At 34.7% G+C, this 72089-nt stretch overlaps 1 protein-coding gene across 1 annotated transcript; it reads right to left on the bottom strand.

Moving 5' to 3' along the window:
- Nucleotides 1-13750: 13750 nt before the first annotated feature.
- LOC133327600 (pleckstrin homology-like domain family B member 1) lies at nt 13751-43585 on the bottom strand. Its single transcript, XM_061536117.1, has 9 exons — nt 43469-43585; nt 41222-43092; nt 40997-41160; nt 37802-38691; nt 36096-36204; nt 30758-30947; nt 15622-16103; nt 15411-15543; nt 13751-13940 (listed from the first exon to the last, which is right to left on the bottom strand). Exons 1-9 carry the CDS (start codon nt 43581-43583, stop codon nt 13764-13766), a joined length of 4131 nt encoding a protein of 1376 aa, XP_061392101.1. The 5' UTR covers nt 43584-43585; the 3' UTR covers nt 13751-13763.
- Between the last annotated feature and the right edge of the window lie 28504 nt (nt 43586-72089).

Genomic DNA, 72089 nt, shown 5'->3' with positions numbered 1-72089 from the left:
TGGTGTCCTCTGTTGAGGTCCTCAATTGGTAGATGCACTTTGATGAGATCCTCTATTGATAGAATTCTTTGGATGAAGTCATATATTGACCTCCACAGACGACCTTTATGCGATCCATTGTATGTAAAAGCCTTTTGATGAGGTTATCTGTTGATTGAAATCGTTTGATTATATCACCTGTCAATAAAAGAGCTTTGATTAGGTCCTCTATAAATATATGACCATATTTATAGTCTTATATAAAAAATACACCTAAATTTTATGTTTTGAAGATAGAACTTTCTATAAACTTTGCAGATCGGTTCTTTTTAGTAAAGTCGTCTTTCAATTATTAGTTATATTCTTTCTCATATTGCAGAATATTAAATATTATTGATATCTTTATTTATTTTTATTTTTCCAAAAAATTGTGCGATAAAATTTCCCATCATGAGAATAAATATCAATTAAAAATTAAAAGAGAAACACAATTTTCAAAACCATTGACTGGCAAATTTAGAGTACCCACCATTTTCGCCAAGTATCTCTAGTATACAATACATAATAGTAAACTACAACAATATAGCAAAAAAGAACAACAACACGAACAAAAAAGCACAACACAATGCGAATATATTACCACATACTCTACATACGAATATGTATGAGTGTAGTTCTGAGTCTATGAGCCAACAGCGGATGAGGAGGACGAGGAAAATAGCAGCAACAACATGCAGCACACAAAAGAATGTAATGTAGAATAGAAGAACCATTTTTAGAGTATAGCAATGCACTTTTTTCGGGGAATACCCACAAACACACACACATGCAGGCATGTATGCATGCATACACATGCACACAGACGCATACAGCTGAATAGAACCAACAAAAAAGGCTATTGACCTCATCGTCATCGGCAAAACGGCAACGATGTGTGTGAAGGGGGTCAAAAAATGCAAAAAATACGAAATTTTTGGGGAACCCAAAAACAAGGCTAACATCGGCAGAAATGTGAAAGAACAAAAAGAAAATTATTACCTGGAGATGAAAATGAAGGAGTCTCTCAAATTCTTCTCTTCTTCTATATCCGTATCCGACGAGATGTTGGTTTAGTAATGATGATGTTGATGATGGTATTGTTGTTGTTGTTGTTGGTGACGATGCTGGTGCTTGTAGTAATCGAAGGAAGATAAATGTTCTGGTGATGTAGATGATGATGCTTTCGAAAACACTAATCCATGATGAAGTGGAGTTTTTTTCACTTTTTTTAATTAATTTTTTGTTTATTATTTTTGAACTTTTCTTTTGGGATTTATGATTTTCTTTTTTTTTAGTTTGAAAAATGAAATGTGGAATTTTAAAAGAGAATTATGAGCCTCGTTGTTATATTTCGGTGGTCAATAAACGCATTGCTTCTTGGTGATTTCTTGAAAACTTTTAGTTTTTTTTTTTTTTGGAAACCCGAATTATTTAGCTGTTCGATTTTTGTTATTATCACTTAACTTTTTAATCTTTTTTTAATATTTTTTGTTAATATTTCTATTTAATTTTTTTCTATTATGTCTGCTCTTTTATTTGCATTTTGTTATAAAGCCATTACATTTTGATTTCTTTTTTCACTTTTTTATGTTTTCTATTCTTTTAATTCTTCTTGTTGGTTTATCTAAAACGAAAAAAAATAATTTTAATAAATTTTATTTTTTTATTCCATCGAAAATAGGAAAATTGTTATATTGGCCAATTCCTCTTGGCTGGGTAGATGAAATATCCATCGATTTTTTTCTTTTTTTTTTTGCACTTCTTCTTGTCTTTTTTTCGAGCGACTGTCGGTATTATTTTCTGGCTCAAATAACGTCTTCTTATAACACTTTTCTTCTGTAAATCATTTTTTTCGGGCTTTACATTTTCCACATTGTTTCGTCGTTGTCGTTGTTGCTACAAAAATCTATTTTGTCATTTCACTTTACACACACATTCTGCAGAGGCGACGATGACAACGACAACACACTGTTGGGGATGAGAGTGAGTGAGTGATGATTATAAAGCAAACGAAAGAAAAACACACACACAGTCAGGACCTATTCGAAATGATAAGCTACAAAACAGGATAATGAAAAATCCTTTTCAATTTCACACAATTTATCCCTTCACATTATTCAATATTTTAATCACTTCATTTTTAACACTCTTTTAATATACATCCTATTTCTTTTTCTATTATTTTACCATTTTAAAATGAATTTTTCTTTTTCACTTTGCCAAACGGATATCAGCAACTCAACCCAACCATTATTATTCCTTTTCTTCTGATAAACTACTGATGGCGAGAGCGTAGCAAAAAAAAGGAGGCCAACTGTGACAAAACAATAAAAATTTGTTGCTGGCAATGCCTTATCGTAATTGTCTGTTTTCCGTTTTCGTTTTTTGTGTCATTCACACTCAATGAGAGGAAGTGAGACAACTCCACTCTGTGTGTCGTGGTGGTTGTTGTTGAGTTATCAGAATTTCAGTATAATAAAATATCCCGTTTTTTGCTTCAGACTGACTGCAATTGCAGTGAGAAGAAGACGAACAAGCAGATATGACTCTCTCTCGTGCTCCGAATTGGAATTTTCTCTCTCTCTCACACACTCTGTTATGGAGTTAATCAGTGATGCTAATTTAGCGTTTTGTTATGACTTAAAATTACTTGTTTACAATAAAGAAAATAGGCAAAGAAATCGAAAATTCGACAATGATTGAATTGAAGATCTGTAGAAAAGAATTATTTTTTATGAAAAAATATACTTCATAAAATACGAAAATTAGTTTTTCATATCTCATACTCAATTTTCGAATTTAAACGACCATATCACATTTACAATTTTATATGTGGTGACATTTTTATATAAATCTTTACTTTTAGCGAATTAGGTCCATATTTGGATGTTTTGTAGCCAAGTTATTTCGCTTCTTCCTCCTATGTTGGATTGAAGAATTGTTTGTAATATCCAATATTTTGAGTTTCATATTACTAGTCTGTTCTAGATCCTGCAAGAATGTACAATTTTTTACTACGATATCATTAAAAATGTTTCCTTAATGATATCGAAAGAAATAGTAAAAATTATTAGATTCTTGCATTACAGGAACAGACCATAAATGTACGAGATACGATGTTTTTCTTGATTTTATGTGAATGAACAGTTGGATACATAAGCTGGCCATGGTATTTGAAGAAATTCTTCTTTAATAGTTCATACTCCTATAATTGTTAAATAACAAAATAATTATTTTGATAAATTTCAAAAATTGAAAATCGACTTTAACACAGATCGAAAAGTCTAATTTTTGGTGAGAATCAAAAATCGGAAAGTCTAGAAATCGACATTTGCCCTAATCTACTAAATAAATAAATACTTTGTATGTTTATGTTTTTTTTTAGAATATGCACCACCTAAATATCATCTCAACGTCACCGGAAGCTATAGCCGCCGGAACTCCATATAAAATTTCAAAGTGACCAGCGCGACATTTCCGGCCTTTTATGTGAAAATAGGTTTCTAAATAATATCAAAATACCATGGCATAACAACACAAGGTAGTCTCATGCAGTCATATGTTTCTAATTTGTTCATAAATTAGCTTTTAACAACATTAAGCTTTCAAAATTTAAACGAAAATATCTTCCTTCGAAATGTACACAAAGAGGCGACATTTTTTTAATAATTTATATTTATTAATATTTTTAAGTTCCCTGCCTACAAAACCTGTAAACATAAATTGCAAAATTCTTAGTTAAATCTTGGAGCTTTAGAAAAAATACTCTTTTTAAATTGTAGAATATTTGCAAATCGCCATGCGTAACATTTTATGGAGTTTATTTGAAATTGATATATGAATTCCATATTAAGAAGGGTTGACATTATCAATTTCTCAAATGAAACTACCTTGTATAGTTATGCCATGTCAAAATACGTAGAAACCTGTAAAAATTTACATCCGAGTATATACAACAATACAATGGTATCAACCACTCTTCTTGGATATACTTTGCGGGTATATGTCTTTCAGAAATAAATATATTCGCCCCAGAATACAAATTTTGTAATTTCTCACACAAAAGTCTGTGTCGATTTGACCCGCTAAATATTGACCGATCTTCAAAACAGGCATGCTTATGTTTTTGAGAGATTACCTTTCTGCTGTAACATTTGTTCGTGTGTTGGGGTCATAATTGTGGTCTCTAGAGCGACCAACGTGTTTGAAAATTATAACGGACAGACGAACGGATGAGCGAACGGATACACATGTCTAGATCGACTCAGCTAGTCGAGATATGATATATATGACCAATATTTTGCGTCGTTACAAACTCTTGGGGCTGCTCAAAGCTATACCATAGTAATGTAGGGTATAAAAAGCGTTCCGAAGGAAGAGAATGTGGAAATACGCAATTCTTTAAATGCAGTCAGCTGGTGCACGTTACCTATTCTAAAAATCCAAAATATGGGAGCTATATCAATAGAAAAAAGTCAATATATATATATATATATTTAATATTTAGATTTTTTCCTATTCCCGGCCCAGCCAGGCCCCGGGATTCTTGTATCGCGTAATCAGATTTAGCAAAAGGTGCATTTTGTAAAGTCGACATTCTATTTTCAAATAAAGGAGGGTGCGAAAAGGATAACCACTAAGTCCCAAAATTACTTCTGTCGCTCCCTCTTACAAATTGGAAGGATGCTATTGAATGCTTCAACGCCCACGAATAAAATAAATACTTTATATAGAGAATGAAAAATGTTTCCAAACATATAAAACATGTTACGGACAAACCAGCTTCAGATATATTGAATGAACAAACGTATAAAGTTAAAGTGATCATTGAGGCAATTTTATTGTGTGGAAGGGAATATATCGCCTTGAGGGGAAGTAAAACCTCCTGAATACTGCCCAGAAGCCTATTGCTAAACATGTAAAAAGTGCTTTATTTTTATCGGTTTTAGCGGGTGAAACCATATATGCATAAGATTTTTGACAAGGTATCTTAAGAAGTCAAAGAGTGTTTACTTTGCTACGTGGAATCAGAAGGATTAATAGACCGTCATTTTCGACCGTCATAATAAACACAGTAATCAGTTTGGGTTTGAATCCAATATTTTTGAGAGCTCAAGGATATGACGGCGCGTCTAACATGTTAGGCAGGCAATTATAATGGAGTGCATACCATTATTAAAAAAAACATTCATTGTTCTTTTCACATTTTAAAATTAAATTTAAATGTAGCTTCAAAGATTCCAGAAATTCGAAGTACAATTTTGTAAATTTGTTCACTTTTAAGAAAATCCAAAATGGGCTATTACTTTTGTACAATATTTGGAGAAGCAAATAAATCTTTCATACGACTACATTCATATTGTGAAACACCATGGTTTGAGCAAATATTTAACGAATCTATAGAAGTGATAGCAGAATCTTTGGAAGAAATAGAGAAATATGTTAAGATTTAACTTGGATTTATTTCTACAGGAAAAATGTGAATAGAATTTCTTTATAGATCTACATTATTTGTCATATTTCGGAAGAAGGATAATAAACACACAGTAATCAGTTTGGGTTTGAATCCAACATTTTTGAGAGCTCAAGAAGTAGAAGTATCAGTGGAAGGGTTTGTACGCAAAAGTACAGGAAAAATGTGAGGAGTTCGAACTCCGAATTTCTTTATAGATCTACATTATTTGTCATATGTTTGGACGAACTATATGTTAATATGCCAATCAAATTTTTGCAAAATGAAAAAAAATAGTTCAAACATTATCGAGAATTATAAAATTTTAATACAAAGATTTCAATAAAAATAATACAATTTTATGAAAAATATCTTAAAGTGGATCTGTGGATCACTATGTGGAAAATGAAAAATCCACGACCTAATAGCATCTAATCCACTTGATGCGATTGCAGTATGTGGCGAAAATCTATTTCCATATATATCGAGCCATATTCGCCAAAAAAAACGTAACCCTCAAATTTGAAATTTTACAGTAGAAGGTTTCTTTTAATAAATTCAGATTTAATAAAGCTATTATTTGGAAATTTAGAACTATAGTCTAAAACTAAACTAGTTTATAACAAAACTATAGTTTTAAATTTTCAAAAAAATAGCTTTAATAAATCTGAATTTATTAAAAGAAACCTTCTAATGTAAAATTTCAAATTTGAGGGTTACGTTTTTTTGGCGAATATGGCTCGATATTGTTAAAAACCTTAATAACTATACCGGTAACCACAGCATCAGCTGAAACAAGTTTTTCTAACCCTCATCGAGTAAAAAAGTGTCTGAAAAATTAAATGCAAAGCAAATACCTCTTTTTATCCTCTGATTAAAATACTTAACTAAAACCACATCGGTTGGAAAATGTGTCTAGGTGCATCACTCAGAGTTATGTAAAAATATGAACCAATATTGGGCATATGTGGCTAAAAGATGCATAATAATTATCGATATTTCAAATGTCTCTTAAATATATAAAATTTTAAATAATAACTTATAAAAAAATACACGTTCAAATCATTTTTTTTGTTGTTAATACCAATACGCAGGAGTTTGGTGATTTTTACAGCCACCAAAAATTGCCTACACTACTCAGCACAACAAATCCAACTCCAGTCGGAGAGAGAGAGAACGAGATTCTTATTTGAAGTGTCGGTAACGTAGTGAAGAAATATCCATTAACAAATGAATAAACGCATCAACCACCACGCAGGGGCCCCACAAAAAACGCACACACACACACAACACATTCATGCATATTACATATAGGCACATACAAACAATACGAAAGTTTACTCTACTCTAAATCAGTATGAATTTGGAACAACTTTACGCTTCGGGCCAACAACGACGTTGATGACGACGACAACGAACGATGGCACTCTGTGTGTGATAATTACAATGTGATGATGATGGTCATGATGAGGTCTGCGGTGGTGATGATGACTGAGAATCCAAGAAAAACAACTAAACAAAATGAAACCCTCAACTAAGAGTCATTAGTTGCCGTGTAAAGAGAGTGAGAGTAAGAGAGTAGCGACATAGTTTTCATTTATGTGAAGCACAAACACACACAATAGCACAGGAAATTAATTCACTTTTTTACTTAACAGAAATATTAAAAATAACGAAAAAGAAAACAACAACAAAAGCAAATACACAATCTCTCAAGTAAAAGAGGCTGAAATGTGTAGCTACTTGCAGGGCAGTAAACCGAACCGACTAGCCAGGCTTACTGGGGATTTTTTCGCTTCTTTTGTCTTCCAACCAAAATTCCAGTTTCACTGAAGTGCTATTCTTGGGGTATGCTGCTGTTTTTTTGACGTTGTTGTACTTGCTTGCTTGGTTGCCCCAAAAAGTATGCACCATCCAGAAACCCCGTTTAATTTCACTCTGGATGGCTCCCCTCACAACACAAAACGAGACACACACTTTCAGGCAAACTCATATCAATCAATGTATGCGTATCTTCTTCTGTTTGCCATACACACATACATATATACGTACGTACATACATATGTACGTATATATAGAGATGGAACTGCACTTTACTAGTATGTATATAGAATTGTACGATTTTTTTCATATATCGTTTTTCGCTTTAGCAGCGCACCAGTACACAATTTTCATTCATCATCACTTGGCCAAAAAAATTAAAATCTAATCGATTATTAACACAATTCAGAAGTTCGTTCCGTAGCAAGAGAAAACCGAGAAGAAAAAACGTTACAAACTTTCCAAAATCAGGGCGTTAAGGAAAATTCTGACAATTTTATTTCGATGCAGTAAAAACTTTTTTTTAGTTATTTGATAATTTTTTCCAAGAAAAATTATTTTTCATTTATCAAAAAACAACACACACATTGGCACGCACTCCTTTGCCTCCTCTAGCAGTACTCACTCCAAATATCTGGCACACGACACAATCACACATACCCGTGTTAAATAGTAGTCACACACACACTCTTACACCCGTTTCATTTCTTTTTTTCTACACACTCACATATTAAGTGGTTTATGTTGTTGTTGCTGCTGCTTGTTGTTGTTGTATGGTTAGTTGGTTTGTTGTATATAATTTTTTTTCTTTTGGTTTAACAATTTCCCAATAATGTAATGGTGCCACGCGCGTGTTGCATTGCAACCGCGAAGCAAGCAATCGATTCGAGGCGAAACAGTATAATGCGAATAGAAATTTTGCAAAGCATTCTATTAGGCGCATTCTGTTTGGGCTATTCGTTGAAGTTCGCTCTCTCTCGGTGTATTGTGTGTCTGAGAGAGAAAATGTGTTTTCCCTTAAATTGGAAAATGTATTTCTCTTTGTAATGCATATACCGGTCTTTTTGCCGTTTGAAGCGATGGAAAGCTTTATAATCGTAAAAAGCTCCAAGGAAAGTTCTTACTAGATTAGTGTGGACCAAAACCGCAACTGTAAAGACCTCTAAAGGAAATATATATGATTTCACAGAATTTAGCGACTTTAACTGAAAGTGGGTACAGTCGTGAAGTCTGCAGTACAGTGCATCAAGTACAGTCGACATCGCTTATAACGACATATCGGAATTAAGATCGATAAAAAAGAATTTTCTTCTTTATGTTCGAAAAGTACCAAGATCTGGAAGAGTTTGTTGATCTGGATAGAAACGGGAAAGTTCTGCCAAAGTTAGGAGTTATCTAATGTGTCTTCAGTGCCTATTTCTACTTCCTAAAATCTTCTCAGAATACCTTTAGTAATGGTGAAATTAATTACTTAAGGTGAACATTCCGGAGTACAATAACTGTACCCGACATTACATACCGTACCCGACATTACATACTGTACCCGACATTCGCTCTGGGAAGGTAATAATCGTTTTGACATATGGTATTCCGTGATTTATACACCGTATATCCCTGAACAGCTTTCAGCTCTACCATTGATTAGCAAGGTTTCAGAGATTTAACCAATGACCGCTTACGAAAGCTGCCCACTCCCTCAGATTCTCATGTAGCTGAGAAGAATTTCCGAGAAATCATTACAGCTCCAGCCGCCCTCCATTTACCTTATTGGACGAATAGCAAAATAAGATCAAATTTCCCAGCCGAGGCGATGGTACTTACGAATGAGCGTGATGAGCTTTGTCATACAAAACAAGAGGACGTAAGAGTGAAACAAATCACCCTTGAAGACATAGAGCTATGGGTAGACCACCACAATTTACAAAGGAGTTGCAGATGTCATTCGAAACGCTAAGTCCTCCAAGAGGTTAGACCCGTTTGGAAACTCAATAGTAATACTTAAGTAACTGGATAAACCTGGAGTAGAGTATTTAACAACTGCACTCAACCTGTCGTTAGCTACCCACATTGTTAATAAAACCTGAAAGTAGGTCCCGCTTTTGAAGTCAGACAAGGATGCTAACAAAGGTAAATCGTGCAAACCGATTTCACTTCTGTCCCCAATTGAAAAGACGCTTGACTGCTCATATATAGTCAATAACCGAACAGTCTTGGTGGGTCTTGACTATTCAAAAACCTTCGCTACTGTCAATCACGCAAAGCTGTTCGAGTATATAATCAAGTATATGTTTGGTCGGCTGTCATATGTGGAATTCAGAAGCCGCATTGGCTTCATTCACTCTAAATTGTCCTGCCTCCTTTTTTCTGCACGGGACACAGGGTGCTGAGGTTCCATCAGCTGGTGCACAAAAAGTCTAAAACCCGTAAAGTAAAACGTGGAATTTCCCAGGAAGAGGTCCTTCGGACGGCATACATATGGTATTGTATGCGGATAATTGTACGATCGAGTATCATTATCGATATGTGGAAGGAAATTGATTTTGTACAGTTCTCCAATCGGAGAAATATGAAGATATCCGAAGCCTCACTATTAACCACATGAACAGATGAAATGAAGCTCCCGCTGAACATTATAGTCAATGGTCCACAGATTAGGACCACAAACTACCCAACATTTTTGGGGGTAAAGTTTCAATAGATTATTTAAGATGAGAACAAGGAAGAAGGTCCTCAAGTCCCTTGTCGGACATTCTTGGGGTTCTAATAAATAAACGTTGTTGATCTCCTACAAAGCAATAGGTCGGTGGTAACCTAAGCGATCAAATTATTAGCCCTTGAAGGGGAGGTACTAGAAGGAGCGGACAAATTGTATAAATGGTCATAGAAAAGTAGATTGTCTACGGTTTCGTATGACACCACTTTCTTAGGCGTGTGACCATCAGTTCAAAAGTTATATGTCTGATTTTAATCATGTCCATCAACAGATTGCGCTGTCGACAAGATCTTAAAATATGCATACCTAATTTATATTCGCCATAACCATTTTCGTAGATATTACAATGAAAGTGGTGTCAAATGAAAGGTACAAAGGTATACATTAATTTTTTTTATTCGATGTTATTGAATATTAAGTTGCGGGTTTTCACTTTTCTGTTACAGTGGCAACTTCGGTTAAACCTCATTGAACTCGTTTACCGAATTTATTACGAGATAAAAATATCCGTTCGATTTGTCTGTGTATCGTTACTCGTTCAAAGAATCACAGAAAACTGTAATTTCTGTTAACATGGCAACTCTGTCAAACTATCTTAGATATTGTAGAAATGTGGATGTTCTAAAGTGCACATACATATTTGAATTATTTCTGTATCGTTACCCACATGGCACAATGAATAGGTAGACCATTTAGAACAGCTGATGTCTTGATTAACTGTCAAAGTGCGTAATTTCTACTTGAATTCGATGTGCAATGCTGCCAACTTTTTGAAATATTATAAGGAAAAATTTGACAGATGGTCGAGACAAAAACAAATGTTTTTGTTTTGATACATCACCTTATTATTGCATCATGATTACACATATAAAAGTTATAACGAATTTAAGATTTTAGGGATTTTCTGTAAACTTAGCAGCACTGACAAATATTTGTCGTCAGCGACATCTATTGGTTGGGTGTATACAAAAATCGATCATGCAAAAATTAAACCTCATTTGTTTGACCTACTGTTGATATTTAATTAAAATTGGTATCATTTTTTGATTCTTGTAAAAAAAATAAAGAGAATAATTTAAAACAATTTTCCGCCGATTTTGCATTTGGTTTACTTGATATTGGACTTTTACTTTTCAGAAAAGTATCCTATTTAGGATAGTTGCATTAATTCTCTGAACAGAAAATTGTTCTATGTTTACTTTTGGTTTTTGCAAAATAGTCGGGCTATGTTTACGGAAAAAATTGGAGCCACAAATGGTTAAAGTTTTCTATAATTTCTTTTGGTAATATTTGTATTATAAGAATTTTTTGCAGATTATTTACGCTTCCTTATGCTCTGTGAAAATTGGGCTTTAGGATTTGAAAGCATGACCATCAATAGATGGCGCTGACGACGTGTTTACAAAAATTGCATACCTCATTTAATTTTGCTATAACTATTTTCGAATTGCTGGTATTCAAATGAAAGTGGTGTCATATGAATTGTACACTTGTATACTATCTTGTTAAATATTTCCCAGAGTTATCGTACATACCAGCCATCAAGACAGAAGCGGAAATTTGAAATTAAATGATTGTTTTTCTAATTATACAATTTTTTGGTTTCTTTCTTTAGATTTTCGAAATCCTTGGCTTGTGGTGTTTTCTTCAATCCCGGCCGCGATGCTGAGTCCCCATTGAAATTGTCCGTATGTATTTGGAAACTTGTGGCAAGGCCTTCAAATAAGCTATCTGATGCGGGCTATGTTAATGAGGGCTATGATTCTTATGTCTCATTATTTGCGTACTAAACATCGATTGGTAAGTAGTTAAGAAAGTGGATTTTTGTTTTTTTTTTTTTTGAGAATTATAATATTTTTTAGTATTTCTTTTAGCCTTCCTTTGGTGACCATGAATATCATCATGTCCATATGATTATTTTATTTCATATGTTTGCCAATGGTCTCTCTGTGGAACAAGTCCCTGTGGACAAATGACTGTTACCAATCCTGCCAAATGACTGGAATTTAATTTAATTTTTAATTGTTTTTTTAAAATTACGAAAGTCACGATTTTTGAATTTTATACACAATTTATTATTGTTCAATTATATTTTGTAATTTAAAAATGTGTTTCCTATTAAAAGTAATTTTAATAACATGTAAAGAATATCAAGTCTTCAATAATCGGTATGTATGTACTAAAAATCCAATTATTTTGACCTGTTCTAAAACGATATACACATCGAAAAATATAGGTGGTCAATGTTTTAAAATAGGAATTTAAGAATATTATTTTTGAAGAATTCAATAAGCGTAGATTTTTTATAAATATTTATTATTCAATAGATGATTTGCGGGAGAAAACGAAATACAAAACTACAGATGTTGGAAAATTCTACTCATGTTGGAAAATTCGGTGTAAATACAAAAAATTGGGGTACTGTGGTGTTATCACATTACAACCACTTTGGATTGAAAAATGTTTGTCAAAATACCGAATAACATGGGACAAAAAAGATAATTTTTTGCTAGGAATTTTTTTCTACTCAATGATCTAATTTAAAATTGCAGCCATTTTGTTTTAAAAATTCCCCTAAATTTAGAAATTTTGGAGGTATTCTTTGCAGGAAGATTTGCTACCCACTAAGATCGCAAAATACCAAATTGCAGCCAATTCGGTTGAAAAACGTGGCCAAAATCTTCAAAATAATGTATAAAATGCATCAGCAGTTCTTACCTTTACTATGGGCTAACTACGCCATCATTTCAGTAAATTCATTCTAATACACATTAATTGAATCTTACTCTATTCGTTTACATCAATTTTTATACCAAAATGTCATTTTTACCTTAAAAATTCAATGATGAAGTTGTCTATGTTATTTCCTCATTTTAAGCTAGACTTATCTTGTAATTAATATTTATTTCTAATACACATAAACTGCAGTATTTCCTCTACCATATGGTTTAAATTTCATTAAAATCGCAAAATCCGTTGCTGAGATATAGCCATTTATATTTTACCTTCCGTCAAAATATGGCTGCTACACGATTCTATTTGCCTATTACCTCATTTGGTGACGGCCTCAGTGATTTGCAAATTCCAATTTGTGTTCACAATACCAAATGTTGCCATATGTTTTGAAAAATTGAATGCAGTGTGAGTAAGCAGTAATAATGTTAAGCATACTTTTAGGCGTTATAATTTGTCATGCTTAGTAAGTAAATGAAACATACGGGATTTGTTGAAAGAAATGGATTTTTATTAAAGTTTTGTTTTTTTTTATTGAAAATAAAATTTATATTGATGTAATAATATTTATTATATAAAAATTAATTTATTGCATATTAAATATAATTTTTATGATTTTTTATTGTTTAGTTGGCGGGTTATTTGGGAAACCATTTGTATTTTGCAATAACAAAATATCAAAAATATATATTCCCTTAAATAAATTTCAACTAATCTTTAAAAAATATTCTTTGTTTTATTATTTAATACTCCTTAAAAACTATTTACATTTATATCTCCTTAGAAAATACATTTATTTTTTAAAAAATATATTTTGTTGTTAAAATACATCCCTAGATGTAAACAAATACAAAAATATTAAATATAAAACTTAAATTAAAACTAACATCTTATGATTTCATAATGATCCATATGAACGATCTGCTTTGGTTGAATATTTAAAGTTTTTTGTTTAATAAAAAACCCCTATGAAAATGTAACTTAAAAATAAAAGACTTAAATACTACAAATGTATGAGTAATACTACTAATAGTCTAAGTTGCCTTGAGCTCCAGTTATTATGGCATCAATCCATATTCTAGCAGCTGCATCGGAGGCTGCCAATAGTTGATAGCTGCGTTTTTTAGTCTTAACAATAAATGTGCAATGGGGTCGGCCACTTTTTGAGACATTCAAATGATCCAAATAGACTTCATCGATGGTCTGTGAAATGAAGAAAATGGGGGAAATTAATTTGAGTTATTTTTAAAAGTACATATCTGATATAAAGACCAAGGTCTCTATACAGCCCAATTGGCCTTTATAAAGACCAAGGGTCTCTATACAGCCCAATTGGCCTTTATAAAGACCAAGGGTCTCTATACAGCCCAATTGGCCTTTATAAAGACCAAGGGTCTCTATACAGCCCAATTGGCCTTTATAAAGACCAAGGGTCTCTATACAGCCCAATTGGCCTTTATAAAGACCAAGGGTCTCTATACAGCCCAATTGGCCTTTATAAAGACCAAGGGTCTCTATACAGCCCAATTGGCCTTTATAAAGACCAAGGGTCTCTATACAGCCCAATTGGCCTTTATAAAGACCAAGGGTCTCTATACAGCCCAATTGGCCTTTATAAAGACCAAGGGTCTCTATACAGCCCAATTGGCCTTTATAAAGACCAAGGGTCTCTATACAGCCCAATTGGCCTTTATAAAGACCAAGGGTCTTTATAAGGACCCACGGTCTCTACACAGCCCAATTGGCCTTTATAAAGACCAAGGGTCTCTATACAGCCCAATTGGCCTTTATAAAGACCAAGGGTCTCTATACAGCCCAATTGGCCTTTATAAAGACCAAGGGTCTCTATACAGCCCAATTGGCCTTTATAAAGACCAAGGGTCTCTATACAGCCCAATTGGCCTTTATAAAGACCAAGGGTCTCTATACAGCCCAATTGGCCTTTATAAAGACCAAGGGTCTCTATACAGCCCAATTGGCCTTTATAAAGACCAAGGGTCTCTATACAGCCCAATTGGCCTTTATAAAGACCAAGGGTCTCTATACAGCCCAATTGGCCTTTATAAAGACCAAGGGTCTCTATACAGCCCAATTGGCCTTTATAAAGACCAAGGGTCTCTATACAGCCCAATTGGCCTTTATAAAGACCAAGGGTCTCTATACAGCCCAATTGGCCTTTATAAAGACCAAGGGTCTCTATACAGCCCAATTGGCCTTTATAAAGACCAAGGGTCTCTATACAGCCCAATTGGCCTTTATAAAGACCTTTGGACTCTATACAGCCCAATTGGCCTTTATAAAGACCTACGGTCTCCATACAGCCCAATTGGCCTTTATAAAGACCTACGGTCTCCATACAGCCCAATTGGCCTTTATAAAGACCTACGGTGTCCATACAGCCCAATTGGCCTTTATAAAGACCTACGGTCTCCATACAGCCCAATTGGCCTTTATAAAGACCTACGGTGTCCATACAGCCCAATTGGCCTTTATAAAGACCTACGGTGTCCATACAGCCCAATTGGCCTTTATAAAGACCTACGGTCTCCATACAGCCCAATTGGCCTTTATAAAGAGCAGGGATCTGTATACCGACCAATTGGGACTAATCGTTCTTTATTTTTCAAACATTTCAAAGGAATTTCAGAAGAATTTTACAAATTTCAATCTTACTGAAAAATAAGCCCCTCCACGTGGTTTCCGTTCCAATTTATCGGAATAGTAAATAAAGGCATTGCGCGTACGATCCAAAACAAACCAACGTTTCGACCAGCCATGGAAGGTGGCACCTAATTTATGGAGATAACTGAAAAAATAAAGAAGACGGAAAATTAATATCGTATCGGATGTGGGGATGCTCAGCTGTGTTGTTTTTTCTACTTACCCCCTACATGTGTGTGAGTCGACAAAGACATGTGGACACAAATCGATTTGATGACCCGCCGATTCGATGTGTTGTCGTAAATCTAAATCTGGTGAAAAAATGGGCAGATATCTGGTGAGTGGCCGTTGATGTTTGGGCAATGCGGTACGTTTACGTTCACTGCCCTCCGACAGCAGAGACGATTGATCTCTTAATTGTAGAGAACTGTTGTTGTTGCTGCTGCTGTTGGCGGCATCTGTTGAATTAAGACTATCCGGTCGTTTGGCAGTATCTGTATTTGCATTGTTGTTGTTGTTGTATTGGTGGCTTCCACTCAGTGTGGATAGTTCAATATTCGATTTGCTGGTTGTCTGATTTGTCAACAATTCACAACTCAACTCAGAGTTCGCCTCGGATAGCGGTCGTGAGGAGGTGCTGTGGCGTTTTGCTGGTTCCGCAACATGTAAATGATTCGTTTCAAATTCAGGCTGGGAGTGACGTTGCTAAAAAGAAAAATATACAAACAAATTAATGAAATTATTATTATGTTTAGATGATATTATTATTAGAACATTATGTTATAAATTATTTAAAGGTTAATTTGATTTTTTTCGTTATAATTTTATTAATAAACTTAAAGCATCATAACATGGCATCGCATACCGCCAGCCCGCCCACATAATCTAGCCAATAAATTTGTCAAACTAAACAACATAAAATAAACAACACTTCGAATCACTTCCACCCATATTTTACACTGTATCAAGAGAAAAAAAAAACACAAAAGGGGAACATTTCAAAATTTGTCTTGTAGAGAAGTTGAAATGGTGCGTAAAGGAATCCAAAAACATTGGGAAGGGGAGAACAACTTGCAACATTTTTTGAAATATTATTATAGGTGTAATATTTTGGTAATTTATGATAAAAAGGTGTGTTATTAAGAATTCATATACGAGGTTCGTTCAAAAAGCACAGTAGATAAAGACCAACGGTCTCTATACAGCCCAATTGGCCTTGATAAAGACCTATACAATTCAAATGGTCTTTATAAAGAGCAGCGGTACCTACACACAGCTCAATTGGCCTTTATAAAGACCAGGGGTCTCTATACAGCCCAATTGGCCTTCATAAAGACCAGCGGTCTCTATACCGACCAATTGGTATTTATAAAGACCAGAGGTCTCTATTCGTACCAATTGGCTTTAATTAAGACCTACGATCTGTATACAGCCCAATTGACCTTTAAAAAAGACCTACTATAGACTGTAGGTATAGCCGAGATCAGGGGTCTCTATACCGACCAATTGGTCTTTATAAAGTCTATATACCAATCAATTGGCCTTTATAATAAACAGGGGTCATTATACCGACCATTTAGGTTCTACACCGACCAGTTAGCCTTTATAAAGACCTTGGGACTCTTTACAGCCCAATTGACCTTTATAAAGACTAACGGCCTCTATACAGCCCAATAGGCCTTTATAAAGACCGACGATCTCATACCGATAAATTGGTCTTTATAACGACTAGGGGTCTTTATACCGACCAGTTGGTCTTTATAAAGACCTACAGTCTCTATGTGTCCATTTGGCTTTTATAAAGACCATCGATCTCTATACAGTCCCATTGGACTTTATAAAGACCAACTGGTCGGTATAAAGACCCCTAGTCGTTATAAAGACCAATTTATCGGTATGAGATCGTCGGTCTTTATAAAGGCCAATTGTGCTGTATAGAGACTGTGGGTCCTTAATAAAGGCCTATTGGGCTGTATAGAGGCCGTTAGTCTTTATAAATTCAATTGGGCTGTAAAGATTCCCATGGTCTTAATAAAGGCTAACTGGTCGATGTAGAACCCAAATAGTCGGTTTAATGACCAGATGTTTGCGGAACAAATATAGTCCGATGAGTTTTAAATTTGACCTATTATAATGTCACTCGTACAAGGACTAAAACCAACTTAGTCCTTGTAGTAGCTTCGTTAATCATTTTGTTTTATCCAGCTATGTAGATGATTGGTATGATGTAACCTTTCCTAGGTGATGGGGCTACCATCTATCGTTGCCTAGAAACAACGCCTTCTAGAATATTGTGCAGCGGTTGGGATATTTGCGTATTTAGTGTTGCCATTTTTCTCTCGGTGGCGTCTTCTGTTTATGCGGAAGTTATTATTAGAATATCAAGGGTCTTCGTATGAATTTCAAATATTCAGGAACCAATTTAAAATAATTTTCCCCCTCCGCTGGGATGAATGAATGATGCTCCCTATAGTAGGCTATTGACCTTAATGACATAATGGTGGTATCATTCAGTATCGATTAGATAATAACACAAGTCCTGATTATTGTTTTTACCAGCAAAAAGTGCTTAAAGAATTTGTGCGGATTTTTATTGTGGAAAAGTATTGAAAGAGGGCGTTAACTAGTATAACTAGGGAAATAAAAACATGCCAAGAACCACGATGAATTCTTTGAGTGCTATGGCCCCTCCTGTAGGACAAGGAATTGGTTCAGAGCAAATGAATTCTCCAATAAATTCCCCTAATGGTGGTATCATTCAGTATCGATTGGATTATAACTACAAGTCCTGACAGGAAGTTTAGGTACTATTTTATACCCTCAGATACCCGAAAAAATTGCCTTTTCGAAATGTTTCTTTGTTTTTGCACATGTTTTATTTTTAGGGACCCATTGGTCGTCTTCTTCTGGAGAGAACCCCAAAAAGGGTGAATATTTTTTAAATCTGTAAAGCTGGTCCATAGGTGTCTCATTTTTTCCTTCCTTTTGGTTTTAAAAGCGATTATTTTATGGAAGTTTAAGACGCTTAGTGTCGCTTCCAAAATAATAGTATCAGAACAACTTTTTGGTCTGGTCAACATAATTTTTTGAGGTACGTCAACAGAGGACTTAACACTCTTTTACAAGTCTCGATGTAAAAATTTAGGATTTCATTAATAGGCGAAGTACTTGACTGTCAATAAATATTCCGATCAAGTAGCATGAGTATACCTCAGATACTGTCCTCATAGAATATATATTAAAAGTCCATTGCAGATTTCAGGTAGAGGTCGATAAGTTTGCTTAATATCAGAAAAACCGCAAAGCGATACCATACTTCTTTTCAGAGCCGTTCCTAACAACTTTACTTTCCAATTCCAAATCGCAAATCTATTTGTGCAATCGGTCCAATTATGGGACAATTGAATATTGTGCCTATGAACAGAGCACTTTAATTAAATACTGTTATTTTTTTATTTCAAAGGAAATGGTGTAATCATATCTTTGCCAACATATTTACGCAAAACCAAATAATCCACACACATACAAACACAAAACAAAAATATGACCCAAATATTTTGACAATCTTTTTTTGCACTAATTCCAATATCTTATGCAGATACAAAAAGATAAAAATATTTTGCACTTTAAAAATTTTGTAACATACAACAACATAATTTACAGAGATCTTATTATTATTTATTAAATCCCGTCAAAAAACACTTGACATTTCATCACTTTCACTGTCAGTGGGGGGAACATTTCAAATATGCCTCGAGCAAGGCTTCAGTACTCAAATCACAACCCTGCGGCGCATTATCTAAGAAGACTTTGCCGAAAAAAAAAAAAAAAACAAAATCACAAACTTACTAAAATAATAATGTGATGGTGGTGATGACAGCAATGTTGCTGCTGCTGTTGTTGGTCTTGATACTGATGATTGCAATGATGCTGGTGGTGATGGTGTTGTTGTGGACGCCGCCTCTTTACATAGTTAAGCCAAGTGGGCATTACGGGTGAAAGAGGCATGATGTGATGTGGGGTTAAATCACAAAAAAATTCAATTAAACCAAATGGTGTGTGTCCACCCACAATTTTTTTTCAAACGCCAAACAATAACAGACGTAACCGAAAAAAAAAATATTAGACAACAAAATTCACGCCCAAGATTTTTCGAAACGATCAGAATTTTATGTGACCACCAGTACCGCAATGAACACTTTCTGGTCACCGACTAAAATTATCAACGAAAATCACCACACAACGCGATTTATCCAGAGTATCTCACGAAGAGCATCATAATTTTTTTCTTTGTGAATATCGTTTAGAAATTTTGCCTCCGTAGTGCTCACTTCTTAGGAGGTAAGAGTAAACACAATGAAATGGTCACTCTGTTAGTCTATCAACGCTGTAGAAGCGTCTGTACATTGTATATTTGTCAGCAACATTTTCTTCATAATGACAGCGTTTGCTTGAGCAACAATGAAAACACCACCATTGACCGCTAGACAAATTGTAAGGAATGTTTGCTGGGCTGAATGATGAATATTTGTAATTTAAATTAATTAGATGGAAATGTGAACTTTGTGGGGCAAAATAAATCGCCCTCACATAGATAGACTACAGGGAGACATTGAGCAAGACGATATTGTATGAAATTGCAGAAAATAGTGGATCATGTGGTCACTCTTCTATTGACAACACCACCAAGACCATGAAAGGGAAATAAAAAAAAACAATAAGAGAATTCCAGTGGGAATGGTAGTTGGAGCCAGGGTATGAATTGAATTGTGAATGAATTGGAAAACAAAAACAAAAAATCAAATCTGACTCAGGAGAGTTTGACATATTTTTCAGAGAATTTTTAAAGAGGTGTACCAAACCTAGAGCCGTGAATTTTAAAGATTTTTTAAAGCGAAACACCAGACTTATAAGCGGATATTTTTAAAGAATTTTGTAGAGAAGACTATTAGACCTTAAAACGTGGATTTTTAAAGAAGGACCATCAGATCTTAGAATTTTTAAGAGAAGCCAATCAGACCCTTGATTCGTGTATTTTTAAAGAATTGTTTAAAGAGGACCATCAGACCTTAAGGCGTGGATTTTTAAAGAATTTTTTCGAGATGTGATGGTCCACACCATAAGGCGTGGATTTTTAAAGAATTTTTTTGAGATGTGATGGTCCACACCATAAGGCGTAGATTTTTAAAGAATTTTTTCGAGATGTGATGGTCCACACCATAAGGCGTGGATTTTTAAAGAATTTTTTCGAGATTTGATGGTCCACACCATAAGGCTTTGATTTTTAAATTTTTTTTCGAGATTTGATGGTCCACACCATAAGGCTTTGATTTTAAAAAAAATTTTCGAGATGTGATGGTCTACACCATAAAGCTTGGATTTTTAAAGATTTTTTTCGAGATGTGATGGTCCACACCATAAGGCTTGCATTTGTAAAGAATTTTTTTGAGGTGTGATGGTCCACACCATAAGGCTTGGATTTTTAAAGAATTTTTAGAGAGGACCATCAGACATTAAGTCTTGGATTTTTTAAGATTTTTTCGAGACCATAAGGTATGGATTTTTAAGGATTTTTTTAGAGAGGACACTGGCAATTCCTCTGAATCTTATCTTTCCCGAGTGGACATATCCGCCATAATATTTAATAGTAATCTTGGTACATTTGATCTGCTAAATGTCGACCAATCATCAACCAAAACAGCCATAATATGATCCGCTTTTCTATGTAAAATTTTGTGATGTGCTGATCATAAATGTGACCTCCTCTTGGGGCCACATAAACTTTAAAATAAGTTGAATAAATCGGAAAATTATAATAGAACAAGTAATCGGCATAGGAAGCCTATTCGCTTAGAAAATGTGATTCGAATAAGGTATTAAATTGGGAGTAGATCAATACGAGAACCTCTATTAGAAATCTTCCCCACAAAGTTCTGAATCTAAATATGGTGAACTCCAGATACAAAACATGGCATCTAAATTTTGGAATGGACCTTAAAAATATTTGATTGTCGGAATCGTTGATGTACGTGTGTTGTAAATTTAATTGGAATTATTTTGTATTATTTGTCCATCGACCTGAGTACGGGTACGACGAGCTGAAGGGCCATTGAGTCTACATAAACGAGATGAGGAGCCAGTGAGTCTATATAGACGAGTTGGGGAGCCAGTAAGTACATATATACGGCCAGCGAGTCTATCTAGACGAACTTGAGGGCCAATGAGTCCATATAGACGATCTGAAGGACCAGTGAGTCCATATAGACAAATTGAGAGACCAATGAATGTATGTAGACAAATTGAATGGAATGGAACTTGAGGGACAATGAGTCCATATAGATGAGCTGAAGGGCAAGTGGGTCTATATAGGGGAGCTGAGGGGCCAGTGTTTCTATATAGACGAGCAGAGGAGTCAGTGGATTCTGTAATTAATGAAGAAATTTTATGTATTTGTACGTAGTTTTTGCTGTGAATCAAGGAAGGATTAATAAATGTAATGTCGGCTGAAAAACTTAATCATTATAATTTATAATGCGTCCTACAAACCATCAGTTAAGGGGACCCCCATTCTCGGTGTCAAAATTCTTTTTGATTTAGTTCGAATCTACTTTAATACAAGAATGTCCCTACAAATTTTTAAGTGAAAATCTCAAGAACTCTTGAAGATATAGCCGATTTATTGTGTCAGCATCAAATGATGGCAAGAGCGATTCTCAAACTGTAGCTTCGTATGAACTAGGATAAAGCCAATCGGTCAAGAACTTCCTTATTTTTTAACTTAGGTTGCGGTCAAAAAATGACAAATTTTCAAAGGTCCGCCATCCTGATAATTTTTGAGCGATGTCAATAATTCTAGTTCAGGACAAGGACATTCGATTTTTTTGGCAAGTAAACACTTCACTAGCGACACTATTGTGGGAAGATTCTATTTTCAAACACTTCGGGTCAGTCTTTGAAGTGCGATTTTTTTATTTTTAATGAAATCCATATAGTCAGATAGTATCACAATTTAAATATTTTTAAATTTGATATTTTTCATATTGTTTTTTTTTTTGTATTACAATTTTTTTATTGATTTTTTTTTTTAATTTTTAATATTAATTTTTTATTGTTTTTTGTCTTTTATTTTGTTTTTTACCAACCAACATTAGTAGTATTAACATTTTTGCTGTTGTTCTTTTCGAGTTTTTTTGGTTTAACTTTCTAATAAATAGATAAATTTTCACTTTTTTAATTCAAAAAAATCCGTGTCTTACAATATGCACAAACTGTGGATAACTGTATCGCATGGCATGCGGACGACCGCGTGATAGGTGGGTTATCCAAAGCATCTTTCTTTGGTTGTTTGTGATGATGATTTGTTGTGTTTACGTTGCAACAATTGTTCTTTTAACCCGACAGCCAATAATTAAAAACAAAAATAAAAAAGGTATCGAAAAGAGGAAAATCCTTGAACCGCGTAAGTTAAAGAAAATGCGAAGAAATTGTCTTGTGTACGTTTTCCAAACCAAACACCACGATCATCGATATTTAACTAAAAATTGCGTCGTCCACGGCAGACAATTTTGGGTTTGGCCAATTGATGATGATGATTGTCCGCCGACGATTCTCCAACCAAAAAATGTTTACCTTGAATTTTGTAGTAATTCAATGGTTAATTTGTTCGTACGTTCGATGATACTTATTGCAGATAGATTGGATTGGACGATCGAACACACAGATAGCTGGATATTCACACACCATGAGATTTACATTGCGGGGTGATATGATAGGATGATGTTGTTTTGGATAGGTGTGAGAGTGGGTATGTTTGTGTGTGTGGAGGAAAATATTCCACATGTTAATTACGTTAGAAACTTAAGTACTTTCATTATTATTAGTGGATAGTGAGTAATCGCAATGTGAGAGAAAAAAGGGGGCGTTGTTGAGCAGTAGGTTGCAACGAATTTGCAATGAGCTAAGGAAAAGCTGATCTTAGGCAGATGATTCGAAGTTCGAATGCGGCTGTAGAGGTGCTGAAGGGCCAGTGATTCTCAATAGGCGAGGTGAAAGGCCAATGATTATCTTAAAGCGAGCTGAAGAACCAGTGAGGCGTGCTGAAAGGCCAGTGATTCTATAGAGAAGATCTGAAGGGCCAGTGAGCCCATATAGACGAGTTGAAGGGCCAGTGAGTATATATACACGAGTTGAAGGGCCAATGTGTCTATATAGACGAGCTGAAGGGCCTATGCGTCTATATAGACGAGCTGAAGGGCCAGTGAGTTTATATAGACGAGCTAAAGCGCAATGAGTTCATATAGGCGAGCTGAAGAGCCAGTGAGTTTATACCGTCGAGCTGAAGGGCAAGTGAGTATAAGCGAGCTGAAGGGCCAGTGAGTCTATATAGACGAGCTGATGGTCCAGTAAGTTTATATAGACGAACTGATGGGCCAGTTTGTCTGACGGGTCAGTGAGTCTATGTAGACCAGTTAGTCTATATAAACGAACTGAAGGTACAGCGAGTCTATATAGACGCGCTGAAGGTCCAATGAGTTTATAGATACGAGCTAAGGAGCCAGCGAATCTCTTTTGAGGAGCTGAAGTTCCAGTGAACTGAAAGGCCAGTGAGTGAATATGTGGGAGCTGAAGAGTCAGTGCGTCTATATAGGCGAGCTGAAAGGCCAGTGAGACTATATAGCGATACGAAGGACAAGTGAGTATTTATAGAGGTAATGAAAGCCGATACAGTCTATATAGAGAAGCTGAAGGTACAGCGAATGAGTCTATATATGAGAGCCGAAGAGCAAGCTAAAGGGCAAGTGGGACTATATAGAAGAGCTGAGGGTTCAGGGAATCTACTTAGTTGAACTGAAGGTCTAGTGAATATATATAGAAGCTGAAGGACCAGTGAGTATATATATAGGACCTGAAGGACCAGTGAGCCTATATAGAGAAGATGAAGGTCCAGCGAATCTCTATTGAGGAGCTAAAGGTACAGTGTACTGAAACGAGGAAGGACCACTGAGTCAATATACGCGAAGTGAAGTCTTTTTAGAGGATCTGGCGGACCAGTGAGTCTCTATTGAGTAACTGGGTGCAGAGGTCTTCATAGACGTGCAGAGGTCTTCATAAACTATTTTTATATCCGATTTTCAGGTTACAAATTTGATATGACCATATCCGAATTGAATCTTCACTGGCAAGCCGAAGGTCAAATAAGTTTTTAGATAGATTTTATATCTGAAATGAATGGCCACATCCGAAGAGAATATTCACAAGAAAGCCGGAGGTCAAAAAAGTTTTTACACAGATTTTATAAAACAGAAAAAAAATTGACATTATAGATCCGATAAAAAAGAAATTCGTAGTCCATACCACTTCTGCCGTTCTAAGCTATATTTATTGAGGATTTTAGAAATATATTTTGATAATAACAGCGATACGATTCATTATTTATCGATCGTTTTTTAATACCTCGCCCAATAGACGTAGGGCAAATAACAACATCAAAACACTTCAAAAACTAATGGATTAATATTTATACAATGTTTACATGTAGACAACCCGGCCAAAATTGGATGTGGAAATATGTGGTCTTTTTCTAAAATATTGGTTTCCGAAAATTACCTTTAAAAGACAATTTTCTATTAGGGTTTTGAAAATTAAAGGTATTTAATTTGGAACCTCCTCTTAGTTGAATATTTACTTCACTTTATTTTACAGGCATACTTCCCCTTCCTAATCCGCAAATAGTTGATCCACCTCTACCCACTATAGGGTACCCGACGTCCTCACATTTTTCTTAAATTAGAATTAATCGTATTTTTTGATTTTTGCCCTTTTGGAAATTTATTTAAAACTCTACGCAAAAAAAATCTACAAAACAGCCAATTATTCGAACAATTTCCACATTAAACAAATAAATACCGAAATTTAATTCATTGATTAACAAAAAAAACGAAGAAGAAAATAAACAATTTTTTTTTTAAATATTTTGTTAAACACAAAATAAAAACATGCCGATGAACTGTGAAAAAGTAGAAAAGTAATCAACAGAGCAGTGATTCGTTTCCTATAAAAGGGAAATACGATTTCGTTTTTTTTATTACGGGTAAAAAACGTACGTAATGAGGAATGTGATAGGTGGGTGGGTGGTAAGCTAGCACATGATACAGCTGTTCGGGTGTTTTTTATTAAAATTTTTGACGTGTCTCCTCCATTTCTCACAAAGAAATCAATATTTAAAAAAAAACATCGCATTTTTTGACAGAAAACACCATAACTTATACAGCCAATTGAAAATTGATTCATGGAATCGAATTATTTATTTTTGTGAAAAACAATCCATTTGTATGCAGCAGCAGTAGCACCCCAATTGTAGGCTGACAAATTTATTGGCTTGTTACAAATTTACATATGGACATATTATTTATACGTATTTCCGGTGGTAATGTACACTGTTTTGTTGGAAAATACTGGGAATTTTATATTTAATTAAGAGTTCTTTTAATAGAATCATAAATACAAACAAAATCAAGTTTATTTATATCTAAGAGTCAAGATCGGAATATTAGCTACTAGTCATACAAAAATAGCCAATAGCTATATTTAAAAAATAGCTATAAAAATCATTAAATTGAATCATTAAAAATGTTTTTTTTTTTTTCAAGATTCTATACATACTTTATCAGGAGAAAGACACTAATTTGTCTAAAAATACTTCAATAGCTATAAAACCTCTCCCATCTTAGAGACAGGAAGGTGATAAAATTAACATCAAAATTTGACGTCATAGATACACAAAAGAAAATTTTAATAATTTTTCCCCTAATTCCGTTCGTATTATCTTTTTTTCATATTGTACCACGCATAGAAAATATTAAAAATTATTATAAATATGAGCAAACCACAATTTTGTCCTAAATATGTACACGTTTCATGAATTTCAAAACTATTTACATACTTCGAGCTATTTTACTTTCCGCAAACATAAATATAAATTTAAAAAATCTAAAAAGGACAAATGACAATAGGAAAATTCATGGACATAATTACTATCCATCCACCACTAAACTCTAAAATTTTTCCTCTCTCTATATGTCTGACAAATAATTTGTACTTAAAGTTTTATGAATTGCATTCATAAAATCCTGAAATGTTGCTATGACATAGAAGCTACTACCAAATCTCAAAATTGTGTTTATCTGCTATGACATAGAAGCTACTACCAAATCTCAAAATTGTGTTTATCTCTGCCTAACAAGTTTTATGCATTTCGATCACAAAGCTATGAATTGAGTTCATAAAATGGAAAAAAAACCCGAATATTGACAATACTTCATAAATTTCAAAACTATTTACTTACTTTACTTTCCATTACATCTGTTTTGAAAAAAAATAAGCAAAACAACAGAAAAATTAAATGGCATATGTGATACGCCATTCAACATTTAACTCTCCCACACTCCACGACAAGAAATCAGTACTTAAAGTTTTATGAATAGTGTTCATAAAATACAAAAATCTAATCATTGACAACACTTTCTGCTTCATGAATTTGAAAACTATTTCCTAATTTGATCTATTTTACAACAAATACTAAAATTGTTTATCTCCCTCTCTCCGGCAAGTAACCAGTATTAAACGTTTTATGAACTGAGTTCATGAAATTGATAAATCCGAATATTGTCAACACTTTCTGAAGACTATTCATATAACATGTGAATTACTTTTTCTCTGTGTATCTGCCCCTCATGTTAAAAAGCTTATTTCTCTCTGGCATGAAACCAGTATCCTCATAAGCTTTTATGAACCGAGTTCATAAATCTGAACATATGTAAGACTTAACTATTTTTATCTGTGTACCTGATTCGCTTAAATCGTTTAAAATTATTTTTAAATAATTTATTTTTAGCACGATACTAACAAATATACATTTCAATCTCTATTAACACGTGTCAGTAATTAAATAAAAAACTATCTGTGTTTAAAAAATCTATTTTCAAAAAACGTTTAAATTTAATTTAACTCGTCATATCTACCAATCAAAATTAAAAAAAAATGACGCACTTCAAATCGTGTGTGCTGTTTCATGATATTATTATTATTATTGTTGGGAAAGTACTGATGTTTTGCAAAAACAAAAATTGTATATAAACAAACACATTTTTATTTAAATTTCATAAACTATTATTATGAATGGGGTTTCCCCAACAGGTGGAAAATAGCATTCAAACAAGACGTAGATAGCTCTGAAAATTTATTATTTATAAGAAATCAGGTAATGTGTTTCAATAAAATCAATGGTTGGTAATATAGATATTTTGCAGATTTGAAATACAATAACAAAAAATGATCTAAATTTCGCCTAATTTGTCATATACAGTTACATGAGAGGTCAGTTCTGCGGAATGCTAATTCTTGGAAAAAAATTATGAAGTCATTTTTCGTCTTGTTCGTTCACTACCTATTTCGAAGCCTTTTATCGATCCGAAAATCACAATTTATACCCTTAACAAATTTAACTAATCTCTGGTAAGTTATTATCCACTTTATACACGAGATTTGATCCTAATAGCGAATTTCTCAAAACAATTGTTCTTAAACAGCTAGAGAAAATAGCAACACCATATTACCAAGGACCCCAACCAATGTACCAAATACAAAGAGGCGTTGTTTCTAGACAACGTTAGATGGCGACCTCATCACGTAAGACAGACTATAACGACCTTCTACTTAGATGGTATAAAAACCAATGAAATAATAAACGAGACTAGCACACGGATTAATCGAGTAAAATAGCGATGATTGGTGGTATCCCAGGTTCGTTCCCAGGAGAAAAAAATCGTCATTATTCTCGAAAAATAAACTTTTATATAAACGTACGTATTAATAACGATCAAATTTACACAAAATATCCAAAATCACAATCGTATCCATCGATCCTAATTAACTTAAGTACCATTTAGTATTTTTTGTACGGCAACGGGTTTCAAAATACCTAAAATTATTTAGATTTTCTTCTGCTGATCGGGCGTTGCCGTTTTTGTGGCAGTTAAATCGAAATAAGGACCGATATAATCCATTTTAATTAATTGATGTTGCCGACATATGTATACACTCAGTCAGATGTAAACCCTCAGTAATTTTTGGACGGTATTTTATTGTTTTGCAGAGTCGGGATATACATGTCAGGATTGATCTCTTTCACTGACTGACTTAACGATCCATCAACGCCTAGACGAAACGGCTGGAGATAGAATCTTGAAATTTGGGGTGAGGGTCATATAAGGCTGGTTTCGTACTAGAACGGCACGAAAATTACCAAATGTGGTACCATTTATATTTGACGAACCGGTGCAGCTATTGGATTGAGTGTAGAATAGATGTGGCAAAGGGTTTTTTGGACATTCGAACTATAAGTATCCGAAAAGTACTAAAATGTACTAAATTTGGTACAATTTCGTAGCATGTGAATGAAGAGCTAAAAACTTAAAAATTGCAATGCGAATTATGATTGAGAAGTAGGTTCAATATAAGGAAATAATTTTGAAAGAGTGTACTCATGTGTATGAAAAGTACAATATGGTACTATATTTGGTACAAATTTAATTTGGAGGTACAAATGGTGTTGGAATCCTGAAATTTGAAATTAATATTACAGTCGTAGTGTAGGATTGGGATATGTATGTGGTTTTGAACATTTTTTACTTATGTGTACGAAAAGTACTAAATCGTACTACAATTGGTACAATTTGGATTTGGTTGAGCCGAATTTGGAATTATGATTATTTTTGGGGTGTAGGATTGGTGTATGTAGGAAATTTTGGAAGTTCGTACTAATGTGTACTACATGGTAACAACTTTAGATTTTGATAAGCCGATAGAGCTGGAATCTTGACATTTGGAGGTGGAGGTTCATTGTTGGTATATAGAATTGAGCTATTTAAGAAGTTATGGAAATTCCTACTAATGTGAACTAAATTTAGTACAATTTAAATTTTGAGTTAACCGATGTGGGAAGTTTTGGAAATTTGTACTAAATGGTACCAAAGTTGAATTTGGGTGAACTGATTGGTGCTGGAATCCTGAAATTTGGTGCTGACTAATATGTACTAAATGGTACCAAATTTAGATTTTGATGAACCGATAGAGCTGGAATCTTGACATTTGGAGTTAGGTTCATTGTTGGGGGATAGAATTAAGTTATGCAAGAAGTTATGGAAATTCCTACTAATGTGAACTAAATTTGGTACAAAATAAGTTTTGAGTTAATTAATGTAGGAAGTTTTGGAAATTTTTACTAAATGGTACCAAATGTAAATTTGGAATCTTGAAAATTGACGTTAGGATCACTGTTGGGGGTGTAGGGTTGGGCTTTGTATAATTTGGTACAATTAAAATTTGTGCAAACCAATAGAGTTGGAATCCTGAAATTTGGAGTTAGGGTCACTTTTGGGGTGGAATCCTGAAATTTGGAGTTAGGGTCACTTTTGGGGTGTAGGATGAGAATATGTATAGAGTTTTGAAAATTAGTACTAATGTGTACAAAATGGTACCAAATGTAGATTTGGGTGAACCGATAGAGTTGTAATGCTGACTTTGGGTAATAAGATTTCCATTGGATTGCATTATGTAGGTAGTAATGGAAATTTGTACGTATGTGTTCTACATGGTATTAAATTTGATATAATATGGATTTAGGAGAAACGATAGAGTTGGAATCTTGAGATTTGGAATTAAGATTGGGGTGTTTTGGAAATTCGTACTTATGACTGTTAAAGGAGGTAGTTATGGAAATTTGATGTGTACTATCTTGTACTAAATTTGTATTCTTTCGAAATAAGTATTATAGTATAAAGGGTAGTAAATGATGCCTAATTTAGTATAGAGTTAGATTTCTGTTGCGTTAGAATTGGTGTGTAGAGTTATGATATGGAGGTACTTGAGGAAATGCGTACTATAAGAGAACATACTAAAAATTTAATTATGGTCGGTATTGGTTTTTAAAAAAATTCCCACATTCGCTAACGAAGTAGCGGGCATATGCTAGTTTACTATATTTCCCAAAACAGTCTTCGACTTAATGGGACTTTACCTGCTTAGTGCTACTGTCACTACATTTGCTTCGACTTATAGATGTTCGACGTATGTACTAACAAATATTCTAGAATTGTTCCAATTATTTTTTAATTTAGTTTTTCGGTATTAGTCTGTCACACAATTCGATAACCTGATAAAAAAAATTCCCCTTAGAAACAGAATTTTTTTGCTAATTAAAAAACATGATAATATTTTTTTTTTTTTTTTTGGTGAGGGGACACTTGTCTTCACATAGACTTAATTAAATATTGACACAATAAATTAAATAAAATATTTACCTGATTTGATGAATCTCCATCATCATTATTTGTTGATTTATTCGATTTCACTTTACTGTTATTTCTTTCAACGGTAGGTCGATGATTTTCCTTGTCCAGCATAGGGTGTTGTTCTTGTTGTTGTTGCTGGTGATGCTTCTGCTGCTGAAGAGGTAAATCCGTTTGAGATTCCTCGCTATTAGTCATACAGCTGAAAATGAGTAAAAAAACAATAAATATAAAATCGCATAAACTTAAAATATTCAAAACAAAATGAATAGATGGAAAATATAAACAAAAAGCAAAAGAAAAAAACAAAAACACACAAATGCAATTACAAAAAATAATTATAAAAAAAACTTAAATGTTCTTTTTGTTTTTGCGTACCATGAGCAAAACGTTGATCTGAATGAATTCATAATTCTCGGTATTTATTTTTGTTTTCACTTCAATGTTTTGAATTATTTTTGACGCAGTGCAAAGAATGTATCATCGATGGCGGGATGAACAGACGGACGGACACACCGAAAAAAAACGTAGTAAAATCCACGTTCAATATTCTATACAATAATTGGAGGAAGTGTTATACCTTCCCCCCTCCTCAATTGGAAATGGTGGCTGTTATGGACGCGCAAATACACTTGCCGATGACGCGCACTCACGTTACCGCACAAAGGGGTTCCTCAGTAATATTCAATTGAATTGTCTCACATTAAATGAACCACAAAAAAAATCGAAAAAAATTAACACTTCCTAAAACCACCAATTGAACGCACGCACCAGGTGGTGACGGTTAACCAGCCACCAATTGTTTCATTCACCAAAATTGAAACCCCCAACAAAAAACAAACAACCAAAATAGAAAAGGTATTTCAAAATGCTAACGCACCGCGCCGTATATCAATTCGTCGGTCAGTATGCGCCAATGGTGACATTTATAGAACTGATTTGTTTCAATTTTTTTTCTTTCGTTCAATTCAATTTTTCCACCACTGATAAGAACACGATAACACACTTGTTTATCTTTGCATTATTTTACTCAAAGCTCTTTTTTTGTATTATAGTATTATTATTTTTGTTTGATTTTTGTTGTTATTTTTTTCTTTCTTTCTTTTGTATGCACGCAGTATTTTCGGTATTTAGCTATTCGAAAAAATAATTTTCAAAGAATCGGTTGCTTTCGTTTTCGTTTTTTTTTTTTATTATTCAGACCTTTTAAGGTGAGGGTCGTCGTCGTTGGCTGTCTCCCCTGGTTAAACTGTTTCTAAGCTTATGAATAATGAACTGGCAAATTTGAAACATAGCTAAGCTAAGTTAGACTGGCGGCTGAGTCTGTGCTCTGTGTGTCACAATTCATTTGAATCTTATTATGAGTTTTGAAAAGTACAAAAAAAAAAATCGTCGAAAGAGCAATATATTGTAAACAGAGAGCAAGCGAAAAATAAATAATAAAATAAACACAATACTACATGACATATTCATATGCATACGTATATGAGATATTTCAAAAATAAAAATGACAAGACATTTTTATTTGATTGCAAAATATATTCTCTTGGAAATCTGTAATTTTAACATTTTTGTGAATTTCTAGGAGACAAAAAAACAAACAAAAAGAATAACAACAAAGAGCTGAGAGAAGACAAAACAAAATTTATATTCCAGAATAAAAAATTATGGATTCACTATCATTTATATCAGGGGCCAAAACAATCATAACAATGTGCTAGTGGTTTTGAATGGTATGGGTCTAAAAAAATTAATCAATGACTAAATATTTTAAAATACTTTCCTTTTAATTGAAAAACTTTGATCATTAAACTTTAATTCGAAAGAGAAACCCCCTAATAAAATACTGTTGTTTTCAATTCTTTTTTTTTAATATTTCAAAAAATATATATTCAGAATAAATTATATTATTATTAAAAAGATCTTTGTCAAATTTTGAACATTTTTTTGAGATATTTAATGCTTATATTTTATATTTGTAAATTTAAAAAAACAGCAACAAATAGTTTTCAAAAAATAAGATTAGTTGAGCTTGAGCTTTCTCGATATTTCGCAATTATAAAATTGCATCTTTCGGAGTGATATCTACATAATTATAGACAGGTTTTCTTAACAGCTTATGTTTTTGTACTACAATTGTCTAGAGTTGGTATGCCAGTTTATGTATGAGGGATGGATGATTAATCTGATATCAATTCTATGGATGTGTGAGGCCGGATATGGGAGATATATTGAAATTCGAAAGAGATCCCCATTCTCCAATATTACCATTACCACAAAAGATAATGTAACTATGTATAGCTCCTCAGAAATTAAAAGTTCAGTTAGGGAAATACTGGTTTTATTTTTTTATAATTTTATCATTCCGCCTTCTAAAGACATCGTGATAAAAAACTCAAACGTGACGATGATGAAATATATCGGGATAGGCATTTAGGCATCTCCACCACGTAATGATACCTCCTGAAGGGAAGAATTGAGATACAAAACTATAATATTGGGTTCGAAATTGACATATATCGGTCATTAATGAAATAATGATAATCCCAAATATTCGCTAAATCCTACGCTATGTAATCAATATTGTCCCACCCCCGCTTTAGGCATAACCTCATATAACTTTGCAACCTAAATTGCAGTAGGATACTCTACCAAGCGTTATTAGTACCAATATCATAAATTGATTTTTAGAATTATCGGTATAGGTTCACCTTTTGGTATGTTCCCTATATTTACCAAAGTTTGGCCCTGTTGAACTTAACCCTTTTTTCACTTGTTATAAGATCCAACCATAGACGAAGATTTTTTTGGAATATTTTGTAAGGTCCATCCCAAGAAGTAGATTTTTGGTTCTGATATAAGCTTGTTTTTATATATAGGCGAAGATTTTTAGGAAAATTTAGAATTAGAATGGTCCTGATATAGGCGTGAATATTTTTAGGAAATTTATTTTATAGTCCTGATATAGGAGAACATGTTTTTTGGGAATTTATTTGTTTGGCTCCAACACATACGTTGCATTAGTCGTGGTATTTTAAATATTTTGTTCGGTCCAAAATTAGATGTGGATTTTTTTTTATTTTAATATTTCCAGTCCAGCCTTAAGCAGGAACTTTTAAAAAATATATGTTTTTCTTTTCAAACATAGAAATTGATTTTTTATATATATTGTAGCGGTTCAACCTTAAGTGTGATTTTTTAAATATTCTTTTTCGGTTAAACCTTAGGAGTGGATTGGTCGTGAATTTCCAATTTTAGGCGTGGATTTTTTAAAAATATTTTTTTATCCAACCTTAGGCGACGATACTTTTATTTATTTTTTAATCCAGTGTTAGGCGTGGTCCAGTCTTAGGCCTGGATTTTTTAAATATTTTTTTCGGTACAACGTTAGGCATGTATTTCTTTTTTTAATATTTACCAGGTCCACTGGATTTTTTTAAAAATATTTTTTTGTGTCCAGTATAAGCTCGTAATCAAAGAGCGGTGAAGCACCTCAAACGGTGGCCAAACCAGGACTAACGACCAGGGAAATTCTGCTATGCATTTGGTGGGACTGGAAGGGGATTATTTATTTTGAATTGCTTCCATATGGCCAAACGCTAAATTCTGATCTATATTGTCAACAACTGGACCGTTTGACGATAGCAATTGGCCAGAATTGGCCAACAGGAGAGGTGTCGTGTTCCACCAGGCAACGCTAGGCCACACACATCTACAGTGAACCGCCAGAAATAAAATTGGTATCTAGGGAGGATTGTGGAAATCGACAACTAGAATTTTTTGCAAATAGGGAGCAGGACTTCTATGAGAGAGGAATTATGAAGTTACCTTTAAAATTGCAAAAAATCATACAACAAAACGGTGCAAATCGGACATTCCGAAGCATGTTAAATAAAGTCCTATAGTTCATATAAAAACAATGGATTTATTTTCCCCCAACCTATCAGTTGTTTTGCTCCTTACGTTAAAAATACCGAAAATGGGGTCAGGGCTTTTTATATGGGATCTATGTACAACATGGACCTATATTTGAACAATTTTAGAAGATAAATTGAAAAATCTGTCCAAATTTTTACAAAAAAATGTTTTTCTCCCTCCAAGAACCCGCAATGCAAAAATACTGCAACTTCGGTTGAAAAATATAACTAAAACCATCAATATACCGACAAATTGGCAGCATGGTTATAGGGAATAACATAGCCTTGAGGTGGGAATTGAAAATACGTAATTAGAAATTACTGCCATCCTTCCAATATTCCCAAATTTGGACTTATATTCATAAATTCAATGCTCTCATACTAAGATGTTTAATTGAGCCCTAAGAACTGACGAACGAAATTAGTAGTGGGAGTTATATCTAAATCTGAATCACACACTATTTTAGACTCATTTCAGAAACGTATAAAAAATTTCGCCACAATCTGACAACTGTTGGGTCAATCGTGTACCATTTATATGAAATCGGACAAAATGGGAGCTATATCTAAATCTGAAATGATTTAATGGAATTTTTGCACATGTCATTATAAGCCCAATTTAGTTTATAACTATCATATCAATACCTTAATTATGAGGATCTATATTGACAATTTCCTACATTTTTTTATCCACCCACTAAGACCATTAATTGTCAAAATTATAATCAATTGGAAATTCTTCATAGATCTCCACAATACATACTTAAAAACTATGGATTTCTTTAAAAGCAAGCGTCTCCGACAAAAAAGTTTTGAAATTTCTCATACACATTTTGATATCAAATCAATTTATCAAAACATTGTTGTATGTAAGACTCCTCTCAATTCAATCTCTTCAACGGACATGGACATATTGATCGCCAAACAAATAAAAACGAAAAACATATGAATGTATGTATGTTAATTGTTAATCTTAATCGGAATGCAAATACATACATATAACAATACAAACAATATGTTTGTTTGCATATAAATCGATGCCACAGAGACAGACAGACACACAACGATGTAAACAAGAAAAACAAATAGCAGACATTTCGATCTTAGAGCTAATTGAGTGCTGCTGCGGCATGATTGACTCTCATAGACATTTTGAATCAATTCGATATTGAAGTGTATGTGGGATTGTCATTGTCCATTCATTCATCTATCACTCATAAATACATGAACGAATGACAGACCTGGCTTGACACCAAAATAGAAATAACTCAGTAATAATAAAATTAAAAATTATTAGCTTAGTTATGGAGGAGGTGGTCACGTCACTTTTTTTGGTCTTAGTTTTTAATTCAATTGATTTCAAAATCCTAATTGGTAATATTTAATACAACTATTTAACATCAAATATGGTTAAAACAATTTGGGTTACTTACTCATCGCTCTTCCTATTAACCATAGATAGATATTGGGCACGTGCTTCACTGTGACTCTTCTTCTTTAGGTCGTTCATCTTTTGCCGTTCATGTTCAATAACATGGTGACCTATTGAGCGGGGGAATAGAAACAAAAACAAAAATTGTTGTTGTTAGTTGTTAATTATAATAATTGATAATAACAATGCATGAAAAAATATACTAATAACAAGAGTGATTGAATAACAATTAGTAGTTTTTTAATTAACAATGTCAATAAACACCTACAGATTCAGGGTTATGGAGAGGGATAGAGAAATTACAAAATTTTGAATGATTCACACATTTGGTGGATAAATTTGTAATAAGTAATTTCCGGTGAAGGCCTATAAACCAAAATGTGTAAGAATTTTTATGAACAAATATCGTTGGGCGCCATTTACATGAAATCGGTCGAAAATATATATGGGAATTATATCTAAATTTCAACCGATTCAAAGCAAAATGTACACAGGAGGTATTTCTAGACTTAATTTACTACGATGTGCAAAATTCGGTGTCAACGGGCAAATAAGGGGTCTTTAGAGGACCATTTTTTCTGAAATCGGACAAAATAATACAAGGGAGCTATATATAAATCTGAACCGAATTGTATCAAACTTCACACACGTCATTTCAGATTTAATCCCGTACTTTATGCCAAAGTTCATGTCGATCGGACCAACGATGGGTCCTCATTGGACTATTTACCTAAAATCGGACGAAATTATATATGGGAGCTATATCTAAATCTGAACCGATTTGAACAAAATTATACACACATCATTCTAGACTTAATTCAATACGATATACCAAATTTCGTTTCAATCGGTCTAACATTCGGCCTTTGGTCCGCCATTTACATATAATCCGACGAAATTATATATGTGAGCTACATCTAAATCTGAACCGATTTGAACACAAGTCAACATACATCATTCTAGATTTTTCAGAACGCTTTACAAAATTTCGTGTCAATCGGACGGAAATTCGGGATTCGATGCAACATTTACATGAAATCGGACGATGTTTTACAAATATATGGGAGCTATATCTAAATCTGAACCGATTTATATCAAATTTGGAATACTTCATTCTAGTGTCAATTCAGTAAGTTTTGCAACATTTGGCCTTCGGTGCACCTTTTACCTAAAATCGGACGAAATTATATATTGGAGCTATATATAAATCTGAACCGATTTATATCAAATTTGGCACACTTCATTCTAGTCTCAATACATTACGCCATACAATATTTCGTGTCAATCGGACAAACATTCCGAATTTGGTGCACCACTTTCATGAAATCCGATGAAAATGTATAGGGGAGCTATATCCAAATCTGGTCTGATTTAGACCAAACATAATACACTCCATTCTACACTTAATTCACTATGGTGTGCAAAATTTCGAAGCAATCGGACAAACTTTTGGTAATTGGTGCACCATTAAATCGAACGACCGATTTAAATACAGATACAAATGGGACATTTGTATAAGTCTTTTTGCCAGCTGGAGCATTTTTACAGTTAGCCTTCTTATCCACTCGGTTCCTACACAAGCAAATATGTGCTGAAAATTTCCTATTAACCAGTCACTTTCGTTGTGGAAATTTACATCCCACTTCTTGTAGTTTGCTATACACCCAATTTTTCATTATCTTTAAAAAATACTCTGCCACAACTCACCTTGCTGGGCCAACAACAACTGGCGATTCCTTTCAATTTCCTTAATCGAATCGAAGATTTTCGTACTAGCTCCCTCTTTATTTGACGATATCGGAGCATCAGATGTTACTTTCGATATACGATCGATATCATCCTGTGATGGTACACGTTTCTCCAAGGGGTTAACTTCAAAACCATCCGTATCCAAAGATAAATTAAAACGTACAGCACTACTAAATGCCGATTCACTGGTTTGGGTCACGGTATGACTGGTTGAGTTGCTTCCCTTGGTCGTTGTTGGTGTAGTTGTGGAGTCTTGCAGACACTCATCATCGATATTTACGATTTGTAATTGAGGACGTTTGGGTGTGCTGGTATTTGCCATACCATTACCACCACCGCCATTCGTTCCCGGCAATTCAATTTTATTATTGAAAAACATATTTTCATTTACACTACGTGACATTACATCTTCCGTATGACGTCGTGGGCATAACATTTCCGCCGAACCAAATAGAGACTGGGACATAATGCCAATGGCTTCACCTATATCGAATGGTTTACTCGTTAGGTTATCATCCATTGTTGTGTTGTAATTCTTCGGCTTATTATTACGTTCAGCTGTTTTGGGTTTGAAATCTTTTGAAAGTGTTTGCCATTCTTTTGGGTTGTTTGTTTGGGACGACGATTGTTGTTGTTGTTGATTGGTAAATTCTCCCAATTTGATTGCCATTTGTTTGGCTTCCGCTTTTAACTCCTCATGATAGGCATGCCATTCCGATTCTTCTTCCAAATATTGAAATTCCAAATCTTCAAAAGTTTTACGATCATTTTCCAACGATTCACTGATATTTTTCAATTCATCTTTTAGACAATCGTTGTCGGGTTTCTCCGCTAGCATATTTTTTAATCTGTAAGAAGAAGAAGAGAGATTGATGGGAATTAGAACAATAATTTTTATAACATACTTTAGGGGGTCTTAATATACTAAGGGGGTCTTTATAGGCTATATATGATGGTATTTTTAGATAAGCTGAAGGGAGTCTATATAGACGAGTTGAAGGGAGTCTTTAAGAACGAGCCAAAGGTACAAAGTCTTTATAGAAGGGATAAAGGGCTTCTTTATAGATGAGCTGAAGAGAGTCGTAAAAGAGGAACTAAAGAGCCTTTATTAGCGAGCTATATGCAGTCTTTATAGAAGAACTGAAGGGAGTCTTTATAAACGTGTTGAGGGGTGCCTTTATAGACGAGCTGAAGGGAGTCTTTCATGGACGAGGTAAAAGAAGTCCAGCTGACAACAGCGTTTCGTAGATGGGCTGATGGGAAACAGGGCAAGCTGAAGCATGGAATCTCTATGGCTGCTGCAAGCAGTCTCTATCATCCCACTTTTTTCTTTTGAACTCTTCAACCTCTGATTCGAAAACCGTCATTCTGCTATTAGACCAACTTCAGTGTCATATCCAGGAGGTAATATCCATACCAAAGCCACCATTCCGCAAAGGTTTTTCGTCGACGGTTCACAGCTTCTCCCTGTACCTCTCCCCTGGGATGTTCGTCGAAGTAAGCTGGTTACTGATTTTTTGAGGATTATGTTCGAATTAATTCCGCAAATTTATCATTTTCATAGTTAGTGACCTTGATTCATTGTTAAAAGACAACGAGGCCTCGCCGAAGGTTTTTAGGATCCACTACGTCGAATAGGAAAAGATTTTTAGGTCGACTGACTTCGATGATAGACCCGACCCCTCCCGTTTAGACAGAAGGTTTGGTTTTAACCTTCTCCTTGGAGTTTTCATCGACGCAACGGAAGAATACAAGGCAAGAGTCAGCGTTGGCCTCTTTATCTTCCGCAATCCTCTCTCTATTCACTCTACCAACCCCCTCGCATCCTCTTCATAATCACTTGTTGTGTTTGGGATTTGGTCCCTATAATTGCAGACGCGGTCGAAGTTTTACAGTCAAAATACTGTCGGAAAGGCGTTGCTTTATTGTCGCCTTTTTAGAGATCTGTTTAATGGGTCTTCTTCTAGGCAACAAACAACGACTACGTGCGGATGAAGGGTGCCAATGATCTCCCGTCATTCAGTGACCCCCTCGCATCGTCTTCATAATCTCGGGTTGTGTTTTGTTCCTAGAATTGCAGACGCGATCGAAGTCGACACTGTTTTACTGTCATAAAGGCACTGCTTTTGGGCAATAAAAATATGCCTTTGCCGCTCTATGCACTGGGAAAGGTGCCGATGACCTCCTGTCATTCAGAGTCCCGCCTCGTATCCACTTCATAATCATTGATAAGAGTTGGATACGCGATCGAAGAGTTTCTTTATTTTAGCCTTTCTATAGATTTTTTAAAAGGGCTCTACTTCTGGTCAATATAAATAAGCATTTACCGCCCGACGCACTAGTGAAGTATGTCAACGATCACCCGTCATTCAGAGACCCTGTCAAATGTTCTGATTGGATAATGATCTGGATCTACGTTTTAGCGACCTAAACACGCCCATACATTTATTAGCACTGGTGGATGGTGCCAAGGATTCCTCATCATTCAGTGACCCCCTTCTGATAGATTTGAGATTCGTGACTGTCAATGATCTCCTGTCCTTCAGAGACCCTCTCACAAGTTCTTATAGTTTAGAAACTACTGTCTCTCTTTCTCTCTCTCTCGAAGGTTCTGATTGATTGGAGATTCTGACTTTGTAGTTTCTTGTCAACGTCTTGTATTTTTGTCCCGTTCCATGAAGCGGTTTTAGAAATTTATTACACTGCGGCAGATCTACTTGTCAGATGCTTCCTTGCCTCTGTGGGGACTAATTAGTCTTGTAAAGGAATCCTTTTTATGAAGTCCAAATGAAGATATTTACAAATGTCCATTGCCTCATAATTAAGCACAAAATGGGGTTAGTTTTTAAGTCAAACTTATATTCTTTGTAGATGGTCAAATGGTAATACCTACAAAGATCAAAATGCCATCTAGATGAGGCCGAATTACCCTTTGCTTATAAAAATCTGAATACGATTCTAGTTAGACCCTAATTGAACTTGTTTAAGAAGACCACAAAGGCTTCCGTTAAGGGTTTTTCTGTGGAATTTATTTCAAATTGTCTTTTGAAAGACTTTTTACATCGCAAATAATTGGTCTTCAAATGGTCCGTCATTTCATCTTTTCCTATTCCAGATTCTCTTTAAATATATACTCTTAAACTGTTCTCTTACTTCTTGATTTGATCCATTTTCATTTCAATTGATTGCTTCAATTTGGCTTGTTGGGTTTCTTCCATTACCCTTGTAGCATTACGTTGAGCTTCCAGGCGATGTATTTTATCCTGTAAAGCTTGAAGCTCCAATTCCAATTTAACCTTATAGGGATCGATGTCGTTCTGCAAAAACAAACCAAATTAATATCCAAAATAACAATTAAACCCCAAAAATCCCCCTTACCTTTGTTGCTTGCAGTTGAGGCAAACTACCACCAGAATTATTCGCGGATTTGAGTAAAGTCCTCGGTGCCGGTGCTGGTTTCTTATTTAATTTCGGTGAATTTTGCAATGAACTGGGTAAGCGTAAATTCAATTTCAGATTGTGAACATTACGATTATTAAGACTGGCGGTGTTATTGCTGTAATTTGGTGAATGTGCAGCAGAACTGGCCGAAGAACTTCCAGAACTATATGCAGGTGGTTGATAGCGGCTACTTTCTTCTATGGCCTCCATTTCGATTTGTAATTTTTCTCCAAAAGTCCTAAGGAGTTCATCATATTCCAACTGTTTGTTGTTGCTTGAGTTATGGGTAGTACGTGTTTGTGCCTGGGGTTCGGCTTTTTGTGAAAAGATAGCATTAAAACTTTGCTCCTTTTTCGGTGACATACATGTGGTTCTTATTTTGGTTCGTGGACTTTGAGGTACATATTTCCCTACCACGACATTTTCATAATTTTCCATGGAGCTGTTCGATTGACCATTGATTTCAACACGTTTGGGTCCCAGGACTCTAACGTTTTCATAACCACTTGAATTGTAAATGTTTTCACAGGGATTATCCGCGGAATTACCTCCTGTGTTGGATAGATTATTAAAACTTCCCTCAAAGGACTTTTGCATGTCATTATTTTGGAAGGGAGATTTCCTTTCTCTAGGTAAGGAACCATTTGTTATTATGCGATTTTGTACTATTGGTGAAGAATTGTTGGGGGTACTATTGTTGTTAATGGTGGTATTTCCTCCTCCATTGGGCGCCACTTGATTTTGTCTATCCGTATATTCACTGCATATCTTTAACATATCATCCAAATGTTCCTTTTCATTGTTGCTAATCGTTTTGGTCTTCCCTTGATCTCCGGCTTTGGAGTTTTGGAAATTATTATAAATTGAGAGGGGTGTTGCCGTGTTGGAGTTATTTGTGGGACTTGCCACCCCTTGACTGGGAGAAGTGGTGGTGTTCGTATTCATTTCACTATTAATACTGTTCATGGGGAAAATTTGTAAATGCCCTAATTTCGGGTAGCGATCATAGGCATTATTTTTGACTTTTGTGGAATTTTCATGATCCTGATGATGGTGTTTGGGTGAGGAGGATGCACCTGCCGCCATGGCTGCAACTGAGGTTAGCGGAACATTATCGTAAATATTATTATTTTGTTTGGATTGATTGAAATTCCTTCGGGCATTCAAGAGATTCTTTTCATTCCTTTGGGCCTCAGCCATGGTCTGTACATATTTCGGTGTGAATTTCTTGCCCAGCACATCCTCAGCTGGTAGATTTACGGTAACCAAATCGGCTGTGAAAACTTTGGGACACTGCAAACCATTGATGTCTATGGGAGGTAAATTGTTGTAGCTGGAGAATGATTTCTTGTTGTTGGAGCTACCACTGATGCTACTATTATTGTTGTTTATATTATTATTTTGCCTAGTAGCTGCCGGCTGAATATTGCTCTCATAGAACTCCTCAATCTCTATTGCATCTCCACTAATCATACTATCCGATGAACTTTTACTGGAATTCCTTTGACTAAAATCTAGCTGGGGCATTGAAATTCTTTCACTCGAACCCATGGCGGTGCGTATTTGATGAGCCTCAGCCGGATTATTGAAACGTAAATAGTAAGACTTGCCAACGGTTATCATGGCCCCCTGGGTCAAATTTGTTTCCTCCATTATTTTATTGCCATCAATTAAAATACGGGCATCACGTTCGGGCACCAGGGTTACCTCATTACTTTCACTGCGATATATGGTACAATGTAGGGGACGGATGCCGCTGCCGTTTAAGGAAATATTACAATGGGTCGATGAGCCAATTGTTGTGTCACCTAGAAGAAAAAGACGAATTAGAAATCAAAAACAAAAAACCTTATCATCTCTCTCAAATCAAACAAAAACACATGTCGTCTTGTCAACTAATTCGGACTTGGCGGCAATGATTTTGAAATTCCATTGAATTTCAAAACTCTCACGCACACATGGTAGAGCAGGCATACCCACCAACCGACTTAAGAGTCGCTTCGACTATGTTGTGTTATATTCTTATCAGTAATTAAACATAGTTTCAATAACAAGTCCCATCAATCCATATGGGACAGGCAAAAACTGACCAGCCTGCATTTGATTCGTGAGCACAGACACGTGTCTTTGTGACTTTTTTCAAAATTCTGAAATTAAATTTTTTTGTTGGTTTTTCATACTCACCAATTGGTATATTATGTATTGTTACAGCCGTACTCAAACGTCCTCCGCCCAAACTGACCAGGTGTGGATCGTTTGCCGCCACACAAAATGATGGATCTTTTTTTGTCAACGACATCTAAAAATAGTAGGAAAAAAGCAGAGAGACACAAAATGAAATTAAAATCCAAAATGCCAACTTAATTTGATTCACATTACAATATAGCGATATGACACCCAATGCAACAACAAGAAAAATAAAGAAAAAATATTAGGTGGATATAAATGGATTTTCAAAAAAAAAAAACACTAAAGTGTATGGGAATATTTCAGACACACAAAGAAGACATCAATGAGTGTATGGCTTCGGGGCACCACTGTCATCACACCTCCCTCCAATTACAAAAGGAATGCATTTTTCGTCGTCTGTGTTAATTTGATATTTTGTAATAGTTTGGGGAAAAAAACTTTTGGTGATAAGCTGTATGGATCGAAAAGTAAAATTTATGTATGGCACTGACTTAATATTTGAAATGGAAGGTGATAAATTTCCCAAAAGGCAAATTCCTCAGGGCTTATGTTCGATTCTATTCGATTCATTTGTGTGTGTTCCCAATGGAAAGGTGATACTAATTTTTTTGTTACAAGAATTTGCGCATTAACATTTTTAGTAAAAAAGGGGGTGATATGTGACCGAGTAGATTTGTTAATGCCCTACAATGAGTAGGAGACCACAAGGGTTAGGAATGGACATGATCATATTTTCAAGGCCAGAGAAGATAATTCCAACAGAGAGAAAGGTGTACATAAATATAATTTTAGGATTAAACTATTGGGAACATAGAAACTTTATTCGAAGCACATCGGCATAAGAGGTTAGGGGTTGAAATATTAAAATATGGTTAAATTTGTTCGGCTTCAAGGCCCTAATAATGTATCGATTTTTGTATCTTAATAAAAAAAAAATTATATAGTTTAGAGGAAAAAAGCGGTTCCAAATTCAGAAGAGTTCTACTGTAGTCATAGATGCTTAGACCATTTAAAATGTGTAATATATTTTAGACTTCCACAACTGGAGGAAAAATCAAATACCTTGTATGGTTAAGAGAAACATCAAAAGAGCATACTATTCGACGGGCGACGATCATTTAATGCCCTACATGGAGAAGAAATCCTTTGTCAGGACAAGAAGTTGATATCATAATCATATAAATTTTAGGGCAAAGAATTTGGACATAAATATAAATTTTAAGATTAAAATATTGGAAAAATTGAGAATGTTTCAACAATTTTAGGACCTCTAGATAGAAGATTCAAAATCAAATACGAGCTATGTTAAAAAAAATTCACTAACAGTGGGTGATATTCGCACGGTCAATCAGATAATTTCAAAAGAGAGGAAAGTGTTCATAAATCTATTTTTTATACCCTTAACTATAGTACGTAGTGTATATATTTAGCCATGTCTGCCTGTATGTTGTAATCACTCTGGCCTAAACGAATTGAGAATTGACACCGAGTTGTATTTTGTCTGCAGGCGGGAAGTATTAGAAAATGGGCTATATTGGTTCACTTTTAGTCATAGCTCCCTTAAAAATTTAAATTTTCAATATTTTGGGGTTCTTAATTGCGTTTTTCAACCGAATTCACGAAAATTTGGTACATTGGTTTCTTATTGCGTACCAAAATTTATCCAAAAAAAATTATAAATATAGGTCCACTCTTTCTGGTAGCCAGCATATACGTATACAACCTCCCCCCTTTCTGTCTGGAATTCTTGAGAGTGTTCTTCAACTGAAATCGGTGCAATATGGTACTTTGAGTTCTTATTGGGTAGGTCCATATTCTCGGGTAGCCCCCATATAAGGGTACCCTCCAATTTTCGGTATTTTGGGGTTCTTGGGCGCGCTGTTCAACCGAATTCTCTTTGATTTGTTTTTTTTTGTAATCGTATATGATAGCAAATCTCCCTCTCACGACGCCTTGACGGGGCGGGCTTCAAAGAAAATTTGGTGAAATCAGAATAATTACATAATAAAAACACTCTGTGCCTCGATCACGAAAACATTTTGGTAGACATTTGAAACAAGCCGCAACAGAGTTTGATAGTGACGAGCTGATTCCGATTTTGGTTATAGACTCTAATCTTAGAGAGTATAAACGGCTCTACGAAAGACTTCTTACCCCCCAAGACATGATGTCAATGGATGAGTGTACCAAATTCTCAAATTTCACAGGTTTTGTCTAATTCTGATAGTTTTTCCCAGGAAACATCGCTTTCAAGAAGACTAGATTCAAACAGACCTACAGAAGATCGATACATTTCTATGTCGGCCATCCACGCCTGTCTATAACAGAGACAAAGGATCCTCGTTTATAACATTATAAATAACTTAACTCATTGCGTAAGTTCCAGAAGAACCACCTCCAGATATCCAAAACCATCCTCAAGTCAATATTCTTCCTCTTTCGAATGAGCAAATGAAGGGATCCAGAAATTATCAAGTCACTTGTCGGTAAACTGGTTGATCTGTGTAAAGTAGACATCTGCATGAATGTACTCGTACAATGAATCCACATCCACATTCATGGATGTTAAGTCGTATTCAGAGTACACAACAACATTTAATGAGTGCAAATGAATTCAACCACCGAAGTTGTGTTGTTCTTCGTTGTGCTTTGTCCGATCAAACGATCAAACTTGAAAGCACAACATTCAGTATGATGGACTACAAGAACAAGTTATACAACATCAATGAGTCCAATGAGTGAACATCATGCAATGTATTTTGGATTCTATGTATTCATTCAACGACTTAACATTGATGGTGGGCATTTATTGTACAGGTACATGCAAATGTTTACCTTGTACTCTTTAAAACTTTATTAGTGAGCAATAGTGAGAAATAATGTCTTTTATTTTTTTCTATTGAATACAAGTAAATAAAAACTCCAGAAAAATTAAGTAAAAGTTAAATGAAATGATGTAAGAAAAATCGGCGGAATCTTCCTCAAGGGATATACAAAAATGGGCCTATGCAGAAAATTAGAGTACAAAGTTATATGAGGAGTACAAATAAGTATTTGCGGAAATACATATGCACTTTTTTGGGACTTAAAGACTTTTCATTTGTTCTTTATGTTTTTGTGGACGTAGGTCATTTTTTTACAAATTGTCTCTCATTACATTTCTTAATTTCTGTAATAAATTTGTACTTTTGTTGATTTTTTACATGATAATATTATTAAGTAGAGTAGAGATTGTTTATTAAAAAATATGAATAAAAATAATTAAAACGTCCTTAAGTTCGACAGGGTTGACCTTTTTATACTCACCGCCGCGAGGTGAACAGTCAAATTTTTAAATTGATCGGTATTTTTATATGGGTTTTATGCCCTGGTAAATAACTACCAAGAGAAATATCAAAAATAGAGACTATTGGAAATTTGGACTAGGACCTTGTACATACCGAAATCCTCAAATTGTCAAAAATTTAGTGTACAGTTTTGTTGGGTCTATACCAAATCGCGGACAGATAACGATAATTTTTTGTAAAAAAAGGATTGGACACACAATGAGAACCCAAAATAACAAATTAGAACCTACTCGGTTGAAAAACGTATCCAAAATACCGAAAAATGGGGTAAGGTAATATGGGGGAACTCCAAAACTTGGACCAATATTGATAATTTAGAGTCCTAAATATAAAATTACAGTCGTTTGAAAAACGTACCCAAACCTACCAAAATTTCGAATATTGGGCGGTACCCTAAAAAGTAGACCAATATTGATATTTTTTGTTGGAAGGTGTGCTACCCATAAGTACCTAAAATACCAAACTACAGACAATTCGGCTGAAAATCATGTCCAAAATCCTAAATATGAAATGTGGACTTAAAGCCTTTACGTGATGTTAAGTCAGTGACATGTGATGAATTGGACTTAGCGCCTTTACTCATCAATACAAAACAACAATAACAAAAGAGATAAATATATTTTAATTTTTTTAGATCGATGTATTTTGCCTTTTTATACATAACTGTATGAAAATCTCAATTTCTAGATAAATGGACTTGTGTCCTTTTCAAATTAAGCCAGCGAAAATGTTTTAAATATTTTGTTAGTTACTGGCAGTATGAACATTTCCAACACTTTGCAAAGAAGGTTTATGCAAACGAGCGTTCGCACACACATTAAAAACACACAACAGTCATCGTCGTTCATTGCGTTGGTTATATATAAGGGGGCCAATATTGATTACTTCTCGGGAGGATATACTTAATGTGGACTGATAAAGGCCATTTTGGAACGTAACGGTTTAGTTTTGTATCTCGACACCCCCGAAGGTAGTAATATTACAACAGAAGTCTTAACATATTATAGGTTATGAACTGACAAGTTGTAGTACTGAATATCCCCCACACTATGGGGTATCCAATTCGAACCCAAATTAAAACGAATTTAAAAAAAGTGCGTTTAAAAACATCTAAATATTGAAAAAAGAAAAGTTCTGCTATATAGTGGATACATTACTAGATATTCATAAATTTTGTCCTTATAAAGAATATATATACTTTATATGGGCGGAAATGACTATTTCGATGAGTTACAAAAAAAAAAACATAACATAACATACCCTTCATACTTTTGTGGATGGTGTAAAAACCAAAATATCTCGTCAATTAATTCGGGTAATTCGAATACTACTGTATAATTCGACACACTCATTGTGTAAAACATGTTCGTGTACGAACTTGCCGCATTTGTTCAAACTTTGTGTGTTACAACATACATTCATACCGAAGTAAACATACACAATAAATACCGGTTCGTCGAGTCTGAAACGGGGATTGTATGAATCAAACGAATACACAACAAATTCGAAACTCTCATACCTGAAGCAATTCATATTTGTTGTACCCTCACTCATTGAACTTCATTTCAAACAAATTTATAGAATAGAAGCCATTACTTTGTGTGAGTGACTCATGGGTGGTGTTTTTGTGCATTCATGCAGATGTCTAGTGTAAAGCTAGATGGATCCAGTGAGATCAGAGTAAGAGAAAGTTATTTCTTGTAGCCTGCATAAAATTTTGATTTCGATTGAGTTTTATCCCGGTACTTTGACATCTGGGCCATAGAATAGAACTCATCTCCTCGGGCTCTAAAGTTTCAAGTCTCAAGCGTCTTTTCGAAAGTGGGGTCTATAATCTGAAACTACTTGAGTCTCAATCTACCTATAACTGTAACCTCAGCTAATTGTGGAAAAAAGTAGGGCTACTACTACAACAAAAGCCGATCTAAATTGTATCTCCATTGAGACGAACTAGGTTCGTCCTGCGTGAAGTTTGTAGAATATTTACCAAGCATGCGGATACACCTTTAATTGAACCCACCAAGCTCACCCAACACAGTGCAAATGATTTCTGATTGCAATCCGCTATTTTTTACTATGAAATTAGTCTAGCAACCTGTATATAACTGTTAATATTGGGAGCTATATATTGTGAAAAAAAGGAGACTCGACATGTACATAAACTTTTAGCTTCATTTCTGGGGCTACGATGAAAATCAACTTCTCGCAGCACCTACAGAGGGAAGTGGACTGAGGAACTAAAACTCTTGATAAATATACTTTTAACCAGATTTTTACACCCTATACAACCCAGCAAGCAGTACCAGTGAACTCCGACCAATAGTTGACGCGTATCATAAGAGGACTAAGAATTCGATTCAAGCCTGCACTAAAGACAAATCCATGGCGACTGATTGTAGATCCTCAGGGAGCCATTGCTCTCTCTGATTAAGACATCGATAGAAGGTGTTTGGAAGATTTCCAAGCAAACTGCACTCTATAAAACAGCTCCAAAGCGTGGAAAAACGCAACAGCCACCAGCCAAAGTTTAAAATTGGAAATGAACTACCTTTCAAATTGAAGGACAATTGAGTCATTTATTTTAAAAGTGGTTTAAGTCCATTTTTACATATATTGAGATATTTAAGTATTTGTGTTTGATTTGTTTCAAAAATATTTTTAAGTGGTATTTATTTTGTTTGTTGCTCTGTGCCCTTGACCATAACAGAATTTATAACGTAGTATGTTTTGTAAAATGTACTAGAAAACCATGACATGTATCAGAACCTAAAATGGACTTAAATCACTTTCAAAATGAACGATTCAATTAAGAGCGTATATTAGGTAGCGTTATTAGTCCATGAATTGATCAGGCCACTTCCCCTGGGACAATTTCGTATTTTCATATCTAAAAATGCTCGAAAATTAAAATCGTAGTACAAAAATGGTATCGAACCGTTGGAGGGTTGCTATAATCACATTTGAAGGGCATGTTCTTATATAAAAATATTTTTTATTCGAGGGGGAGCGGCCAGGAATACCGAAATTTGTTTAAAATTGTATGTTCGAAAAATCAAACAAAGCTCCTTTTTCTATTTTTTCTTTGGGAGCCACTGTATATTCCCGTAAATTTGAATCTATTTATTTATCGTCTCATCCCCCATCAGTATTTCAACAAAATTCCACTTAGAATTCACAGCATCGAATAGAAATTAAACGGAATCGACATTTCCGATATTTCTAATTAAAAAACCAAAACAAAACATCAACTATTCACATAAAGTTTTATTGCAAATGACAATAATAAAACATATCACAATTTATACTACGTACAAGGGTACATAGTATGAATTCTGAGGAGGGAGAAGATAATTTATAACCCAATCTCATTTATTATTAACAAAAAAGTCTGCGATTTGCATACTAATTAAGAATCAAATTCAAGCTAAGCTTGAAATTCGTGAAATAATAATAATTTTATATTTTTGTTTTGATAAATTCGAAAATCATTGTCATTGTGGGGTTTTATGACATTTCAGAATAATTGGTAGAATAACAAAAACAAATTTAACTCAATTTACATAATATATTAAAGCGAGTGAAAGTGTCATATATATTTTCGTTATTATTACTGTTGTTCAATCTTAAAAATTATAGTACAAGTATTTTTTTTATTTAGTATTGCAAAGATCATTGTTGTTGTTTAATGAAGTAATGTGTGTATTTTTATACACACACGCGAAAGAATCAGTATTATGAAGTAATTACTTTTTATGGCATTTCAAAATTTAATTGAAATTAAAAATACGTATGCTGAAATCATTGAATATTACAAATTGGGTGTGTATTTTTATGAATTTCAAAATAAAAAAAAAAAAAAACATTTGTATGGCAAAATTTTTGAGAATCAGTGTATTTTTAAATTACTTAATATGTGTTCAATTATTCACACATGATTGCTTTAGAATTAATATTAAAAATTAAATTTAATGGCATATAATTTAATTGTAAGACATTTCATCATGATCGCGTCTTGATGAGTTCAAATGTTCTGTTATTTAAATTAATAACGAAATTAAATAAATTTATTTGAACAAAAATGTTCAAATATTAAAAATGACAAATGTGACATAACACATTTCAAATAGACATTTTTGAATGTAGATATTTGATTATTGAAGATACGATATTAAATATATTACCATATGGAATGGATATACAGGGTGAGATAATAAAACTGCAACAAAGTCAAACGCCATAATTTTTACATTTTGTTTTTTGTCACTTGTGGTTTTCCAGCCAAATATAAAGAAGTCACACTATCAGGCTTGAATTCCATCAAGAATAACTTTTTTCTAGAAAATGCTTTCCAAAATGCTTTTTCACGCTTGTAAACAATATAATGAGCTGTCGGACGAGTGGCTTAGAAATGACAGCACTCTGAAGTTGGTTGCATTTTTTCATCTCACCCCGTATTTTCAATCGTAATAATAATAATCTCCTCAAAAATTCCAATCGTATTTTTTATCTTAATTAATAAAAAAATTAAATTGAATGCACTTGGTTTAATTGAAATTCTAAGTTCTACCACCAGTCATATTTTCATGTACGCCTGCGTGTAGGTCGGTGGATGCATATTTTGAAATGGGGACAATTATTATAATTGTCATAATTTTATTTTCAGATTATGTGTAGCATATGAATTCATGACTATTAACAATAATGATGATTATTATATGAAATTTTGATATAAATATATAATAGGTTTTGAACGAAGTTTTTTTGAGGTTAGGGGTTGTTCAAATTATATTTTATCCCTTCCATGTTTACTTTCCAGTTCAACTGTTACAATCAACACCTCATAAATTTCAATTATAATATTTTATTCCATTTGTATAAATTAATAAAAATTTAAATTGATTGCAGTCGAGTTAATTGAAATTCTAAGTTCAATGCAAGCCATGCATGTACGAATGAATGTAGGCCGATGGGTGGGTGCATAATATGAAATGGGAACAATTTTCTTTATAACTGTCATAATTTCTCATTAATAAATGCAAGAATTTCTACATTTGAATTTAAACGACATTTCTAAATTGCATAAATATACACCCAAAAGAAAAAGTCATCGTATGCAAACATTTTCATTTGACCCAAAATTATATCAGTTATAGGTAGGACTTCAAAAGGCAGGCCAGAAAAAGTCTGCGTATAAAGAGAAAAATGGTATTAGAGCTGTTCAAAATATTTGTACCATTTCCATTTCTTTAGTTTCCAAATTCACTGTAATCAACACTTTATAAATTTCAATTATAATATTTATTAATAAAATTTTAAAATGATTGCAGTCGAGTTAATGGAAATTCTAAGTTCATTGCAAGCCATGCATGTAATAGGCCTGTGGGTGGGAACATAGTGTGAAATAGGTACAATTTTTTTTATAAATGTCATAATTTCATAATTTTTGTATTCATATATATGTAAAAATATGAAAAATAATATACAAAAAATAATTTTATATTAATAAATGCAAGAATTTCTACATTTAAATTTGAATGACATTTTGTAATTCCAAAAACATTAGTTTAATTAAAAATGTGTGGTTATATTATTCCATGAACATCTGTTATTGATTGCATCAATTTCCAAAAAAAAAAAAAAAAAAAAATTTTAAAATTATAGTCATGGGCATAAATGAATTCCAATTTTTTACAACATAATCAACTTATATGACATAATCAATTCAAGTGATTAATGTCTTTTTCACAAAATAAGTAATCCCTGAAATACATAAATCAGAATCTGTCATAAATTAAAAATGTACAAAATTTTGTGCAATACTAAGAAAAAGAAAACATTTAAATGAATGGAAAACTTCGGGTAAACTTTTGTGGTAAAAATACTAATTAATGTGAAACATATACGGTAGGTGTAATAAATATTTTGTCTCAATTTCACAAAATTGTAATATATACGCCATTATACTAAAGAAGTAAAATAAAAATTAGTAAAATATTTAGGTGTTATTTCTGCAAGAATAAGTGCAAAAGAACTATTGATCTCGAAGATATCGGCTAAAATCGATAACAACCCAAACATGTTTATCAACAAAAAGTATTTTGCTTTTTTATTATTTGTTTTAGAAAATATCATTACGTAGCACATGTTCAGCCTTTTTATAGCCACTATTGATGTTAACCGCATACTATAAACGATTCTACGATGATTCCAATAAACCACGACATTTTTTCCTCGGTATTTTCTCAAAATTCACCTTCAATACATTATCCAGCAGTATATTATGTAATATTTGGTAATTTTTCGTTCTAATCGAAACTATTAAACCCAACTCGATTTTCAACAGAAAACCTGACATTCCATCCATCTTTCACGTGTTTTAGTAAAATGTTTAAAATATGCCAAATGAACAAAACAAATTGTTGAATTTTTGTTTATGTATTCTGAGATTATAGCCCACCTGGTAGAGGTGTATTTTCACGTTGTTGACAAAGGAAAAGGAATCGACATTTAAGGGGTGCTCAATATGGGAATGCACCTGACCATACACGACGAGAAATCGAATGTTTTCAATTTTCGCGAAAGGTAAAGTCCCAACGCATGAACAAGCACTTGCATTCACAAAAATTCGCGATCGATAAAATTTTGCTACAAGCGTCGTCGATTTGACCATTCGCAAACATTCTTTGCTGGAAAGCATTAATTTGAAGAACACAAAAAATATTAAAGGTTCGCGAATGCCCGTGTGTTTTGTTATCACTCATGCCCAACACTTCCTGTTCCTGTGTGTTTATTTGTTTATAATAATTTTGTTGGTTGTTGTTTTTAAAAGCGCTCACGAACATTCTCGAACTTTTTTATTATTATTATTTTTTTTTTTGTGTTCTACAAATCAATGCTCTCCAGCAACTATTGAGTTTGTTTATTATTTTTTGCTGTTTCGAGCATTCGCGAATCTTCGTTATCATTCGTGAGCGAATGCCAGAAAGATCGTTGTTCTGTGCTCTCACTCGTTTGTTATGTGTGTGCGAAAATTCGTTTGGCGAATGCTTGTTTAGTAAAGAATTTATCGCCGTAAATTCATTCACAAAATGTGCCCAAACGAAAAGAACTTATTTTGAATCATTTGCGAGCGAATTTTTGCGACCACTATATGTAACGCAGGAAAATACTGGTCCTAGAACCACCTTTTAGTATACCGATCGTCATATCTTGATTAGCTCATTGGATTTGGACTTATGTGTTCATCTGTCTGTTCAATGTAATTTGTAAACACGATACAGGCCACAGTTATGAACTAATCTAACATATTCAGGCCAATGAAGACCCCTATTGTTTTTGGTAATGATCGATTAATATGTAGAGGATGAAATGGACCAAAAACTTTATTTTTGTTTGTTTTTCTTGTCGTTCTAGATGCCACAAATATGATCCGAAATTTTATACGGAGTAAAGGATCTGATCATGGACTTGCATGACTGTATTGATGAAGATCGGTTAATATTTAGCGGGTCAAATGGACCAAAACTTTTGTGTGAAAAATTACAAAATTTGTTTTCTATGGTGTATATGTTTACTCCTTATGGGCATAGACCCGATGGTATATAACAATAGGAGTGATTGCCCTTTAAATTGATATTGTTGTATGTACTAGGATATGAGAGTTTTGAATCTTATGGAGCAAAAAGCGCGATTCGGAAATTATGTCGCAGAGAAGCTGTTAACCACCAATCGGCCAAGAGTGTGCAAATATCGCGAAATATTAGCTAGGCTCACAATATAGATCCGCAGAAACTTAAAGCCAAAAAATATATTGAGGTACAAAACCGAGAATCGAATTTGCAACAGGCCGAAAACCCAGCGAGGGCGAATACAGCCGCGGAACCTAAGCACACAATTCCGACTGTGAAGCACGGGGGAGGCTCTGTAATTGTATGGGGTTGTATAAGCGCTGCCGGGGCAGGAAATCTCGTTTCGAGATTATAGATAAGATTTGTTATTTAAACATTCTAAAATATAATTTGAAATAAAAATTGAGATTGGGGACAGCATTCAAGATAATGACCCCAAACGTAAGTCCCAGATTGTATTTTTTTTCCAGACCTACGCATTTTGACGCTTATTCCGGTTCTAATAACCTGCTACGTCTTTAAAGAAAATAAAATATTCCAATAATTACAACAATAATTTATTTATGAGGAACAAATTTTAAGGAAATCGGAACGGTTTTACTAGACTATAGTTACGCCGAAATACATATTCTCCGCTAAAAAAAATAGGTTAGCATTGTGTATTCAGAGTAGGTATAAACATTTCGGACTCTAGACAATAGCTCAGCTCAGCAACAAACTTAATATAATTTGAATTTTTTAACGGACTTCGTAATCCAACTAGAATTACAAATTATGAAAAAAATATTTCAAACATTTCTCATTTCTTAACCCTGCTCTAGACAAATGATGATCTTATGATCACACCGCACATAATTTCTTAAGCAAGACACAAAGACTCGCACTTACCTTAACAATTAAAAGTTTTTGTTGTAATTAATTCGTCACTATTTTTTTGTGAACTTCAGGGGTAGGACAGCAAGAACTCACAACAAAAAGTCTCTTTTATTCAGACATTCAAAAAGATTTATTAGCCGCACATTTAAGAAGACAAAAAGAATAGACTAGATAGTCTAGCTACAGATGATGATGTTGTGCTGTTGCGGTCTTTGTACTTTTTATGTTCGGCAGGAGGATGGTTTTCTTTCTTTCTTTGCTGTTATTGTTGTTGTAACAAATAAAACACAAAAAATTGCTGACATTAATTTTTTTGTTATTCGAATTCTGATTCACAGCTGCTTTTATTTTTTTACAAAATGTTTTTAATTTTTTACCACACAAGAGGAGACAAAAGGGAATAATAGCTGGCAGAATAAAGAACTCACTTTTGTTGAAGTTAAACGATTTTTTTTAATGGATTTTTTTTTTTTTTTTTTTTTGTTTTCTTTTTTTGCAGTGATGTTGAAATTTTGAATTTCAGTATTTTGTTTTACAATGACACTACATTCACATATACATATAATTAAATTTTTTATAAACAAATCACTCGATTTTTTATAGATGACTTCTAGTTTTAAAATTTTAATAACAAAAAAATTTGCTCAATTTTTTTCTAGAGCATAACTCACTTTGATAGATGACTTCTAGTTTTGGAATTAGTAAAATAACTGTTCTCGTTTGATTTTTTTTCTATTTTGAATTTCAAATACCGCCTTCGAACACTTCACTTCATGAAAAACGTATTACAAAAAAACTGTGTCGTTATTTGGTTGTTGTTGTCATCGTTGAGTATTACCGAATGAAAACTATTTAAAATATTTAGCGCTTTTTTAGTTTTACGCTTCGATGCATTTGTGTAACAACAATTTAAAGTAGGAGATTCGCGTTTAAACTTGGAATAAAATTCATGACGTAAACTCGCGAACAGCCAACAGCTGAATGACACCAGAAATAGCAGCCGCAGAGACGTTTAGCCGTGTAGTGGCAAGAGCAGCAGCTACGCGAACTACCTACCTACCAAACACTGCAGTCGTTGTCTCCACTACCACCACCGCCGCCATAGCCAACGACAACATCGCTCAGTTCCTCCATCCATCCACCGGAGTAAAAGCAGTTAAGAAAGCAAAGCGATCAGTCATCATCGTCATCATTAGCGTAAAACAAGACAGTGGAACGGCGAACAAATGGAAAACAAGAGGAAAATTCTGGCTAAAAAGGTGCAACAATTGATAGCCAGATGAGACGGGGACGGACAGACACGCAGACAGATGATATTTCAAGAAAATTGGAGAGAAAAAAGGAACCAAAGGCACATGACACACCATATGTAAGACGAACACACATGTACGCACTCATACACACACAACCGAAAATTACAACAACAACAATAGTGATAAATGACCATAAGAAAAAAACAAAGGTAATTCGTCGTAGTCTTGGACGGGGAAAACTATGCCAGTTTTCCCGTCTTCGATAAAACGACGAAGTACCTTTTGTCTCTCTAAGAATTCCATTTCACGCAAAACAAAGCGTCAACGCACGCAGCGGCAGCAGCGTAAAATATTCGCTGATAACATTCTTTTCCTTTTTTCTTCATATCTCTCAAGAAAAGGAAAACAAAAAGAACAACAACAACATCGGGGGAAAAGGTTACACAGGCGCATAAATAATAAAAACAAATTAATGGAAGGTGTATAATCCTGACAACCCTTATACCGTAGTATGTGGTGATAAATGGAAAACCAAATAGTAATACGCACACAAATACACTCTCACACAGAGAGTTGCACTACCATATAACCCCTTTTCTTTTATGGCAGGATGATAGGCAGGCAGGGAAGCAACCTAATATCATTTCAAGAAAAGAAAAAAAAAAGGTCATTGAACACCGCGAATAGCTGCGCAGCAGAGGCTGCAATAAAAACCAAAGATAATAAAAATTGCACTCATTCATATAGTGCGCTGCGAATTCGAGAAAAGGACTAGAAAGAGAGAGGGAAACAAGGTGAATTTTTGTACCTAAATGCAGGGATGGAAATTTTTGGCAAATATGGAAAAAATGTCTTACATTTGATGTTGATGGAAATATTTGAAATTTAAAGAATTCAATTTCAAATTCAAAACATTTCATTCTAAATTTGTCGAGAATTTAAATTTTCCAAAATCTTATATTTTTAGGAAATTGTTTTACAACTTTAAGAGTACGGGAACGTATTTACAATTTATAATTAGGATTATTATATTTGAAATCCATAGCATTCCAATTGTTATTGGAAATATTTAATATTTAATTTGAAATTAAAAATATTTAATATACATCTATATCTCTCATAGAAGTCCTGCTCCCTATTTGCAAAAAAACTCTAGTAGTCGTTTTTCACAATCCTCCGTAAATACCAATTGTTTTTTCATTAAAAAAATTTTGCAATGCAAGAAAAGATGATAATCGCTTGGTGCCAAGTCCCGACTGTATGGCGGATGCATTAAAACTTCCCAATCAAACTCCCGAAGTTTGTGACGAGTCAATGTAGATGTGTGTGGCCTAGCGTTGTCCTGGTGGAATACGACACCTCTCCTGTTGGCCAATTCTGGCCGTTTCTTGTCAATTGATATCTTCAAACGGTCCAGTTGTTAAGAGTAGAGATCAGAAGTTAGCGTTTGGCCATATGGAAATAATACCCTTCCACTCCCACAAAATAGTAAAACCTTTCTGGCCGTTTGTCCTGGTTTGGCCACATCTTTGACCACGATCGTTTTCGCACAGGGTTATCGTATGTGACCTATTTCCCATCTCCATTCACCATCCGCGTTTAAGAAATGAGTCTATCTCATTCCATTTGGCAATTACAGCTGGAAATCACGACATGAGAAGTAAACCAGTAAAGTTCAAAAGTCGTACGGGCCGACTATATGATACCCTTCACCACTTTGGGTACATACAAGAGATGTTAATATCTACAATATCCTGTAGATAGAACAAACATAGCATCTATGGATGACCATTGAGATGTAATCGAGTGAAATTTAATGTACTCTCTAGATAGATATTTCAACCAATTGAAAAAAACCCCAAACACATACCATTCTGATCAATGAAAAATTGCTTACCAATTATATGAAATGGAGTAAAATCATGTATGGGAGATATATATAAACACATGGACCTAATTGAACAACCGTTGCATACACCATTTTTGTTTTTTTTTTGTTAACACTCTATATTCAATTTAATACCTTTGCAAATTTCGTGTTAATCGAACAAACATAGACCCTTCGGTGCACTATTTACATAAAATCGAACGAAAATATATATAAGACCTATATCAAAATCTGAGCCGATTTCAACAAACCTTATCACAGATAATTTTTTTCCTCAATTGCTTTCGCTATGCAAAATTTTGCTCAATCGAACAAATATTAGGAGTTTGGTGTATCATTCACAAAAAATCGGACGAAACTATATATGGGATCTATATCTAAATCTGAACCGATTCCAACAAAACATCGCATACCTAAGTGTGGACCTGATTCAAGGCGCTATGCAAAATTTTGTCCCAATCGGACAAATATTGGGAGTTTGGTGCATTATTTACATAAATTCGGAAGAAACTATATAAGGGAGCTATATCTAAATCTGAACCGATTTTTGTCCAATTTCAATAGGGTTCGTTCTTGAGCCAAATAAGTGACGTATTCCACATTCATCCAAATCGGATCATAAATGCGAACTGTACTTTGTTCACAAAAATACATGGACGGACAGACGAACATGCATAAATCGACTCAGAAAGTGATTCTATGCATATTCTCAAAAGTAACAATGGGTCTATCTCGATTCCTTTTGCCTGTTACTAACATATGCACAAAGATATAAGACCCTATACCTCAGTGTGGTGAAGGGTATAAAAATACCGTTTGATATAACCCCAGGAACAGAGCGTACACGAGCTAACAGATACATACCCGGAAACCGTCAAGAAAAGCATTTATTTCCCGAAAAGAATCGAAAAGCCAGATTGCCTTTTGTAAAAGTTCACACTAATTGGAATCCGACATAGTGGAGAACTATTACCCTCTCGGAAGCATTAAAGTTCAATATTAACCCGAATCGGCCCAGAACTTTTTTTTAATTTTTCGGAAATATTTCATGGGGCATTTATGTAGGTCCAAAGCAACACTTGGGTACCAAAAACCACCACCAAGAAACCCATGGTACGATCAGGAGTGTCGTAATGCTACTGATGTGAAAAACGCAGCGTATAGGGCAACCCTGCAGACAGTAGCAACACGTAACGTGATGGAGAATTATCGGGAGAAAAGGAGAGAGGAGAAACGTGTTTTCAGAAAAAGAAGAAAGAACAAGAAAAACGCGAGCGTGAGCAAATCGAGATGTACAGGAGTCAGAATCAGGGATGGTCCGTGTAACGAATTTTTAGGTTTTCGACTGTCAAAAAGGTGTAAACGTCGAAAAAGTCATATACCTGTATAAAATGTAATAAATGTAGTAAACGTCACTTATTTAAATATTATCACCATATACAGTTATAATATATATTATTTTTACATATATCTGACTATTCCTTACTGGAACTGATAAAAATTTCTAAATTTTTTGGGGAAGAAAACTTTGAAAATTTATATGGGTTTGAGTAAAGCATGCGTAATTTGCAAATTTATTAATAGAAATAGCTATTTTGTCAAAAACCTAATGGATTTGGGTAGGTTTCCGACGTTTCTGACGTAAGTATTTTGCGTCGGAAATGTATGTCATTTACGTCACTGTTTCTGACAGTCCATCTCTGGTCAGAATAAAGTCCGTAATTTTACCAACGAATAAAACATCAAACCGAAGGCTTTGGTGCAGGCACATCCTCCTGTAGAGATGAAGAAGGAAACCTGGTGACAGATACAGACAGCGTGTTGAGGATCTGGAAGGAGCACTTTGAAAAGCTTCTAGTATCAAAAAGTGGCGTTGAAGAAGAACCAATAAGAGATGATGGTATAGAGTGTATACCACCTAGCCAAGATGAGGTCATAAAAGCAATTAATCGGCTCAAGAACAACAAAGCAGCAGGAGCCGATGGGTTACCAGCCGATCTATTCAAGACTGGTAGTCAGATGCTGGTAAGGAGCATGCACCAGCTGCTCCTTACAATTTGGCTAGATGAATGCATGCCCAATGATTGGAACCTCAGCATCCTGTGTCCCTTGCACAAAAAAGGAGACAAGACGATATGTGTCAACTATAGAGGAATAAGTCTCCTTCCCATCGCATATAAAGGGCTATCCAGTGTGCTGTGTGAACGATTGAAGCCAATGGTCAATGACATCATCGGACCATACCAATGCGGCTTCAGACCTGGCAAATCCACCATTGACCAGATTTTCACTCTGCGCCAAATCCTGGAAAAGACCCACGAAAAACACATCGACACATACCACCTATTTGTCGACTATAAAGCTGCATTCGACAGCCCTATCCGTTCAGAGATGTTTAAAGCCATGTCTACGTTCGGCATTCCTGCAAAATTAATACGGCTATGCAAGATAACTTTAAGTGGCACAAGGTCTGCAGTTAAAGTAGGAAAGGACCTATCGGAGCCCTTCAATTCCGAACGAGGATTCAGACAAGGTGACAGTTTGTCGTGTGATCTTTTTAACATCCTTCTGGAAAAGGTCATACGAGACGCAAAGGTGAACAGAAATGGCACTCTGTACACCAAACAACACATGTTACTAGGCTACGCCGATAACATCGACATAATGGGTCGAACATTGAGAGCGGTAACAGCCACCTTTGAACAAATTGAGGAGTCTGCCAAAGTGGGTCTGGCAGTAAACGGTGGAAAGACCAAGCTGATGGTATGAACGCGCAAGACGTGCAGTAGCTTCGGACCAAATGTGGAACGTGAGAACTACAGCTTCGAGGCACCGCCATAAATAATAAAAAAATATTATTAGAAGGTTCAACAGTCAGCGTTGATATTTTGAAACATTTCTAAGGGTGTATCCATCCATCCCGTTTTTTGAAAGCTTTAGTAGTTTTAGAATAGATTTTTTTTTTAATACTTTCGGATATTTAATATTTTTGAAGAAAGAAAATATGAGAATTTTATCCCTACAATCTTAAAGATAGAAAATGTACCTCGAGACACAATTTTCCTTAGTTGTTCTATGTAGCCTATTTTATATTTCCTTTAACAAAATATGAATATATTTCATCAAAATACATATATTTGTAGAATTTGAAAATTCTATTGTGTTAGTACTTTTCCAAATATTATTATTGGAAAATTATTTCAAATTCCCATCTCTGCCAAAAAAGTGAATCGAATAACAAATGTTTCAACAGTTTCCCCTATTCGCTCAGATGATGTTTTTCCGCTCATACACACATATGTGCGTGGCGTTAATTTTGCAAAAAAAATCCAAAGAAAGACTGCGTACATGTGTTACAAGATGCCACAGAGAATTTATCTTGAAATCTGTGGCATTTGCACCCCACACACACACACACAAAAATACCTTCATGCATTATGTATGAATGCACACGCACAACTGCTACCCTTCAGCATCACAACTAACCGTGAACTATGTGCTGCAGCATAAATACTGTGAGGGTGTTATGTGGCGAGGGGGGTGGCGGTAAATCGATCGATTGAATTTGCAAATATTTGCTGTCATTTATTCATTTTTATTTGTGGTGTGTGCGTTTGTTTATTTGCCTTCTTAAATTTATTATCTTTAGAAAAGATGTCACGACGATTCACTAATCATCCACCACCCGCACGTCCGTGATAAACACGTGCCCCATTTTTTGCAATTTGAGGGTGTGCATTTTGTTTTTCTTATTTGTGGATTTAGTCACGTGAAAAGTGAAGTTCTACACATAGTAAATATAGCTAATGAACCCATAAATCCATCGTTGAAAGTTTGATTTGTGGATCAGGACTTGTAGCGTCTTAAGATGTTTATCAATTTTTCGTAGAACAGGTGAGGAGAATGAAAAATGGATTTTCTTTGAATTTTTGAGATGCCAACTCTTAAGATAATTGGTTACAAACTCACTCCTTCATCTAAATGTCTTGATGTAGTAAATCAAATGATTTGTGCACACGTGGGAATGAGACACAGTTTACTCCTTTGCAGGATACTTCTAAATTTAATAAATAAATTGGGTTGGGATACAAGGGATAAAATTAGGTAGATACACTAATCAAACTTTACTAATTTTGTTAATAGGAAAAAAATGAAATTCCCATTCCCCTGCCTCAAATGCCTTCTTATGGATCCTTTAAATGGGCGTTTAAAATTTTATTTTTTTGTATTTAGAGTAGATTTTTAAAGGCTCATAAAGGAGGCGTAGATTTTTTTAAAGGATCCTAAAGGAGGCGTAGATTTTTTTAAAGGATCCTAAAGGAGGCGTAATTTTTTTTAAAGGCTCCTAAAGGAGGCGTAGATTTTTTTAAAGGCTCCTAAAGGAGGCGTAGATTTTTTAAAGGCTCCTAAAGGAGGCGTAGATTTTTTTAAAGGCTCCTAAAGGAGGCGTAGATTTTTTTAAAGGCACCTAAAGGAGGCGTAGGCCCCTAAAGGATATGTTAAGGCTTCTAAAGGAGGCGTAGGCCCTAAAGGATATGTTAAGGCTTCTAAAGGAGGCGTAGATTTTTTAAATATGTTAAGGCTTCTAAAGGAGGCGTAGGCCCCTAAAGGATATGTTAAGGCTTCTAAAGGAGGCGTAGGCCCCTAAAGGATATGTTAAGGCTTCTAAAGGAGGCGTAGGCCCCTAAAGGATATGTTAAGGCTTCTAAAGGAGGCGTAGGCCCCTAAAGGATATGTTAAGGCTTCTAAAGGAGGCGTAGACTTTTTAAATATGTTAAGGCTTTTTTTCTACGCCTTCTAATGGATACTTGAAAGAATATATTTTTTTAAAAAATCCACGCCTTCCAATGGAAGCATGAAAAAAAAAAATATTTTTTTTAAATTCACGCCTTCTAATGGATTCTTGAAAAAATGTTTTTTTTAAATTCCACGCCTTCTAAATGGTGCTTGAAAAAATATATTTTTAAAAAATTCCACGCCTTCTAATGGAGGCTTGATTTTTTTTTAATCACGCCTTCTGATGGGCGCTAAAAATATTTTTTAAATCCCCATTCTCTCTAAGGTGCCACAGAGATTTCCCCCACCCCACGATTATATTCTTAATTTCTATGAGGTGTCAAAGGCCACCTATTGCTGCCATTGTATTCTTCGTGACCTCATTAAATTAACTTTCACCCACACTTTTAATAATTAAATTCAAAATTAAGCATTTTTTCGGGTATTTTCCATTGGAAAAAAAACATTTTTCCCATTGTTCTGCCAGATGTTTTCATTGTTTTCTTACAACGAAAAAATAGATGCTTAGTTCTATGCCGCCCAATTTTTTTTCCTTCTAACTGTGTTACCAATTTGAATACGCCGACGAGAGCATAAGAGAGAGTGTTACAAATTAACCTACAATTCATTAAAATGTAATTAAGTATGAACTCATTTCTCAAGAACTGAGGCAAGTCATGCATAAAACTGGAACGCCACAACATTAAACATTATCATTTGTCTACCTGCATTTCTTTGTCATAACTTCGTGGACTGATGTTGTCGTTGTTGTGGTACAACTTTATTTGGATCATAAAATTGTTCATAAAAAAATTATAACTATTCATAATTGTTGTTGACAGACATTAAGTGTTGGGAATAGTATTTAATTAGTTCATAGGAAGCGAATTATTTTTACTGTTGTTGGCAAAATTATTTTTATTGAGGGAATATTTTTATATCACTAAACGGCTCTCAAAGAGGACGTATATATTTTTAAAAAATACTTTAAGGCTCCTAGAGGAGCCGTAAATTTTTATTTAAAAATATTTTAAAAATGGGTTGAGGCGTTGGGTTAGTTGTCCACACTCGGAAAACCGAACCTACTACGAAAAAGCAAAGAAAAGGAAAACCAAACCCTCCTAATGTTGACGACTTCCGCAAACGTATAAATGACCACGTTCTGCAAATCTGCACTTGGAATGTGCACACATTGTACAGAACAGGCGCAGTGTTCGCTTTGGCGGATGTACTTAAGAAGTACAAAGCCGATATTATTGCCTTACAGGAAATGGGATGGAAAGGGACTGGCGTAAGTAAATCAGATGATTACGCCCGGTATTATAGCTGCCATGAAACGAGACGTGAATTTGGCAGCGGATTTATGATTAACAGGAGAATAAAATACCTCGTCTCCAGATTCACTCCAGTAGATGAGCGAATTGCTATAATCCATATAAAAGCGAAGTTCTTCTACATCAGTCTCATTTGCGCCCATGCTCCGACCGACCAGAGCATGGGCGTGAACAGACCAAAGACATTTTTTACGAGCGCCTAGAAACAGCATATAACCGTTGCCCTGGCCATGAAATTAAAATTCTGCTAGGAGATTGTAATGCAAAAATCGTAAGGGAAAATATCTTTGGCCCCACCGTCAAAAAATTCAGCCTTCATGAAGAAACATCAGACAACGGCATGAGGTTGATTGACTTCGCGGCAGCAAAAAACATGGTAGTTAGCAGAACCAGATTCAAGCATCGAGAAATCAAATCGATCATGTTGTGATAGACGGAAGGCATTCATCCAGTGTTTTAGACATCCGATCGATCCGAGGAGCGAATATCGATTCGGACCATTACCTTGTGGCAGTTAAGGTACGCACCCGTCTTAATGTAGCAGCAAAGGTGCGATCTAATGTAACACGGAAATTTTACTTCGAAAAGCTGCAAACACAACAGATAGCAGAAGCCTACTCCGCTCCGTCCCAATAATAATATTGAAGCACAGTGGCAGATAATTGCCCACTCCCTACAAACTGCAGCAAAAGTAACACTTGGGTACCAAAGACCACCATCAAGAAATCCGTGGTACGATCAGGAATTTCGTAATGCGACTGATATGAAAAACTCAGCGTATAGGGCAACCCTGCGGACAGTAGCAACACGTAATGCGATGGAGAACTATCGGGAGAAAAGGAGCGAGGTGAAACGTATTTTCAGAAAAAAGTAGAAAGAATATGAGAAACGTGAGTGTTAGCAAATCGAGATGTACAGGGGTCAGAATGAAGTCCGAAAATTCTACCAACGGGTAAAATACCAAACCGAAGGCTTTGGTGCAGGCACATCCTCCTGTAGCGATGAAGAAGGAAACCTGGTGACAGATACAGACAGCGTGCTGAGGATCGGGAAGGAGCCTTTTAAAAAACTTCTGGTTGCAAATATTAGCGGTGAAGAGGATACCCCAGAACCAATAGTAGATGACGGTATAGAGTGTATACCACCTAGCCAAGATGAAGTCAGAATAGCAATCAATCAGCTGAAGAATAATAAAACAGCAGGTGCCGATGGGTTACAAACCGAACTATTCAAGACTGGTGGTCAGATGCTGGTCAAGAGCATGCCAAATTGTACTACTCAGCTGGTGAGCTGAGTAGTACAATTTGGCTAGAAGAATGCATGCAATGATTGGAACCTCAGCATCATGTGTCCCGTGCACAAAAAAGGTGCACAAGACGATATGTGCCAACTATAGAGGAATAAGTCTCCTTCCCATCGCATATAAAGTGCGTACTTTGTGAACGACTGAAGCCAATGGCCAATGACATTATTGGACCATACCAATGCGGCTTCAGTCCTGGCAAATCCATCATTGACCAGATTTTCACTCTGCGCCAAATCCTGAAATAAAAACCACGAAAAACACATCGACACATTCCAACCTATTCGTCGACTATAAAGCCGCATTCGACAGCCCTATCCGTTCAGAGGTGTATAAAGCCATGTCTCCGTTTGACATTCCTGCAAAACTAATACGGCTATGCAGGATAACTTTGAGTCCTGCTGGAAAAGGTCATACGAGAGGCAAAAGTGAACAGAAATGGCACTCTGTACACCAACAACATCGATATAGTTGGTCGAACACTGAGAGCGGTAACAGCCACCTTTGAACAAATCGAGAAGGAGTCTGCCAAAGTGAGTCTGGCAGTAAACGGCGAGAAGATCAAGCTGATGGTATCAACGCGCAAGACGTCCAGTAGACTCAGACTCGGAAGATGCCCTAGCCCAGAAGGCATATAAAAGCAAACCAGCTGATGGTTCACGCAGAAGTGGAAGGCCAAGCATAAGATGGAAAGACCAAGTGGAAGAAAACATTGCCGAATATGATCATTCAAATTGGAAAAACTGCGCAAAAGATTGAAGCGCCTGGATATATTTTTTAAGCTCGGCTTATGGAACAAAAGTTCTGTCACAAGCCAGCTAAATAAGTAAGATTTTTTAAAAGGCGTAGTTTTTTTTTAAAAAAAATATTTTAAGGTTCTCTTATCCTAAAAATATTATACCTCCCTCGTGGAAAACTATGCCTATTTTGTTTTTTTTTTTCTTAAAAAAATCGACGCCATAAAAATTAAGCACACATATGTGCAGCACCTTCTTTTCGTTCATGTTTACATAGTCATAAAAGCCAAAAATATACATTTTGGCCTGCCCCAGCAGTCGGCGATCTCTCAGCTGCTGTCAATGCCCAGCGTTCATTTAGTTCAGTTTACAACAAAAAAGTCCTATGGATGGTTAATTGTGTTACAGCAGACGACCATCAAAACCTTGAAAACAATATTGGCAAGCAACACCTAAAGATGCAGCCAAGAAAATCAGAGATTTTCACCACCACAAAACAACAACAAATTAATAAGAAAAATTAATTTTTGTTTTGCATTTGAAATTTTTAAATTCAAAACATGAAGCAGTTTTTTCGATTAGTTTGAGGTTGGTGGGATCGTACGCACACAATAATAATAATTATTATGTCTACATAGTTGTGGGTATATTCCGATTTTCTTGGGTATGTGCCTTGAATATTTTGCATAATGTTGCGTTTAATTGGAATACCCCACATTCGCTTATGTTGTTGAGGTTTTCTTATTTTCGTCATGATGGGGGTTCGGTCATTGTACCTCTTTGACAACGTCTCGCCACCATCCAGCCATCCACCCATACTCACACAGCAATCCATCATGACATTGCTGTTGTCTTCCAATAAATTACCATTAACTGGCAAATGAATGAATTACTGCACTGCACTTCGGGTTCGGGTTAAGTGAAGTGATGTCATTTTCATTTGAATCAGCGTCGGAGTTGTCGGTGGCTGCGACGTAGGCACACCAATAACAACGATCGTTGGACATTTATTGGCAATTACTTGGTCACACAATAGTGGGATGGAGAGTTGGCACCAAAACCACTCAGTATAGTATTGGAACGAAATTTAAATAATGTCAATATTTATTGTGTTGGATGTCTGACGCCGGTGATAGAGGTGTAATATAGCCGGCCATAAAATTAACATTTTGACGGACAATGTCTCTTTGTTTAAAGGGGATTTTGAAAAAAAAAGAATGAGATAAGCGAGTGAAGAGCCATTCGACTGAAATAGAGTATAAGGGAAGAGTTTTTTAAGTCCACCTAGAATATATATATATATATATATATATATATATATATTTTAAGCCCACCTAGAAGTTGTGGATTTTTATACCCTACACAACTATGTTGTCATGGTATTATAGCTTTGTGCAGCCCCAAAAGATTTTAACGCCGCGAAATATTAGTCCTAGACGCATCTTTAAGTATACAGATTGTCTTATCTCGACTAGCTGAGTCGATCTAGACATGTGTGTCCATCCGTCCGTCCATTATAATTTGTAAAGACGATACAGGCCACAGTTATGGAACAATCTTCACAAATTTTGCATGTAGGATGGGTTCAGGCCAATGAAGAACCCTATTGTTTTTGGTAAAGATCGGTTAATATTTAGGGCATGAAATGTACTAAATACCTAATTTTTGTCGGCTTATGTAATTATTCGTGAAGGACATAGACCAAAGAAGTTGACAGTATATCGAAGAGGAGTGGTTGGTCTTTAAGGGACCCCCCCATTCTCGGGGTCAAAATTTTTGTTGATATAATTCGAATCTACACTGATTAAAGAATGTCTCTACAAAGTTTCAAGTGAAAATCTCAAGAACTTTTGAAGATATAGCGGATTTATTGTGTCAGCATCAAGTGACGGCTGAAGGGCTTCTCAAACTTTAAACGCGTTTTTCTCTAAACATTTTTTTGCGAATGGCGGGCACTATAACTCAAAAACTAATAATGTAATCGGTTCCAAATTTTGCAACGTTTCTCTGGGAGTATATAGCTCTGGTATGAACTAGGATAAAGCCAATCGGTGAAGATCTTCCTTATTTTTTAACTTGGTTTTTGGTAAAAAATCGGCGATTTTCCAAAAATATTTTTTCAAAGGTCCACCATTTTGTTAATTTTAGAGCGAAGTCAATAATCCTAGTTCATACGAGAGCCAGACATGTACTCTTTCTAACACCGTTGGAATTTTCGGATTCCGATGTTCCAGTGAGGAGTTATCATGCCCGCCATCAAAAATAAGGACTTTTCTTTAATTACAAAAAACAACAACAAAACAATAACAAACATTTTTTGTAAATTAATTTTCTTCTCTTTTAAATCTTCAATTATATATGTGCAAATTTACAAACCTGAACAAGCATTTGTATTCATTTACTAGCCCATTGAAAAACTTGAAAAATTAAAATCGAGAATGGGTGGGGTTCCCTTAAATTGATACCAATTATATTGCCGTATGTACTCGGATGTGGGAGTTACACATAAATATTTATAGGTGCTTACGAATTCTAATATTTTTTAGTAACCCATTACCACACTGGAAGGCGGAAATATAGCGCTGATCGCTTTAAAATTTCCCAAGAGATTCCAGTTATGGTCAAGGACAACGCCTATAATTTTCGGTGCCAGAATATTTAAGAATATTTGTAAGCACCCTTTGGAAGATGTGGCGTGAATTTTTAAAAATATTTTTAGAAAATACACCCTTTTTGTTGGAATCCTTGATTTTTTTTAAGTTCCCTAGAAAATATCTTCTATGTTATATCCTACAAGAAAATCCCTTCTATCTAAAAATTAATATTCAAATATGACTTTCCACCCACTGTAGCATGCGTGCACTTTTCTGCTGCCGTCACGATCACTACAACAACTTCTGTTCCCACTCGTGTATGCTGACTGACTCGTCAGAAGGCCTACATGAGTTTTATCGCGCATTGTTCTTAATTGGTTGGGTACCAATGGGAAATTAAGTGGCTGACTGACTGACTGACTCAATGATTTGAGAATTTTTGCGATTTGCTGGTACTTTGTGTGCGTGTGTTCCACTTTAAATTAATGCATGAACTATGAGGAACAAATAAATTGCAATTTTGAATGACGACAAGTGCATGGAAATACAGATGATTTTATTTATTTATTTTTTTTTTTTTTTTTTGCAGAATGGCATTTCTTTTGTCTCCAGTTTTTATATTAAGAATATCATTTACAAGTCAGTATGGGAAGAAAGTCTTTTTAAAGAGATCAAAATGAGTCATGTGAAACCATTTCATTTATAGCATTCCTATTGGAATTTTGTGCGAAATAGGGGATGATATCATACAAAATGGAACAAACACGTGTGACAGAACCACTGTGATGGCTAACTGCATCGAGTTATAAATGCACCTGCGGAAGGAAGTCTATGACATTAGAGATTGACCAGGAAAATTTATGGTGGATAACTGCATAGGCCTGGTAATGTAATGTAATGTACCACCTGCTAATGTTATGTGTAGGGCACATGACAGACCACATAGTTAAAATGGGGGTTGTTTCCATGTTTGACCTTCACGATGGTGTTTTAAAGTCTGAAATGGAAAGCAAATATGTGTCTACAATATGAACCGAATTAAATTGTAAAGTAATGTTATCTATTGTTTTACTTCAAAATACACACCATGATGATATTCTTATTGTCAACAAAATCCATTGTTACACAGTTCACCACCACATGGACGGCTGAAATGAAACATTCACTTAAACATAGTGGACCGGGGTGCCTTAATTTTGGTCACAAACATCCCAACAAATATTTGATTAAATTTGCAACTGCTTATTTGAATCATCGGCCTTCAATTCGTCTATCTTTGAGATATATTAAACAAGTTCTTCAAAGTATTTCTTAAAATTATTTTTAAAAGTTCCATTAAAAGGTGAGGATTTTTTCAAAATATTTTTTAAAAGTCCATTTAAAAGTGTAGTTTAAAAAAATAAGGGTCCCTAAAAAATATTTTAAGGGTCCTTAACAAGGCGTGGATTAACAAAATATTTTTTTTTGGGTCCTTAACAAGGCGTGGGTCTTAAAAAGACTTTTTTAAAAGAGGTCCTTGCCTAAGTACACAACAGAAGGCCTGGTTTATTATAAATATTTTCTAGAGATACAGCAGAAGATTGGCTTTTTTAATATTTTCTATTGGCCCAAAAGAAGGCCTGCATTTTTTTAAGGTCCATATGAGGCCGTATTTTATTAAAATAAATTCGACTTCTTTAATATACTTTCAGGTTCGTCAACTGGCTGTATGTATTGGTTCGTGTCTTCTGAAAATGACCCCAGACTTCAAGTAAAAAGGTTATGAATTCAGCTTCCTTATTTCGGCTCGAAAAAAGCTTACCTCTAGAATGTACCGAGTTCTTCTAATATTACCTGTCCATACTCTTTAATTTTTTCTCTTCGGGCAAAATATCGTATTGCGAATCTTGAGAACACATGGGAACCTTAGCCTTTGCATTGAAATTGCATCCTCATACCATGGTACACGACACACAGATACGCCAAAATTGACAAAACATCGAACAAAGAGACCCTCCCTTCAAATAATTCCTGTGTGACTCACAGGTGGACAGTAGTTTCGGTGGAGACGACTTCTTGAGGATCAAAAAATTAAAATGAACAAATCAGAAAATTGATGGGAATAGGGGTAATAGTGGTAAGGAATATTAGTACGAAAACCACTAATAAAGTACCAAAGTTCCAAATCAAGGAAGTCCTTAAAAATCCAATACAATATGACAGATTTATTCGTCATATAAGTCTTATGTCAAAAAATTGGAAAATTTGCCGAGAACCTTGGTAACCCTCCTAAAATCCAAAAAGGCGCATTGCTTAGAACGTAACCCTTTATTGATACTTTTCATCAGAAAATTTATCCTCTGAAACCCTGGAATGCCTAATAATAGTCTCATCGGATAGAAATTCAGTTAGAACCATCAAAATACCTAAGATGGTCGGGAACTTCATACATAGATCTGTTTTGAAAATAGTGTCCAAGGAAAATGGGAATTAAAAAACTATCTAAACCTCTATATAGACATTTTCGTGTAGGCTGTATTTCATCTTCTGATTATACAGGTCGGTACAACCATTTCGGTCAAGACCTGTATATATGAACAAATTCTCGATAGGATAATTTGACACCCAACGAGAACAAAAACACAGCCAAATCTGCAAAAAAAAAACTCAACGTAACAAATGACAGCCGATTCGATTAAATACGTGCCAAAATTCCGCAAAATACCGAATAATGGAGTATTCCATTATATGGGTGTAACTAAATGGGTGTAACTAAGAAATACCCAATGGAAATTCTAAGTACCACATTACAGCAAATTCGGTTGAAAAAACGTGGCAAAAATTTTCAGAATACCGATTAATGATGAGTACAGTTAAATGGGGGCTATATTTTAAAGTGA

This window comes from Musca vetustissima, unplaced genomic scaffold (genome assembly GCF_032173495.1).
Source record: "Musca vetustissima isolate MV318-11 ecotype Yass unplaced genomic scaffold, APGP_CSIRO_Mvet_v1 utg8537, whole genome shotgun sequence".
NCBI classification, from domain to species: Eukaryota; Metazoa; Arthropoda; class Insecta; order Diptera; family Muscidae; genus Musca; species Musca vetustissima.
Note: the sequence above shows the minus strand (reverse complement) of the source record. Positions and strands in the feature narration are given on the sequence as shown.

Coding starts and splice junctions, on each gene's coding strand:
- LOC133327600 (XM_061536117.1), bottom strand. CDS start 43,583: ATGTCGTTGACAAAAAAAGATCCATCATTTTGTGTGGCGGCAAACGAT. Junction 43,093..43,468: donor AATACATAATATACCAATTG/GTGAGTATGAAA, acceptor TTTTTCTTCTAG/GTGACACAACAATTGGCTCA. Junction 15,544..15,621: donor GACTCACACACATGTAGGGG/GTAAGTAGAAAA, acceptor TTATTTTTTCAG/TTATCTCCATAAATTAGGTG.